This window comes from Cherax quadricarinatus, chromosome 88, assembly GCF_038502225.1.
Source record: "Cherax quadricarinatus isolate ZL_2023a chromosome 88, ASM3850222v1, whole genome shotgun sequence".
Taxonomy (NCBI): domain Eukaryota; kingdom Metazoa; phylum Arthropoda; class Malacostraca; order Decapoda; family Parastacidae; genus Cherax; species Cherax quadricarinatus.
Window position 1 is genome coordinate 17,258,191 of NC_091379.1, and position 72,089 is coordinate 17,330,279.

General features: G+C 44.2%; 1 protein-coding gene across 1 annotated transcript; it reads left to right on the forward strand.

Annotated features, from left to right (window-relative positions):
• The first annotated feature begins 24,169 nt into the window (after window positions 1-24,169).
• Window positions 24,170-50,261, forward strand: LOC138855281 (uncharacterized). The gene is made up of 2 exons (XM_070103787.1): window positions 24,170-24,233; window positions 47,677-50,261. The coding sequence occupies exons 1-2, from the start codon at window positions 24,204-24,206 to the stop codon at window positions 50,236-50,238; spliced, it is 2,592 nt and encodes an 863-aa protein (XP_069959888.1). The 5' UTR covers window positions 24,170-24,203; the 3' UTR covers window positions 50,239-50,261.
• Window positions 50,262-72,089: the final 21,828 nt, after the last annotated feature.

Below are 72,089 nucleotides of genomic sequence, written 5' to 3' on the forward strand. Positions count from 1 at the left end.
GGATGTGACCCACACCAGTCCACTAACACCCAGGATGTGACCCACACCAGTCCACTAACACCCAGGATGCGACCCACACCAGTCCACTAACACCCAGGATGTTACCCACACCAGTCCACTAACACCCAGGATGTGACCCACACCAGTCCACTAACACCCAGGATGTTACCCACACCAGTCCACTAACACCCAGGATGTGACCCACACCAGTCCACTAACACCCAGGATGTGACCCACACCAGTCCACTAACACCCAGGATGTGACCCACACCAGTCCACTAACACCCAGGATGTGACCCACACCAGTCCACTAACACCAAGGATGTGACCCACACCAGTCCACTAACACCCAGGATGTGACCCACACCAGTCCACTAACACCCAGGATGCGACCCACACCATTCCACTAACACCCAGGATGTGACCCACACCAGTCCACTAACACCCAGGATGTGACCCACACCAGTCCACTAGCACCCAGGATGCGACCCACACCAGTCCACTAACACCCAGGATGTGACCCACACCAGTCCACTAACACCCAGGATGTGACCCACACCAGTCCACTAACACCCAGGATGCGACCCACACCAGTCTACTAACACCCAGGATGTGACCCACACCAGTCCACTAACTCCCAGGATGTGACCCACACCAGTCCACTAACACCCAGGATGCAACCCACACCAGTCCACTAACACCCAGGATGTGACCCACACCAGTCCACTAACACCCAGGATGTGACCCACACCAGTCCACTAACACCCAGGATGTGACCCACACCAGTCCACTAACACCCAGGATGTGACCCACACCAGTCCACTAACACCCAGGATGCGACCCACACCAGTCCACTAACACCCAGGATGTGACCCACACCAGTCCACTAACACCCAGGATGTGACCCACACCAGTCCACTAACACCCAGGATGTGACACACACCAGTCCACTAACACCCAGGATGCGACCCACACCAGTCCACTAACACCCAGGATGTGACACACATCAGTCCACTAACACCCAGGATGTGACCCACACCAGTCCACTAACACCCAGGATGTGACCCACACCAGTCCACTAACACCCAGGATGTGACCCACACCAGTCCACTAACACCCAGGATACGACCCACACCAGTCCACTAACACCCAGGATGCCTGGAGTTTACCTGGAGAGAGTTCCGGGGGTCAACGCCCCCGCGGCCCGGTCTGAGACCAGGCCTCCTGGTGGATCAGAGCCTGATCAACCAGGCTGTTGCTGCTGGCTGCACGCAAACCAACATACGAGCCACAGCCCGGCTGATCCGGAACTGACTTTAGGTGCTTGTCCAGTGCCAGCTTGAAGACTGCCAGGGGTCTGTTGGTAATCCCCCTTATGTGTGCTGGGAGGCAGTTGAACAGTCTCGGGCCCCTGACACTTATTGTATGGTCTCTTAACGTGCTAGTGACACCCCTGCTTTTCATTGGGGGGATGGTGCATCGTCTGCCAAGTCTTTTGCTTTCGTAATGAGTGATTTTCGTGTGCAAGTTCGGTACTAGTCCCTCTAGGATTTTCCAGGTGTATATAATCATGTATCTCTCCCTCCTGCGTTCCAGGGAATACAGGTTTAGGAACCTCAAGCGCTCCCAATAATTGAGGTGTTTTATCTCCGTTATGCGCGCCGTGAAAGTTCTCTGTACATTTTCTAGGTCGGCAATTTCACCTGCCTTGAAAGGTGCTGTTAGTGTGCAGCAATATTCCAGCCTAGATAGAACAAGTGACCTGAAGAGTGTCATCATGGGCTTGGCCTCCCTAGTTTTGAAGGTTCTCATTATCCATCCTGTCATTTTTCTAGCAGATGCGATTGATACAATGTTATGGTCCTTGAAGGTGAGATCCTCCGACATGATCACTCCCAGGTCTTTGACGTTGGTGTTTCGCTCTATTTTGTGGCCAGAATTTGTTTTGTACTCTGATGAAGATTTAATTTCCTCATGTTTACCATATCTGAGTAATTGAAATTTCTCATCGTTGAACTTCATATTGTTTTCTGCAGCCCACTGAAAGATTTGGTTGATGTCTGCCTGGAGCTTTGCAGTGTCTGCAATGGAAGACACTGTCATGCAGATTCGGGTGTCATCTGCAAAGGAAGACACGGTGCTGTGGCTGACATCCTTGTCTATGTCGGATATAAGGATGAGGAACAAGATGGGAGCGAGTACTGTGCCTTGTGGAACAGAGCTTTTCACCGTAGCTGCCTCGGACTTTACTCTGTTGACGACTACTCTCTGTGTTCTGTTAGTGAGGAAATTATAGATCCAACGACCGACTTTTCCTGTTATTCCTTTAGCACGCATTTTGTGCGCTATTACGCCATGGTCACACTTGTCGAAGGCTTTTGCAAAGTCTGTATATATTACATCTGCATTCTTTTTGTCTTCTAGTGCATTTAGGACCTTGTCGTAGTGGTCCAATAGTTGAGACAGACAGGAGCGACCTGTTCTAAACCCATGTTGCCCTGGGTTGTGTAACTGATGGGTTTCTAGATGCGTGGTGATCTTGCTTCTTAGGACCCTTTCAAAGATTTTTATGATATGGGATGTTAGTGCTATTGGTCTGTAGTTCTTTGCTGTTGCTTTACTGCCCCCTTTGTGGAGTGGGGCTATGTCTGTTGTTTTTAGTAACTGTGGGACGACCCCCGTGTCCATGCTCCCTCTCCATAGGATGGAAAAGGCTCGTGATAGGGGCTTCTTGCAGTTCTTGATGAACACAGAGTTCCATGAGTCTGGCCCTTGGGCAGAGTGCATGGGCATGTCATTTATCGCCTGTTCGAAGTCATTTGGCGTCAGGATAACATCGGATAGGCTTGTGTTAATCAAATTTTGTGGCTCTCTCATAAAAAATTCATTTTGATCTTCGACTCTCAGTCTGGTTAGCGGCTTGCTAAAAACTGAGTCATATTGGGACTTGAGTAGCTCACTCATTTCCTTGCTGTCATCTGTGTAGGACCCATCTTGTTTAAGTAAGGGCCCAATACTGGACGTTGTTCTCGATTTTGATTTGGCATAGGAGAAGAAATACTTTGGGTTTCTTTCGATTTCATTTATGGCTTTTAGTTCTTCCCGCGATTCCTGACTCCTAAAGGATTCTTTTAGCTTAAGTTCGATGCTTACTATTTCTCTGACCAGTGTCTCCCTACGCATTTCAGATATATTGACCTCTTTTAGCCGCTCTGTTATTCTTTTCCGTCGCCTGTAAAGGGAGCGCCTGTCTCTTTCTGTTTTACATCTACTCCTCCTTTTTCTTAGAGGAATAAGCCTTGTGCATACATCGAGTGCCACCGAGTTAATCTGTTCTAGGCATAAGTTGGGGTCTGTGTTGCTTAGTATATCTTCCCAGCTTATATCGGTTAGGACTTGGTTTACTTGGTCCCACTTTATGTTTTTGTTATTGAAGTTGAATTTGGTGAATGCTCCCTCGTGACTAATCTCATTATGTCGGTCTGGGGCTCCGCGCATACATGACTGAACCTCAATTATGTTGTGATCTGAGTATATTGTTTTTGATATGGTGATATTTCTTATCAGATCATCATTGTTAGTGAAGATGAGGTCTAGTGTATTCTCCAGTCTAGTAGGCTCTATTATTTGCTGGTTTAAATTGAATTTTGTGCAGAGATTTAAAAGCTCGCATGAGTGTGAGTTTTCATCAGAGCTGCCTCCTGGTGTTATTACTGCAACAATATTATTTGCTATATTCCTCCATTTTAGGTGCCTTAAGTTGAAATCCCCCAGGAGCAAGATGTTGGGTGCAGGAGCTGGAAGGTTTTCCAGACAGTGGTCAATTTTTAACAGCTGTTCCTGGAATTGCTGGGATGTTGCATCCGGAGGCTTGTAGACTATCACAATGACTAGGTTTTGGTTCTCGACCTTTACTGCTAAAACTTCCACTACATCATTTGAGGCATTTAGCAGTTCTGTGCAAACAAGTGACTCTGCAATGTACAGGCCAACCCCCCCCCCCCCTTTTGCCTGTTCACTCTGTCACATCTGTATAGGTTGTAACCTGGGATCCATATTTCGTTGTCCAAGTGATCCTTTATGTGGGTCTCAGTGAAAGCCGCGAACATTGCCTTTGCCTCTGCAAGCAGTCCACGGATGAAAGGTATTTTGTTGTTTGTTGCTGGCTTTAGACCCTGTATATTTGCAAAGAAGAATGTTATCGGACTGGTGGTATTGTTGGTACTGGGGGGGGATTTTTTTTCCGGCATTAGTATCTGTATTTGTTGGTTTGGAGTGGAGGCCATCGACTGTGGTTCCACTCCAGGAATGACTGGATTTGGTGTACGATTTCTGCCATTTCCTGCCAGTTTTTTTTCCTTCCTGGCACTAAAAAACCTCTCCCTCTTGAGTGGCTGTGGCTACCCAGGTTTTCCCATGGCCTGGATGTTTTGTATCTTTTTGTCCCCTTTAGATGGTATGCCTGGCAATTTAAGTTATAGCACAGTCTTTCCTGTACTGAAGAGGTACACAGTTCAGGGTGAAAAAGCTTACAGGAAGGGAGTTTGCATTTTCCTGTTGTCATATGGGCATGGCATTTCCTAGGGTGGTCATAGTTGCACGTCCCATCTGTTTTTCCAGATTTCCCATGCCAGCAGATACCGAGTGCATAGTATGTGCACAGGCTTGGTTTCCGTTTGCCTTGGGTTTCTGTGACTGTATTCCCTGTTGGTGCATGTTTCCCTGTCTTACTTCTATCCTCCCTAGCACCAACAATGGAGCTCCCACCATTTGTTTTTGGTAATATATCCTCACTATTGCTAGTGGAGTCCTCTTGTTTGCTATTTCCTGCGGTATTTCTAGTTTGCAATATTGGTTTTATCTTATCTTTGACTACACTTGTTTCCCTACTATGGCTCCTGTCCCCTATGGGGTCATTTATATGTATTCCTTCCTGCGTATAATTCCCGACTACCTGGACAAAATCTCCAGCTTCACCATTACTGTCTCCCAGGACAGCATCTCCAGCTTCCCCATTACTGTCTCCCAGGACAGCATCTCCAGCTTCACCATTACTGTCTCCCAGGACAGCACCTCCAGCTTCACCATTACTGTCTCCCAGGACAGCACCTCCAGCTTCCCCATTACTGTCTCCCAGGACAGCACTATCAGCCCCCCATTTACTGACTACCAGGACATCATCTCCAGCCTTACAGTTTCTGACTACATGGCCAGTATCAAGGGCAGTACCATTCAGCCCGGACTTTTTATGTTCCCATCTGTTGTAGAAAGCTTCCAGGTTTTCTATGAAAGCAGCTTTGATGTTGACCTCTTTTAATACCCTTGTGATTTTAGTCCACAGATTTATCTCATTTGGGCATACCCAAAAACACTTCCCTGTTTTAATACTGCTTGTAGCTAGTTCTTGGATATCTGCACAAGGGGCGTGACACCAATTTCCACAGAAATGACAATTTATGCATGTGGAAGCCCGTTTGTTTGACTGACCACAGACTACACACAGCTTCATAATGATTTGAATGGTTGATTTACTGCAATTCTACTAGCAACCTCTTGAATATTCTATTAATAACCTGCTAGGTGCACAACGAAACCGTTTGAAACCAGTCCAGGGTTCGGACCAGTCAAGGGTTCGGACCAGTCAAGGGTTCGGACCAGTCAAGGGTTCGGACCAGTCAAGGGTTCGGACCAGTCTATCTGATCTGATCAGTGGGTCACTTATTTAAACCATACTGGTAGGTGATTTGAGCTAACACATGAAGGATCTACTGGAAATTATCTACCCGAGTAATATGTGATTTGATTGATACAAAAGTATAACTTGCGTGTTGAAGAGCCGGTGACTGCTGGCACTCCTACAGTGACGAACGGTCGACCTCCACCCTTGTTTATCAATCGCTGTATCTAGCTTCTCTATTTTTTTTTTTTCCGTCTCCACCACAATAAATGCTATATTATCACTATAGTTGACTGGTGCAAATTTTGGAGGAAGGGCGCTTTTTCTGTAGTAATAATTGCTTCTCGTTGTGTATATTGCGACCGCTGGTAACTACAGGTTATATGAAATTCACAGTAACGTCTGGTATTTCAAGAAAAAGAAACTAATGAAAGTCACTCCACTCCACTAAGTACCATTATAATACTGGTTAGTTGCTACTACAACACTGTATTCTGCTATTCACTGGTATCACTAGATTATATGCGAGTACACTAGCAGGCCAGGAAGATTATTAAAAACAGCTGACCTGTGGTAGTTTCTGGCGACTTCTGGCACCTGCCTCTATAGGCTTATCACTTCATTTACAAATTCACCTGTTTTCAAATGACACTTTAGCCTTTATCATCAATATACTAGGGAGCCACTGTAGTATACACTATACACTATGTATACTCAATGCTTTCAGGGAGACTTTCTTTCCTCTGACACAAAGTTCAATTATTATTATTTTTCACAAGGGACACAGGCCTATGATTCCCCTCTGGCAGTAAACTCTGTTAGGTAGTGCACACAATTCTCCTTTTTTTACTCAGTATATAATGTTTTCCGCCCAAGATTGGTTCCAGGCGCTAGAGGGATGTATCGTATAGGATTGATGACACAAATTAAAGTTCTAGCACGTAAGAGCGACCGTGAAAACACCAGAAAACCGGGAGCACAACGAGGCACGCTGACACTGTCAAACCCCACTCAATAAGACCCACACCAGTCCACTAACACCCAGGATGCGACCCACACCAGTCCACTAACACCCAGGATGCGACCCACACCAGTCCACTAACACCCAGGATGCGACCCACACCAGTCCACTAACACCCAGGTACCCATTTTACTGATGGGTGAACAGGGACAGGAACAGCAGGTGTCGTATGGAAACACGTCCCTAGTGTCTTTCAGCTGTACCGGAGGAGATTCGAACCCCGGACCTCAGTTTGTGAGCTGAGTGCGCTAGTGATACAGCTACGGGACACTGAGTTTTCTGTCAGGTAAAACTCCAGTTTTTTTTTTCCATAAGATAAAAGAATCCTGGACCTTCACCATCCACAGACTTTACAAAGTTGTTTCAGTAGTCTCAGCTTTATATATTGTGGTGGAAGAAATACCTATTGAGAATGCACCAGTGCAGAGCCGGTCTTAGGAGGTGCTAGGCCCAATGGGGAGCAATCAGTCCAGTCGGCTTAAGGCCGGCCCTACACCAGTGTTGTAAGTTGAATTTTCCTGGAATACGCCGTGTTCTTGTCGTGGCTACCATCCTCACTTACTGTTCCACTAACCAAACATGAGTGTTTTCTGTAGCCAAGCTGGTGAGTACATATATTTCCTTTGTGGTGGTTGTATTGTGTTAGAGTAAAATTCTCATTGACTCGTATGATTAACCCACCACATGACTCACTGGCACGACATGAGTCACTGGCACAGCGTGAGTCACTGGCACAGCGTGAGTCACTGGCACAGATGGCTTTTCACTGCCGTTTTACAGGAGCGCTACTATCTGACTGACCTTGCTGGAATCAGTCAATTGATTCCATTCATCAGATTCTTAATAACTTGGTTCATAAGATGATTCACATTTGCTCACAAACACACCATTCTCCATCTGCTAGAATGATGCTGTATTAGTATGTAAAGTGTGTACGGAAATGAGATACTCTTTATGTATGGGCTATCCAGATAGTTCTGTCCTCTGTTTTGGTAGTTAAAGGTCCTGAGATTGTTTCAGAGACACAGATTCTGGTGGTTAATAAGAACATAAAAATGGAGGAATACTGCAGAAGGCCTACTGGCCCATACAAGGCAGGTCCTTATCAAAACCACCTTTACCCAAAGCTATCCAAAGAAAGAAGAGTGTTATCAGTTTGTTCACTGCTGTCAGGTTCACTGTCATCAGGAACAGATGGAACAGGTACAACAGTGTCCTATGTGACACAAGTTATAATGCTGACTCACAATCCGGATATGTTATTTTGTTTTTGTCTTTCCTGGAGACACCAGCCACAATAACCACGAACAAGTGACAGTCACTCAGGTGAGTCTTCACTTCTCGCCACACCATTGTCACACTGATCTAGCTTTCTCAATGGAAGTAAGTCACTTTGTCCGACTTATGCTGTTATTTATGATAATCTATGTAGCTGTATTTGTGTATACCTGAATATACTTATTATTCAACTGTGTCAGTGTACAGACAGTACGGTATATGTGTACAGTTTATGTTTTATATTGATAAAATATGTTGCCACCGAAGTAGAGCTTACATGCAACCGTGACACCATCTGTTGTGTTCCTTCCGTTCATCACGTGATGTATACTTCCTACATACATACCAAAAGATGCCTGTACTGTTTAGGTATCCTCGTCTGTACTGTTTAGGTATCCTCGTCTGTACTGTTCAGGTATCCTCGTCTGTACTGTTCAGGTATCCTCGTCTGTGCTGTTCAGGTATCCTCGTCTGTACTGTTCAGGTATCCTCGTCTGTACTGTTCAGGTATCCTCGTCTGTACTGTTCAGGTATCCTCGTCTGTACTGTTCAGGTATCCTCGTCTGTACTGTTCAGGTATGGAAATATAAACACAAATGCAGTATAATGTGATCCTTTATTGACAACGTTTCACCCACACAGTGGGCTTTCTCAAGTCACACACGGATCTACCTGGGGTTGGAAGGTACGAGGGTATTTATAGTCAGAATGTTGAGGTCAGGTGAAGAATGCTGCATCTGATGATCTACCGGGTGGGGTTATAGAGTCTTGGGTAGCTTGGCAGGGGTATTGGACAAGTTGTAGACCTTCTGCAGTGTTCTATGTTCTTATGTGGGAGAGCGATGAAGAAGTTTCTAGGCGAGTGGTTCAGCTATGTTATAGAAGCCATTGTTCTGGTTGAAATTGTTGGTTATAGAGATAAGCGATGATTCCAGGATTCTTCGGTATTGAGTGTTGTCTTCTGTGGCTATAAGTCTTGAGTTTCTGTAGTTAATTAAATGGTTGTGTGAATTGCGATGCTGTACACAGGCATTCCTTGTATCGTCAGTCCTGCTTGCATATTGGTGTTCTAAAATGCGTGTTTGGAGGTCTCTTGATGTTTCGCCCACATATAATTTGTTGCAGTCATTACAAGGGATTATGTATACCCCTGCAGAGGATGGAAGCTTGTCCTGTCTACTACTGGTGATGTCCTTGATGGTCGTGGTTGTGGAGGTAGATACTTGGAATGATGTATTGGAAAAGATGTTGGAAACATGTTTTGCAATGGAGTTGGTTGGGAGGACTATGTATCTCTTCTCGGCAGTGTCTTCTCTGGGTGTGTTGAAGATGTTTAATGCCCGCCGTCTGCAGTCTCTGAGGAAGTGACGAGGATAGTGGAGTTTGGAAAATACTTCGTTTTAAAGTCTATCGAAAACCCACCAACCAAAACGATCTTCTCCACTTCTACTCTCACCACGACACCAAAACTAAACGTGGTGTAATTATAGGCTTCTTCCTGCGCGCACTCAGAATCTGCAGCAATGAGTTCCTTGAGGAAGAATGCACATGCAGGAACCATATATAGTTTTAAGAAGAGGTATGATAAAGCTCAGGAAGCAGAGAGAGAGAGAGGACCTAGTAGCAATCAGTGAAGAGGCGGGGCCAGGAGCTGAGTCTCGACCCCTGCAACCACAATTAGGTGAGTACAATTAGGTGAGTACACACACACATGCCGGCATACAGGAAGGTGTATCTCGACCGCGACAGAACACAAGCAGAAAGGCAGAAACAGAGAGAGATGGTACAAAGGCGAAAGGAGGAAAGAGAGGGGATGGAGAAGACAGACAGGAGATCCCAGACACAGGAAGATCAAATACAGCCTCCCTCACAACTTCCTATAGAAGCCTCCCAACCAGGTCAACCCCAGTTTACCTGGAGTTTACCTGGAGAGAGTTTCGGGGGTCAACGCCCCCGCGGCCCGGTCTGTGACCAGGCCTCCTGGTGGATCAGCGCCTGATCAACCAGGCTGTTGCTGCTGGCTGCACGCAAACCAACGTACGAGCCACAGCCCGGCTGATCAGGAACTGACTTTAGGTGCTTGTCCAGTGCCAGCTTGAAGACTGCCAGGGGTCTGTTGGTAATCCCCCTTATGTGTGCTGGGAGGCAGTTGAACAGTCTCGGGCCCCTGACACTTATTGTATGGTCTCTTAACGTGCTAGTGACACCCCTGCTTTTCATTGGGGGGATGGTGCATCGTCTGCCAAGTCTTTTGCTTTTGTAGTGAGTGATTTTCGTGTGCAAGTTCGGTACTAGTCCCTCTAGGATTTTCCAGGTGTATATAATCATGTATCTCTCTCCCTCCTGCGTTCCAGGGAATACAGGTTTAGGAACCTCAAGCGCTCCCAGTAATTGAGGTGTTTTATCTCCGTTATGCGCGCCGTGAAAGTTCTCTGTACATTTTCTAGGTCGGCAATTTCACCTGCCTTGAAAGGTGCTGTTAGAGTGCAGCAATATTCCAGCCTAGATAGAACAAGTGACCTGAAGAGTGTCATCATGGGCTTGGCCTCCCTAGTTTTGAAGGTTCTCATTATCCATCCTGTCATTTTTCTAGCAGATGCGATTGATACAATGTTATGGTCCTTGAAGGTGAGATCCTCCGACATAATCACTCCCAGGTCTTTGACGTTGGTGTTTCGCTCTATTTCGTGGCCAGAATTTGTTTTGTACTCTGATGAAGATTTAATTTCCTCATGTTTACCATATCTGAGTAATTGAAATTTCTCATCGTTGAACTTCATATTGTTTTCTGCAGCCCACTGAAAGATTTGGTTGATGTCCGCCTGGAGCCTTGCAGTGTCTGCAATGGAAGACACTGTCATGCAGATTCGGGTGTCATCTGCAAAGGAAGACACGGTGCTGTGGCTGACATCCTTGTCTATGTCGGATATGAGGATGAGGAACAAAATGGGAGCTAGTACTGTGCCTTGTGGAACAGAGCTTTTCACCGTAGCTGCCTCGGACTTTACTCTGTTGACGACTACTCTCTGTGTTCTGTTAGTGAGGAAATTATAGATCCATTGACCGACTTTTCCTGTTATTCCTTTAGCGCGCATTTTGTGCGCTATTACACCATGGTCACACTTGTCGAAGGCTTTTGCAAAGTCTGTATATATTACATCTGCATTCTTTTTGTCTTCTAGTGCATTTAGGACCTTGTCGTAGTGATCCAGTAGTTGAGACAGACAGGAGCGACCTGTTCTAAACCCATGTTGCCCTGGGTTGTGTAACTGATGGGTTTCTAGATGGGTGGTGATCTTGCTTCTTAGGACCCTTTCAAAGATTTTTATGATATGGGATGTTAGTGCTATTGGTCTGTAGTTCTTTGCTGTTGCTTTACTGCCCCCTTTGTGGAGTGGGGCTATGTCTGTTGTTTTTAGTAACTGAGGGACGACCCCCGTGTCCATGCTCCCTCTCCATAGGATGGAAAAGGCTCGTGATAGGGGCTTCTTGCAGTTCTTGATGAACACAGAGTTCCATGAGTCTGGCCCTGGGGCAGAGTGCATGGGCATGTCATTTATCGCCTGTTCGAAGTCATTTGGCGTCAGGATAACATCGGATAGGCTTGTGTTAATCAAATTTTGTGGCTCTCTCATAAAAAATTCATTTTGATCTTCGACTCTCAGTCTGGTTAGCGGCTTGCTAAAAACTGAGTCATATTGGGACTTGAGTAGCTCACTCATTTCCTTGCTGTCATCTGTGTAGGACCCATCTTGTTTAAGTAGGGGCCCAATACTGGGCGTTGTTCTCGATTTTGATTTGGCATAGGAGAAGAAATACTTTGGGTTTCTTTCGATTTCATTTATAGCTTTTAGTTCTTCCCGCGATTCCTGACTCCTAAAGGATTCTTTTAGCTTAAGTTCGATGCTTGCTATTTCTCTGACCAGTGTCTCCCTGCGCATTTCAGATATATTGACCTCTTTTAGCCGCTCTGTTATTCTTTTCCGTCGTCTGTAAAGGGAGCGCCTGTCTCTTTCTATTTTACATCTACTCCTCCTTTTTCTTAGAGGAATAAGCCTTGTGCATACATCGAGTGCCACCGAGTTAATCTGTTCTAGGCATAAGTTTGGGTCTGTGTTGCTTAGTATATCTTCCCAGCTTATATCGGTTAGGACTTGGTTTACTTGGTCCCACTTTATGTTTTTGTTATTGAAGTTGAATTTGGTGAATGCTCCCTCGTGACTAGTCTCATTTTGTCGGTCTGGGGCTCCTCGCATACATGTCTGAACCTCAATTATGTTGTGATCTGAGTATATTGTTTTTGATATGGTGACATTTCTTATCAGATCATCATTGTTAGTGAATATGAGGTCTAGTGTATTCTCCAGTCTAGTAGGCTCTATTATTTGCTGGTTTAAATTGAATTTTGTGCAGAGATTTAAAAGCTCGTGTGAGTGTGAGTTTTCATCAGAGCTGCCTCCTGGTGTTATTACTGCAACAATATTATTTGCTATATTCCTCCATTTTAGGTGCCTTAAGTTGAAATCCCCCAGGAGCAAGATGTTGGGTGCAGGAGCTGGAAGATTTTCCAGACAGTGGTCAATTTTTAACAGCTGTTCCTGGAATTGCTGGGATGTTGCATCCGGAGGCTTGTAGACTACCACAATGACTAGGTTTTGGTTCTCGACCTTTACTGCTAAAACTTCCACTACGTCATTTGAGGCATTAAGCAGTTCTGTGCAAACAAGTGACTCTGCAATGTACAGGCCAACCCCCCCTTTTGCCTGTTCACTCTGTCACATCTGTATAGGTTGTAACCTGGGATCCATATTTCATTGTCCAAGTGATCCTTTATGTGGGTCTCAGTGAAAGCCGCGAACATTGCCTTTGCCTCTGCAAGCAGTCCACGGATGAAAGGTATTTTGTTATTTGTTGCTGGCTTTAGACCCTGTATATTTGCAAAGAAGAATGTCATCGGACTGGTGGTATTGTTGGTACTGGGGGGGGATTTTTTTTCCGGCATTAGTATCTGTATCTGTTGGTTTGGAGTGGAGGCCATCGACTGTGGTTCCACTCCAGGAATGACTGGATTTGGTGTACGATTTCTGCCATTTCCTGCCAGTTTTTTTTCCTTCCTGGCACTAAAAAACCTCTCCCTCTTGAGTGGCTGTGGCTACCCATGTTTTCCCATGGCCTGGATGTTTTGTATCTTTTTGTCCCCTTTAGATGGTATGCCTGGCAATTTAAGTTATAGCACAGTGCAACCAAACACTCTAAACCAAAACACCCATGCCACATCCAATGCCCCCACCCACTGCATTACAAACTCCACCCCCACAGCAACCACCCATAGTTCCTTATCAGGTCTCCCACTTCCCCAACCCCAATACACCTCCCAGACCACAATCTTAGAAAAGAAGTTGAAGGTGTGGTATACAAATGCAGATGGAATAACAAATAAGTATGAGGAGTGGCACGAAAGAATCAAGGAGACATCCCCCAGATATAATAGCACTCACAGAAACAAAACTCACCAGAATAATAACAGATTCAATCTTTCCACCCGGATATCAAATCCTCAGGAAAGACAGAGGGAGGAGAGGGGGAGGAGGAGTTGCACTGCTCATTAAAAACCAGTGGGGGTTTGAGAAAATGGAAGGAATGGATGGCACGGGCGAAAAGGACTACTTAGTAGGAACAATCCAGTCTGAGGGACATAAGGTGATAATTGCAGTAATGTACAACCCACCACAGAACTGCAGGAGGTCAAGAGAAGAATACGATGAGAGCAACAGAGCAATGGTCGACACACTAGCCGAGGTGGCCAGGAGAGCACACATGGGGGGAGCAAAGTTACTAGTTATGGGTGATTTCAATCACAAGGAGATTGACTGGGAAAACCTGGAGCCCCATGGGGGTCCCGAAACATGGAGAGCCAAGATGATGGATGTGGTACTGGAAAACCTCATGCATCAACATGTTAGAGACACTACCAGAGAGAGAGGAGAGGATCAACCAGCAAGACTGGACCTTGTATTTCACCTTGAGTAGTTCTGACATCGAGGATATCATGTATGAAAGGCCCCTGGGAGCTAGTGATCATGTGGTTCTGTGCTTCGACTACATAGTTGAGCTCCAAGCGGAGAGAGCAGCAGGAATAGGGTGGGAAAACCAAACTACAAAAGGGGGAACTACTCAGGCTTGAGGAACTTCTTTCAAGACATTCAGTGGGAAAGGGAACTGACAGGAAAACCAGTACAAGAAATGATGGACTATGTGACAACAAAATGCAAGGAGGCAGAGGAGAGGTTTGTTCCTAAGGGAAACAGAAATAATGGGAAGAACAGAACGAGTCCTTGGTTCACCCAAAGGTGTAGGAAGGCAAAAACTAGGTGTACTAGAGAATGGAAAAGGTACAGAAGACAGAGAACTCAGGAAAATAAAGAGATTAGCCGAAGAGTCAGAAACGAATATGCACAAATAAGAAGGGAGGCTCAGCGGCAATACGAAAATGACATAGCATCGAAAGTCAAGACTGACCCGAAGCTGTTGTACAGCCACATCAGGAGGAAAACAACAGTCAAGGACCAGGTAATCAGACTGAGGAAGGGTGATGGGGAATTCACAAGAAACGACCGGGAGGTATGTCAGGAGTTCAACACAAGATTTAAAGAAGTATTTACAGTGGAAACCAGTAGGACTCCAGGAAATCAGAGCAGGGGGGTGCACCAGCAAGTGCTGGATGAGGTACATATAACCAAGGAGGAGGTGAAGAAGCTGCTATGCGAACTTGACACCTCAAAGGCGGTGGGACCAGACAACATCTCTCCGTGGGTCCTTAAAGAGGGAGCAGAGATATTGTGTGTACCGTTAACAAAGATCTTCAACACATCGTTTGAAACTGGGCAACTCCCTGAGGTATGGAAGATGGCAAATGTAGTCCCAATTTTTAAAAAGGGAGACAGACATGAGGCACTAAACTACAGACCTGTATCACTAACATGTATAGTATGCAAGGTCATGGAGAAGATCATCAGGAGGAGAGTGGTGGAGCACCTGGAAAGAAACAAGTGTATAATTGACAACCGGCATGGTTTCAGGGAGGGAAAATCCTGTGTCACAAACCTACTAGAGTTTTATGACAAGGTGACAGAAGTAAGACAAGAGAGAGAGGGGTGGATCGACTGCATTTTTTTGGACTGCAATAAGGCCTTCGACACAGTTCCTCACAAGAGGTTACTGCAAAAGCTAGAGGATCAGGCACACATAACAGGAAAGGCACTGCAATGGATCAGAGAATACCTGACAGGGAGGCAACAACAAGTCATGGTACGTGACGAGGTGTCAGAGTGGGCGCCTGTGACAAGCGGGGTTCCACAGGGGTCAGTCCTAGGACCTGTGCTGTTCTTGGTATATGTGAATGACATAACGGAAGGGATAGACTCAGAAGTGTCCTTGTTTGCGGACGATGTGAAGTTAATGAGAAGAATCAAATCGGATGAGGATCAGGCAGGACTACAAAGAGACCTGGACAGGCTACAAGCCTGGTCCAGCAACTGGCTCCTTGAGTTTAACCCTGCCAAATGCAAAGTCATGAAGATTGGGGAAGGGCAAAGAAGACCGCAGACACAATATAGTTTAGACGGCCAAAGTCTGCAAACCTCACTCAAGGAAAAAGATCTGGGGGCGAGTATAACACCGAGCATATCTCCCGAGGCGCACATCAATCAGATAACTGCTGCAGCATACGGGCGCCTGGCAAACCTACGGATAGCGTTCCGATACCTCAGTAAGAATTCGTTCAAGACTCTGTATACCATTTACGTCAGGCCCATACTGGAGTATGCAGCACCAGTTTGGAATCCACACCTAGTCAAGCATGTCAAGAAATTAGAGAAAGTGGAAAGGTTTGCAACAAGACTAGTCCCAGAGCTACGGGGATTGTCCTACGAAGAAAGGTTGAGGGAAATCGGCCTTACGACACTGGAGGCAAGGAGGGTCAGGGGAGACATGATAACGACATATAAAATACTGCACGGAATAGACAAGGTGGACAAAGACGGGATGTTCCAGAGATGGGACACAGACACAAGAGGTCACAATTGGAAGTTGAAGACTCAGATGAATCAAAGGGATGTTAGGAAGTATTTCTTCAGTCATAGAGTAGTCAAGCCGTGGAATAGCCTAGAAAGTGAAGTAGTGGAGGCGGGAACCATACATAGTTTTAAGGCGAGGTATGATAAAGCTCATGGAGCAGGGAGAGAGAGGACCTAGTAGCAATCAGTGAAGAGGCGGGGCCAGGAGCTATGACTCGACCCCTGCAACCACAAATAGGTGAGTACAAATAGGTGAGTACAAATAGGTGAGTACACACACACACACACACACACACACACACACACACACACACACACACAATAAACAATTTTATCGAGTTTAATTGTTTTAAGGATTACAATTCGGTTTACGATTACTGGTAATTCGGTTTACGATTACTGGTAATTCGGTTTACGTTTACTGGTAATGAGGTTTGTAACATAATAATGTTGAGAACATATAATATTTAATGATTGTGAGGAATACAGATTACCAGAATATTAATATATTGTTTTTTGAATGGTAATTGGATCACGCCACACCTGTGGTAGGTGTGGCTGTTAGAACTCACCACTGGATCACGCCACACCTGTGGTAGGTGTGGCTGTTAGAACTCACCACTGGATCACGCCACACCTGTGGTAGGTGTGGCTGTTAGAACTCACCACTGGATCACGCCACACCTGTGGTAGGTGTGGCTGTTAGAACTCACCACTGGATCACGCCACACCTGTGGTAGGTGTGGCTGTTAGAACTCACCACTGGATCACGCCACACCTGTGGTAGGTGTGGCTGTTAGAACTCACCACTGGATCACGCCACACCTGTGGTAGGTGTGGCTGTTAGAACTCACCACTGGATCACGCCACACCTGTGGTAGGTGTGGCTGTTAGAACTCACCACTGGATCACGCCACACCTGTGGTAGGTGTGGCTGTTAGAACTCACCACTGGATCACGCCACACCTGTGGTAGGTGTGGCTGTTAGAACTCACCACTGGATCACGCCACACCTGTGGTAGGTGTGGCTGTTAGAACTCACCACTGGATCACGCCACACCTGTGGTAGGTGTGGCTGTTAGAACTCACCACTGGATCACGCCACACCTGTGGTAGGTGTGGCTGTTAGAACTCACCACTGGATCACGTCACACCTGTGGTAGGTGTGGCTGTTAGAACTCACCACTGGATCACGCCACACCTGTGGTAGGTGTGGCTGTTAGAACTCACCACTGGATCACGTGGTAGGTGTGGCTGTTAGAACTCACCACTGGATCACGCCACACCTGTGGTAGGTGTGGTAGGTGTGGCTGTTAGAACTCACCACTGGATCATGCCACACCTGTGGTAGGTGTGGCTGTTAGAACTCACCACTGGATCATGCCACACCTGTGGTAGGTGTGGCTGTTAGAACTCACCACTGGATCATGCCACACCTGTGGTAGGTGTGGCTGTTAGAACTCACCACTAGATCATGCCACACCTGTGGTAGGTGTGGCTGTTAGAACTCACCACTGGATCACGCCACACCTGTGGTAGGTGTGGCTGTTAGAACTCACCACTGGATCACGCCACACCTGTGGTAGGTGTGGCTGTTAGAACTCACCACTGGATCACGCCACACCTGTGGTAGGAACTCACCACTGGATCACGCCACACCTGTGGTAGGTGTGGCTGTTAGAACTCACCACTGGATCATGCCACACCTGTGGTAGGTGTGGCTGTTAGAACTCACCACTGGATCATGCCACACCTGTGGTAGGTGTGGCTGTTAGAACTCACCACTGGATCACGCCACACCTGTGGTAGGTGTGGCTGTTAGAACTCACCACTGGATCATGCCACACCTGCCACACCTGTGGTAGGTGTGGCTGTTAGAACTCACCACTGGATCACGCCACACCTGTGGTAGGTGTGGCTGTTAGAACTCACCACTGGATCACGCCACACCTGTGGTAGGTGTGGCTGTTAGAACTCACCACTGGATCACGCCACACCTGTGGTAGGTGTGGCTGTTAGAACTCACCACTGGATCACGCCACACCTGTGGTAGGTGTGGCTGTTAGAACTCACCACTGGATCACGCCACACCTGTGGTAGGTGTGGCTGTTAGAACTCACCACTGGATCACGCCACACCTGTGGTAGGTGTGGCTGTTAGAACTCACCACTGGATCACGCCACACCTGTGGTAGGTGTGGCTGTTAGAACTCACCACTGGATCACGCCACACCTGTGGTAGGTGTGGCTGTTAGAACTCACCACTGGATCACGCCACACCTGTGGTAGGTGTGGCTGTTAGAACTCACCACTAGATCACTGTTAGAACTCACCACTTGATCACGCCACACCTGTGGTAGGTGTGGCTGTTAGAACTCACCACTGGATCACGCCACACCTGTAGTAGGTGTGGCTGTTAGAACTCACCACTGGATCACGCCACACCTGTGGTAGGTGTGGCTGTTAGAACTCACCACTGGATCACGCCACACCTGTGGTAGGTGTGGCTGTTAGAACTCACCACTGGATCACGCCACACCTGTGGTAGGTGTGGCTGTTAGAACTCACCACTAGATCATGCCACACCTGTGGTAGGTGTGGCTGTTAGAACTCACCACTGGATCATGCCACACCTGTGGTAGGTGTGGCTGTTAGAACTCACCACTGGATCACGCCACACCTGTGGTAGGTGTGGCTGTTAGAACTCACCACTGAATCACGCCACACCTGTGGTAGGTGTGGCTGTTAGAACTCACCACTGGATCACGCCACACCTGTGGTAGGTGTGGCTGTTAGAACTCACCACTGGATCACGCCACACCTGTGGTAGGTGTGGCTGTTAGAACTCACCACTAGATCACGCCACACCTGTGGTAGGTGTGGCTGTTAGAACTCACCACTGGATCACGCCACACCTGTGGTAGGTGTGGCTGTTAGAACTCACCACTGGATCACGCCACACCTGTGGTAGGTGTGGCTGTTAGAACTCACCACTGGATCACGCCACACCTGTGGTAGGTGTGGCTGTTAGAACTCACCACTGGATCACGCCACACCTGTGGTAGGTGTGGCTGTTAGAACTCACCACTGGATCACGCCACACCTGTGGTAGGTGTGGCTGTTAGAACTCACCACTGGATCAAGCCACACTTGTGGCATGTGTGGCTGTTAAAACTCACCACTGGATCACGCCACACCTGTGGTAGGTGTGACTGTTAGAACTCACCAATGGATGACGCCACACCTGTTGTAGGCGTGGCTGTTAGAACTCACCACTGGATCATGCCACACCTGTGGTAGGTGTGGCTGTTAGAACTCACCACTGGATCAAAGCACACCTGTTGTATGTGTGGCTGTTAGAACTCACCACTGGATCAAGCCACACTTGTGGTAGGTGTGGCTGTTAGAACTCACCACTGGATCAAACCACACCTCTGGGAGGTGTGGCTGTTAGAACTCACCACTGGATCAAGCCACACCTGTGGTAGGTGTGGCTGTTAGAACTCACCAGGATCAAACCACACCTGTGGTAGGTGTGGCTGTTAGAACTCACCACTGGATGAAACCACACCTGTGATAGGTGTGGCTGTTAGAACTCACCACTGGATCAAGCCACACCTGTGGTAGGTGTGGCTGTTAGAACTCACCACTGGATCATGCCACACCTGTGGTAGGTGTGGCTGTTAGAACTCACCACTGGATCAAACCACACTTGTGGTATGTGTGGCTGTTAGAACTCACCACTGGATGAAACCACACTTGTGGTAGGTGTGGCTGTTAGAACTCACCACTGAATCAAGCCACACTTATGGTAGGTGTGGCTGTTAGAACTCACCACTGGATCAAACCACACTTGTGGTAGGTGTGGCTGTTAGAACTCACCACTGGATCAAACCACACTTGTGGTATGTGTGGCTGTTAGAACTCACCACTGGATGAAACCACACCTGTGATAGGTGTGGCTGTTAGAACTCACCACTGGATCAAGCCACACCTGTGCCCTGATTTGGTTGCTTTTGTGTTATTACGATGCCGTGAGTCACGACACGGCCGGTCAGTTGGCTTCCAGTGCCTGCCTCACCCTGTCTCACCCTGCCTCACACCCCTGCCTCACACCCCTGCCTCACACCCTTACCTCACCCTGCCTCACCCTGCCTTGCACCCCTGCCTCACACCCCTGCCTCACACCCCTGTTTCACCCTGCCTCACACCCCTGCTTCACACCCCTACCTCACCCCCGGCCTCACCCCAGCGTCACCCCTACCTCACCCCCTGCCTCACCCCGGCCTGTTACACCTACCTTGATATCCTGTCGTCTTGTAGTGATACAACAATGTACCTAAGCTACCTACATTCCCAGCCTAACTTAACTGTCTAAACTGCAGTCTTAGACTTGGTTCTGCCTTACTAATAACTTACTAGTAATTAGCATTACAAGGCTCATGGGCCTCTCTCACCCCTCTGCCGACGCAAAAATATCATTACAGCTGCACGAAAAACTTGGCCTTTCCCATCAGGAGGCCTAGACTGTGACCGAGCCACTCTAGGGGCCACCCTAGGGGCCACTCTAGGGGCCACTCCAGGCTATATAAATAAGTTTATTTAGGTACAGGTACACCTAAATACGTCACATGAATTGGGATACATATATAACATATGTAAATTACCTTGCATAACCCCCCAGAAAGGTCAAGGTGACTTATTTTCACATATATGCATCTCTCAGTGCACACACCTTGAATTAACACATCACAGTACATATGTATACTAAAAGATGGTCACAGTTCCTGGCCCCGCTAGGAACTGTGACTCGACCCCTGCAACCACAAGTAATTGAGCACAATGGGAGATATACTTCTGGAGTATACCTGGAGAGAGTTCCGGGGGTCAACGCCCCCGCGGTCCGGTCTGTGATCATGCCTCATGGTGGATCAAGGCCTGATCAACCAGTCTGTTACTGCGCCGCACGCAATCCAACGTACGAACCACAGCCTGGTTGGTCAGGTACTGACTTCAGGTGTTTGTTCAGTGCCTTCATGAAGACAGTCAGGGGTCTATTGGTAATCCCCCTTATGTATGGTGGGAGGCAGTTGAACAGTCTTGGGCCCCTGACTTTTACTGTGTTGTTTCTTATCGTGCTAGTGGTACCCCTGCTTCTCATTGGGGAATGTTGTACCTCTTGCCAAGTCTTTTGCTTTCATAGGGAGTGATTTTCGTGTGCAAGTTTGGTAGTAATCCCTCTAGGATTTTCCAAATGTATGTAATCATGTATCTCTCTCGCCTGCATTCCAGGGAGTACAGGTTGAGGAACTTCAAGCGCTCCCAGTAATTGAGGTGTTTTATTATGTGTACCGTGAAGGTTATCTGTACATTCTCTAGGTCAGCAATTTCACCTGCCTTGAAAGGTGCTGTTAGTGTGCAGCAATATTCCAGCCTAGATAGAACAAGTGACCTGAAGAGTGTCATCATGGGCTTGGCCTCCCTAGTTTTGAAGGTTCTCATTATCCATCCTGTCATTTTTCTAGCAGATGCGATTGATACAATGTTGTTGTCTTTCAAAGTGAGATCTTCTGACATTATCACTCCCAGGTCTTTGACATTAGTTTTTCGCTCTATTGTGTGGTTGGAATTTATTTTATAATCTGATATAGTTTTAATTTCTTCACGTTTTCCATATCTGAGTAATTGAAATTTCTCATCGTTGAACTTCATATTGTTTTCTGCAGCCCACTGAAAGATTTGGTTGATGTCCGCCTGGAGCCTTGCAGTGTCTACAATGGAAGACACTGTCATGCAGATTCGGGTGTCATCTGCAAAGGAAGACATGGTGCTGTGGCTGACATCCTTGTCTATGTCTACTATGTCTACTATGACTACTACTCTCTGTGTTCTGTTTGTGAGGAAATTATAGATACATCTACCAACTTTTCCTGTTATTCCTTTATCACGCATTTTGTGCTCTATTACACCATGGTCACACTTAACGAAGGCTTTTGTAAAGTCTGTGTATACTACATCTGCATTTTGTTTGTGTTCGAGAGCATCTAGGACCTTGTCATAGTGGTCCAGTAGTTGGGACAGGCAGGAGCGACCTATTCTAAACCCATGCTGCCCTGGGCTGTGTAACTGATGGGTTTCTAGATGGGTGGTGATCTTGCTTCTTAGGACCCTTTCAAAGATTTTTATGATATGGGATGTTAGTGCTATCGGTCTGTAGTTCTTTGCTGTTGCTTTACTGCCCCTTTTGTGGAGTGGGGCTATGTCTGTTGTTTTTAGTAACTGTGGGACGACCCCCGTGTCCATGCTCCCTCTCCATAGGATGGAAAAGGCTCGTGATAGGGGCTTCTTGCAGTTCTTGATGAACACGGAGTTCCATGAGTCTGGCCCTGGGGCAGAGTGCATGGGCATGTCATTTATCGCCTGTTCGAAGTCATTTGGTTTCAGGATAATATCAGATAGGTGTGTGTCTACCAGATTCTGTCTCTCAGTGTATATACACTGAGGGAGTATATACACTGAGGGAGTATATACACTCAGACGGTGACTCAGGTGCGTATATCACTGCATATACACTGTAAATATACACTTCTCACAAATACGGTGAGGTAAACGCCACATTCATTCTGTATACACTGAGAGGTATAAAAATCTCAGTGTATATATACTGTATATACATTGATGATATACACAACACGGTGTTCATTACCACTGTAACTTGCTCATTACCACTGTAACTTGTACATTACCACTGTAACTTGTACATTACCACTGTAACTTGTACATTACCACTGTAACTTGTACATTACCATTGTAACTTGTTCATTACCACTGTAACTTGTACATTACCACTGTAACTTGTTCATTACCACTGTAACTTGTACATTACCATTGTAACTTGTTCATTACCACTGTAACTTGTTTAGTTATAAAAATTTGTACCTCTGTAATGTTGTGGTACAGTCCCTGGACCCATTATGTACCTCTGTAATGTTGAGGTACAGTCCCTGGGCCCATTATGTGCTTCTATAATGTTGAGGTACAGTCCCTGGACCCATTATGTACCTCTGTAATGTTGAGGTACAGTCCCTGGGCCCATTATGTGCTTCTATAATGTTGAGGTACAGTCCCTGGACCCATTATGTACCTCTGTAATGTTGAGGTACAGTCCCTGGACCCATTATGTACCTCTGTAATGTTGAGGTACAGTCCCTGGACCCATTATGTGCTTCTATAATGTTGACATACAGTCCCTGGACCCATTATGTACCTCTGTAATGTTGTGGTACAGTCCCTGGACCCATTATGTACCTCTGTAATGTTGAGGTACAGTCCCTGGGCCCATTATGTGCTTCTATAATGTTGAGGTACAGTCCCTGGACCCATTATGTACCTCTGTAATGTTGAGGTACAGTCCCTGGGCCCATTATGTGCTTCTATAATGTTGAGGTACAGTCCCTGGACCCATTATGTACCTCTGTAATGTTGTGGTACAGTCCCTGGACCCATTATGTACCTCTGTAATGTTGTGGTACAGTCCCTGGACCCATTATGTACCTCTGTAATGTTGAGGTACAGTCCCTGGGCCCATTATGTGCTTCTATAATGTTGAGGTACAGTCCCTGGACCCATTATGTACCTCTGTAGTGTTGTGGTACAGTCCTTGGACCCATTATATACCTATGTAATGTTAGAGTACAGTCCCTGGATCAATAATATTCCTCTGTAATCTCTTGACTACCACCCACACCATGGGTATTGTGTGACTACCACCCACACCATGGGTATGGTGTAACTACCACCCACACCATGGGCATGGTGTAACTACCACCCACACCATGGGTATGATGTAACTACCACCCACACCATGGGTATGGTGTAACTACCACCCACACCATGGGTATGGTGCAACTACCACCCACACCATGGTTACAGAGATCAGTATATAATTATGTATGACCTTTGTAGATCGTTCGCTAGCTGCTTTCTCATCATAGTCGTTCAAGGCTGTGACCTTACTGATACAGTAACAAGGTCACGACCTGGTGAAGGCGTGACGTCACTAAGACAGCAACAAGGTCACGACCTGGTGAAGGTGTGACAGCAGACAGTAAGGTGTGGGCTTGTAAGCAGTCAGTTCGTGTTTCCACCTCAGCATGGCTGGACGGCTGCTACAGCCACTGCTGGTAAGTACAATACCTCCACTACAGTCCCTGGTAAGTACAATACCTCCGCTACAGTCCCTGGTAAGTACAATACCTCCGCTACAGTCCCTGGTAAGTACAATACCTCCGCTACAGTCCATGGTAAGTACAATACCTCCACTACAGTCCCTGGTAAGTACAATACCTCCGCTACAGTGTAAATCTTATTAATTGTTACTCACAAACTGATTTAACAAAACATGCCAACAAACGCTAGCACATACCAGAAAACGTTTACCAGGGCCGAGACATTCTGTAAGTAATACAGATCTATCTGACATCAGTGACATACTACCATATAGAAAGCCAATTGTTATGCTGATATTTCAGGCAAATTACGCCATTTGTGACATAATTTGCGGGAAATGCTCAGCATAACAAGAGGCTTTCTATATAGTAGTATGTCATTGATGTCAGCTATGGTGTGTATACCTTGTACATGTACTGGTAGTAAATATATGTATTATTATTATTATTATTATTATTATTATTATTATTATTATTATTATTATTATTATTATTATTATTATTATGCCCAAGTGTTTATTTACATGTGTTGTTAAAGCAACACCTGCAATGTTGACATAGTCACTGTGCTGTGGACGGCCGCGTATAACAATCCACTACTACATACCCAGACTGTGCACATGTACACAGAGATGGTTTTAAGTCAACATTATCAGTCTACGTCTTCCTTAACTTTAGACAATACTAAAATTAAAAAATAAACTACATTAACCTCATGTAGATTTCCTGTTGTAGACACGTGCACTATGCAGCCGTACTTGTGCACATAACTTGCATTGCGCACATGTGTGCACAAAAAAATAAGGTAAATCACTGTCTCACTATACGGTGTCATGTCCAGTTCACAGTACCAGGCTGAACTGTTTACAGTGCTGATGATGTCCTTATAAGTAATGGTTTGATGACAGTGCTGGATAAACCTGCCACTCTACCTCACTAATGCCACCATACTTCGTATATATCATATAGATATATATATATATATATATATATATATATATATATATATATATATATATGTCGTGCCGAATAGGCAGAACTTGCGATCTTGGCTTAAATAGCAACGTTCATCTTGCCATATAGGAAAAGTGAAAATTTGTGTATATAATAATTTTGCCAAAATCATTCTGAACCTAACAAAAAAAATATATTTGACTGTGTTTGTTTAGCACTAAATTATTGTAAACGTATTTAAAATATATTTAGTTGAGTTAGGCTAAAATAAATTGTTCTTGTTATAATAAGGTTAGGTAAGTTTTCTAAGATTCTTTTGGTGCAAAATTATAATTTTTTACATCAACATTAATGAAAAAAATACATCTTTAAACGTATAAGAGAAAATTTTTGAAAGGTCTTAATTTTCAATGAGTTCTTGCTAATTGACCAGTTTTACATATTCAGCACGACTTATATATATATATATATATATATATATATATATATATATATATATATATATATATATATATATATATATATATATATATATATATTATTGTGACCACGAACGAGTGGTATTGATCATTAACAACACTATGACTAGCCAAGGACTCAAACCCATGCTGCATTGGCTCGCCTCAAGAGTGATGAGACGGCAGGTTACAAATTTCATGGAGCAGCACAACCAACATAACCTGAACCAGCATGGTTGTAGAGCAGGACGATCATGTCTGTCACAACTGATGAACCATTATCACAGAATTACGGAGGCACTGGAAGACGACCAAAACGCAGGTGTGATTTACAGAGATTTTATAAAGGTGTTTGACAAATGCGATCATGTAGTGATAGCGCATAAAATGAAGGTCCTGGACATTACGGGGAAGATAGGCAGATGGATTTTTGGGTTATTGACACACACCACAAAACGTAGTAGTGAACAGGGCAAGATCCAGCATCAGCGAGGTCAAAAGCTCAAGTGCCCCAAGGCACTGGCCTGGCACCTCTGCTGTTTCTCATCCTCATAGCAGACATAGATAATAACACCTATCACACTTTTGTATCATCATTTGCAAATGACACTAAAATAAGTATGAAAGTCAGTACGGTAGAGGACACTGAAAAAGTACAGGAAGACTTAAGCAGGGTTTTCCAGTGGGCAGTGAAGAACAACATGACGTTCAATGGTGATAAGTTCCAGCTGCTTAGGTATGGAAAGAATGAAGAACTCAAAAGGTCACTGTATACAAAACTCAAGATGGTCACCAAATAGAACGTAAGGAACATGTACAAGACCTGGGAATAATTATGTCAGCGGACCTTTCTTTTAAGGAACATAAGACAAAGATCACGACAGCCAGGAAGATGACGGGGCGGGTATTGAGAACTTTCAAAACAAGGGTAATAATGCCGATGGTAACAATCTTCAAATCGCTAGTGTTCCCTCATTTAGAATACTGCTCAGTGCTGACGGCCCCGTGCAAAGCAAGATAAATATCAGAGCTGGAACAAATACAGAGATCGTTTACGGCTCACATTGAGCCTGTACAGCACCTAAACTACTGGCAACGCCTGCAAGTGCCAGCAGTGCCTGCAGCTTGTACCAGCAGTGCCTGCAGCTTGTACCAGCAGTGCCTGCAGCTTGTACCAGCAGTGCCTGCTGCTTGTACCAGCAGTGCCTGCTGCTTGTACCAGCAGTGCCTGCTGCTTGTACCAGCAGTGCCTGCAGCTTGTACCAGCAGTGCCTGCAGCTTGTACCAGCAGTGCCTGCAGCTTGTACCAGCAGTGCCTGCAGCTTGTACCAGCAGTGCCTGCTGCTTGTACCAGCAGTGCCTGCTGCTTGTACCAGCAGTGCCTACAGGTTGTACCAGCAGTGCCCACAGCTTGTACCAGCAGTACCTGCAGCTTGTACCAGCAGTACATGCAGCTTGTACCAGCAGTGCCTACAGGTTGTACCAGCAGTGCCTGCAGCTTGTACCAGGAGTACTTGCAGCTTGTACGAGTAGTGCCTGCAGCTTGTACGAGTAGTGCCTGCAGCTTGTACAAGCAGTGCCTACAGGTTGTACCAGCAGTGCCTACAGGTTGTACCAGCAGTGTCTACAGGTCGTACCAGCAGTGCCTACAGGTTGTACCAGCAGTGCCTACAGGTTTTACCAGCAGTGTCTACAGCTTGTACCAGCAGTGCCTACAGGTTGTACCAGCAGTGCCTACAGGTTGTACCAGCAGTGCCTACAGGTTGTACCAGCAGTGCCTACAGGTTGTACCAGCAGTGCCTGCAGCTTGTACCAGCAGTGCCTGCAGCTTGTACCAGCAGTGCCTACAGGTTGTACCAGCAGTGCCTACAGGTTGTACCAGCAGTGCCTACAGGTACCAGCAGTGCCTACAGGTTGTACCAGCAGTGCCTACAGCTTGCACCAGCAGTGCCTGCACCTTGTACCAGCAGTGCCTACAGCTTGTACCAGCAGTGCCTACAGCTTGTACCGGCAGTGCCTACAGCTTGTACCAGCAGTGCTTACAGCTTGTACCAGCAGTGCCTACAGCTTGTACCAGCAGTGCCTGCAGCTTGTACCAGCAGTGCCTGCAGCTTGTACCAGCAGTACCTGCAGCTTGTACCAGCAGTGCCTACAGCTTGTACCGGCAGTGCCTGCAGCTTGTACTAGCAGTGCCTGCAGCTTGTACCAGCAGTACCTGCAGCTTCTACGAGCAGTGTCTGTAGGTTGTACCAGCAGTGCCTACAGGTTGTACCAGCAGTGCCTACAGGTTGTACCAGCAGTGCCTACAGGTTGTACCAGCAGTGCCTACAGGTTGTACCAGCAGTGCCTGCAGGTTTTACCAGCAGTGCCTACAGCTTGTACCAGCAGTGCCTACAGCTTGTACCAGCAGTGCCTACACGTTGTACCAGCAGTGCCTACAGGTTGTACCAGCAGTGCCTGCAGCTTGTACCAGCAGTGCCTGCAGCTTGTACCAGCAGTGCCTGCAGCTTGTACCAGCAGTGCCTACAGGTTGTACCAGCAGTGCCTACAGGTTGTACCAACAGTGCCTACAGCTTGTACCAGCAGTGCCTACAGCTTGTACCAACAGTGCCTACACGTTGTACCAGCAGTACCTACAGGTTGCACCAGCAGTGCCTGCAGCTTGTACCAGCACTGCATATAGCTTGTACCAGCAGTGCCTACAGGTTGTACCAGCAGTGCCTACACGTTGTACCAGCAGTGCCTGCAGCTTGTACCGGCAGTGCCTACAGCTTGTACCGGCAGTGCCTGCAGCTTGTACCAGCAGTGCCTGCAGCTTGTACCAGCAGTACCTGCAGCTTCTACGAGCAGTGCCTGTAGCTTGTACCAGCAGTGCCTACAGGTTGTACCAGCAGTGCCTACAGGTTGTACCAGCAGTGCCTACATGTTGTACCAGCAGTGCCTACAGGTTGTACCAGCAGTGCCTACAGGTTGTACCAGCAGTGCCTGCAGGTTTCACCAGCAGTGCCTACAGCTTGTACCAGCAGTGCCTACAGCCTGTACCAGCAGTGCCTACACGTTGTACCAGCAGTGCCTACAGGTTGTACCAGCAGTGCCTACAGGTTGTACCAGCAGTGCCTGCAGCTTGTACCAGCAGTGCCTGCAGCTTGTACCAGCAGTGCCTGCAGCTTGTACCAGCAGTGCCTACAGGTTGTACCAGCAGTGCCTACAGGTTGTACCAGCAGTGCCTACAGCTTGTACCAGCAGTGCCTACACGTTGTACCAGCAGTACCTACAGGTTGTACCAGCAGTGCCTGCAGCTTGTACCAGCACTGCATATAGCTTGTATCAGCAGTGCCTACACGTTGTACCAGCAGTGCCTGCAGCTTGTACCAGCAGTGCCTGCAGCTTGTACCAGCAGTGCCTACAGGTTGTACCAGCAGTGCCTACAGCTTGTAGATATGTTCTGGAGTCTAGTGTGTGTGTACTCACCTAATTATGGTTGAATGGGTCGATTCACAACTCCTGGCCCCGCCTTTTCGCTGGTGGCTACTAGGTCCACTTTCTGCTCCATGAGCTTTATTGTACCTCTTCTTCAAGGTATGTACGGATCCTGCCACACACTAGTGTGTGTGTGTGTGCGTGTGTGTGTGTGCGTGTGTGTGTGTGCGTGTGTGTGTGCGTGTGTGTGTGTGTGTGTGTGTGTGTCTGTGTACTCACCTAATTGTAGTTGCAGGGGTCGAGACTCAGCTCCTGGCCCCGCCTCTTCACTGATCGCTACTAGGTCCTCTCCCTCTCTGCTTCCTGAGCTTTGTCATACCTCTTCTTAAAACTATGTATGGTTCCTGCCTCCACTACTTCACTTGCTAGGCTATTCCACTTCCTGACGACTCTATGACTGAAGAAATACTTCCTAACGTCCCTGTGACTCGTCTGAGTCTTCAGCTTCCAGTTGTGACCTTTTGTTTCTGTGTCCCCTCTCTGGAACATCCTATCTCTGTCCACCTTGTCTATTCCTCGCAGTATCTTGTATGTCGTTATGATGTCTCCCCTGACCCTTCTGTCCTCCAGTGTCGTCAGTCCGATTTCCCTCAACCTTTTCTCGTACGACATTCCCCTGAGCTCTAGAACTAGCCTTGTTGCAAACCTTTGTACTTTCTCTAACTTCTTGACGTGCTTGACCAGGTGTGGGTTCCAGACTGGTGCTGCATACTCCAGTATGGGCCTAACATACACAGTGTACAGTGTCTTGAACGATTCCTTATTAAGGTATCGGAATCGTTCAAGACACTGTACACTGCGTATGTTAGGCCCGTACTGGAATATGCAGTGTGTACTCACCTATTTGTGGTTGCAGGGGTCGAGTCACAGCTCCTGGCCCCGTGTGTGTGTGGTGTGTGTGTGTGTGTCTGGCTGGAATGTGGTTGTCGCTACACTTGTGTCACTGACATGACAACATATAAAGTTCAAGCCGCAAATTTGACAATACGAAAAAAGACAGAAAGGAACATTGTGCAAGACTGGAACACGACCCGGCGCTCAGGTACGACCCGGCACTCAGGTACGACCCGGCACTCAGGTACGACCCGGCACTCAGGTACGACCCGGCACTCAGGTACGACCCGGCACCCAGGTACGACCCAGTGCTCAGGCACGACCCGGCACTCAGGTACGACCCGGCACTCAGATACGACCCAGTGTTCAGGCACGACCCGGCACTCAGGTACGACCCGGTACTCAGGTACGACCAGGTACTCAGGTACGACCCGGCACTCAGGTACGACCAGGCACTCAGATACGACCCAGTGCTCAGGTACGACCCGGCACTCAGGTACGACCCAGCATTCAAGTACAACCCAGCACTCAGGTACGACCCAGCACTAAGTACGACCCAGCATTCAAGTATTCAAGTACAACCCAGCACTCAGGTACGACCCAGCACTAAGTACGACCCAACATTCAAGTACAACCCAGCACTCAGGCACGACCCAGCACTAAGTACGACCCTGCATTTAGGTACGACCCAGCTTTCAGGTACAACCCAGCACTCAGGCACGACCCAGCACTAAGTACGACCCAGCATTCAAGTATTCAAGTACAACCCAGCACTCAGGTACGACCCAGCACTAAGTACGACCCAGCATTCAAGTACAACCCAGCACTCAGGCACGACCCAGCACTAAGTACGACCCAGCTTTCAGGTACAACCCAGCACTCAGGCACGACCCAGCACTAAGTACGACCCAGCATTCAAGTACAACCCAGCACTCAGGCACGACCCAGCACTAAGTACGACCCAGCATTCAAGTACAATCCAGCACCCACGCACGACCCAGCACTCAGGCACGACCCAGCACTAAGTGCGACCCAACATTCAAGTACAACATAGCACCCACGCACGACCCAGCACTCAGGCACGACCCAGCACTAAGTGCGACCCAGCATTCAGGTACAACCCAGCACCCAGCCACGACCCAGCACTCAGGTACGACCCAGCATTCAAGCGCGACCCCAGACATCTGTTTACTGTTAGGTAGCAAGGAACAGCATCTGTTATGAGACTTACCGCTTGGTCGTGCCCAGGGTTGGACCCGGGTCCTGTGGTTGTACATCGCTCACCCAACACTGAACCATAATCTTCCTCAGTCATTTCAACACATGGGCCGTTTCCGAACAAGCAAGGCGACCCAAAAAAGAAGAAAGCACTTCACCATCATTCACTCCATCACTGTCTTGCTAGAGGCATGCTGATACTACAGTTCAGAAACTGTAACATAGCTCCACATCCTTCAGAGTGCAGACACTGTACTTTCCATCTCCAGGAGTCAAGTCCGGCTAAAAGGTTTCCCTGAATCCCTTCAGAAATGATATTTTCCTCACACTCCAACAGCACACCGATTCATAAAAACCATTTGCCTCAACTCGCTGCTAACATGCTCCAGCATGCATCCGGGAAGTCCCCTCCCTCCAACCTTGTCTAGGACAACCCTTACCTTACCTTCCACTACAAATTTATATGCCTACCAAGTCATTCTTTTTGTTCCTTCATTTCTAAATGTCCAAACCACCTCAATAACCCCTCCTCAACCCACACCTTCTAATCTCCAACCTATGGATTCTTCTTTAAGAAAAAGGAAGAGAAGATGTAAACTAGAAAGAGAGAGGCGCTGCCTATACAGGCGAAGGCAAAGAATAACAGAGCAGCTAAAAGAGGCCAATATATCTGTAATACGAAGGGAGGCACTGGTCAGAGAAATAACAAACATTGAAGTAACGCTAAAGGAATCTTATAGGAGTCAAGAACTAAAAGCCATATATGAAATTGAAAGAAACCCAAAATATTTCTTTTCTTATGCCAAATCAAAGTCGAAAACAACGTCCAGTATTGGGCCCCTACTTAAACAAGATGGGTCCTACACAGATGACAGCAAGGAAATGAGTGAGCTACTCAAGTCCCAATATGACTCAGTTTTTAGCAAGCCGCTAACCAGACTGAGAATCGAAGACCTAAACGAATTTTTTATGAGCGAGACACAGAATTTGCTATTCAAACCTTTCTGGTATTATCCTGACGCCAAATGACTTTGAAACGGCGATAAATGACATGCCCATGCACTCTGCCCCAGGGCCAGACTCATGGAACTCCATGTTCATCAAGAACTGCAAGAAGCCCCTATCACGAGCTTTTAACATCCTATGGAGAGGTAGCATGGACACGGGGGTCGTCCCACAGTTTCTAAAAACAACAGACATAGCCCCACTCCACAAAGGGGGCAGTAAAGCAATAGCAAAGAACTACAGACCGAAAGTGCTATCATCTCATATCATAAAAATCTTTGAAAGGGTCCTAAGACGCAAGATCACCACACATTTAGATACCCATCAGTTACACAACCCAGGGCAACATGGGTTTAGAGCAGGTCGCTCCTGCCTGTCCCAACTACTGGACCACTATGACAAAGCACTGGATGCTCTAGAAGACAAACAAAATGCAGATGTAGTATACACAGACTTCACAAAAGTCCTTGACAAGTGTGAAAATGGTGTAATAGAGCACAAAATGTATGATAAGGGAATAACAGGAAAAGTTGGTAGATGGATCTATAATTTCCTAAAAAACAGAACACAAAGAGTAGTAGTCAACATTGTAAAGTCCGAGGCAGCTACCTGGAGTTTACCTGGAGAGAGTTCCGGGGGTCAACGCCCCCGCGGCCCGGTCTGTGACCAGGCCTCCTGGTGGATCAGAGCCTGATCAACCAGGCTGTTGCTGCTGGCTGCACGCAAACCAACGTACGAGCCACAGCCCGGCTGATCAGGAACTGACTTTAGGTGCTTGTCCAGTGCCAGCTTGAAGACTGCCAGGGGTCTGTTGGTAATCCCCCTTATGTGTGCTGGGAGGCAGTTGAACAGTCTCGGGCCCCTGACACTTATTGTATGGTCTCTTAACGTGCTAGTGACACCCCTGCTTTTCATTGGGGGGATGGTGCATCGTCTGCCAAGTCTTTTGCTTTCGTAGTGAGTGATTTTCGTGTGCAAGTTCGGTACTAGTCCCTCTAGGATTTTCCAGGTGTATGTAATCATGTATCTCTCCCTCCTGCGTTCCAGGGAATACAGGTTTAGGAACCTCAAGCACTCCCAGTAATTGAGGTGTTTTATCTCCGTTATGCGCGCCGCGAAAGTTCTCTGTACATTTTCTAGGTCAGCAATTTCACCTGCCTTGAAAGGTGCTGTTAGTGTGCAGCAATATTCCAGCCTAGATAGAACAAGTGACCTGAAGAGTGTCATCATGGGCTTGGCCTCCCTAGTTTTGAAGGTTCTCATTATCCATCCTGTCATTTTTCTAGCAGATGCGATTGATACAATGTTATGGTCCTTGAAGGTGAGATCCTCTGACATAATCACTCCCAGGTCTTTGACGTTGGTGTTTCGCTCTATTTTGTGGCCAGAATTTGTTTTGTACTCTGATGAAGATTTAATTTCCTCATGTTTACCATATCTGAGTAATTGAAATTTCTCATCGTTGAACTTCATATTGTTTTCTGCAGCCCACTGAAAGATTTGGTTGATGTCCGCCTTGAGTCTTGCAGTGTCTGCAATGGAAGACACTGTCATGCAGATTCGGGTGTCATCTGCAAAGGAAGACACGGTGCTGTGGCTGACATCCTTGTCTATGTCGGATATGAGGATGAGGAACAAGATGGGAGCGAGTACTGTGCCTTGTGGAACAGAGCTTTTCACCGTAGCTGCCTCGGACTTTACTCTGTTGACGACTACTCTCTGTGTTCTGTTAGTGAGGAAATTATAGATCCATCGACCGACTTTTCCTGTTATTCCTTTAGCACGCATTTTGTGCGCTATTACGCCATGGTCACACTTGTCGAAGGCTTTTGCAAAGTCTGTATATATTACATCTGCATTCTTTTTGTCTTCTAGTGCATTTAGGACCTTGTCGTAGTGATCCAATAGTTGAGACAGACAGGAGCGACCTGTTCTAAACCCATGTTGCCCTGGGTTGTGTAACTGATGGGTTTCTAGATGGGTGGTGATCTTGCTTCTTAGGACCCTTTCAAAGATTTTTATGATATGGGATGTTAGTGCTATTGGTCTGTAGTTCTTTGCTGTTGCTTTACTGCCCCCTTTGTGGAGTGGGGCTATGTCTGTTGTTTTTAGTAACTGAGGGACGACCCCCGTGTCCATGCTCCCTCTCCATAGGATGGAAAAGGCTCGTGATAGGGGCTTCTTGCAGTTCTTGATGAACACAGAGTTCCATGAGTCTGGCCCTGGGGCAGAGTGCATGGGCATGTCATTTATCGCCTGTTCGAAGTCATTTGGCGTCAGGATAACATCGGATAGGCTTGGTGAAAAGCTCTGTTCCACAAGGCACAGTACTCGCTCCCATCTGTTCCTCATCCTCATATCTGACATAGACAAGGATGTCAGCCACAGCACCGTGTCTTCCTTTTCAGATGACTCTCGAATTTGCATGACAGTGTCTTCCATTAAAGACACTGCAAGACTCCAGGCGGACATCAAGTAAGTTTTAAATGGGCCGCAGAAAACAATATGAAGTTCAATGATGAGAAATTTCAACTACTCCGATATGGAAAACTTGAGGAAATTAAAATTGTATCGGAATATGAAACAAATTCCAACCACACAATAGAGCGAGAAACTAATTCAAAAAACCTGGGAGTGATCATGTCGGAGGATCTCACCTTGAAGGACCATAACATTGTATCAATCGCATCTGCTAGAAAAATAGCAGGATGGATAATGAGAACCTTCAAAACTAGCGATGCTAAGCCCATGACACTCTTCAGGTCACTTGTTCTATCTAGGCTGGAATATTGCTGCACACTAACAGCACCTTTCAAGGCAGGTGAAATTGCTGACCTAGAAAATGTACAGAGAACCTTCATGGCACACATAACTGTGATAAAACACCTCAATTACTAGGAAGACTTGAAGTTCCTCAACCTGCACTCCCTGGAATGCAGGCGAGAGAGATACATGATTATATACGCCTGGAAAATCCTAGAGAGATTAGTACCAAACTTGCACACGAAAATCACTCCCTATTAAAACAAAGGACTCGGCAGACGATGCAACATTTTTCCATTGAAAAGCAGGGGCGTCACTAGCACGATAAGAGACAACACAATAAGTGTCAGGGGCTCAAGACTGTTCAACTGCCTCGTAGCATGCATAAGGGGGATTACCAAAAGACCCCTGGCTGTCTTCAAGAAAATGCTGGACAGGCACCTAAAGTCAGTACCTGACCAGCTGGGCTGTGGCTCTTACATCAGGTTGCATGTGGCCAACCATAGAGCCTGGTTGATCAGGTCCTGATCCACCATGAGGACTAGTCACAGACCGGGCCGAGGGGGCGTTGACCTGTGAAACCCTCTCCAGGTATACTTCAGATATATTCACACCACACATTGCCCTCAGACACAACATCTCCACTGCCTCCAGCCTTCTCCTTGTTACAACAATCGCCACCTATGCTTCACACCCATACAAGAGCATTGGTACCACTATACTCTCACACATTCCTCTCTTTGCTTCCATGGATAATGTTCTTTGTCTCCACAGACTCCTCAGTGCACCACTCACCATTTTCCACTCATCAGTTCTATGATTCACCACCTTGTCCTTCATAGACCCATTTGCTGACTCATCCACTCCCAAATATCTTTAAACATTCACTTCCTCCATACTCCCTCCAATCTGATATCCAGTCTTCCATTACCTAATTTGTTATTCTCGTCACCTTGCTCTTTCCTATGTTCACTTTCAATATGCTTCTTTTACATTCCCTACCAATCTCGACAACCAACCTCTGCTACTTCTCTTCAGAATCTCCCAAAAGCACAGTGTCATCAGCAAAGAGCAACTGTGACAACTCTCACTTTGTGTTAGATTCTTTATCTTTTAACCCCACACGTCTTGCCAAGACTCTCCCATTCACTTCTCTTACAACTCCATCTATAAATATATTTAACAAGTGGAAATCTTTTAGTTATCTTTATTTCAGAAGGTAATGAGAAGATAATGTTATTATTACTCTCAGAGGGGCTCAGTAAGGTTACTTTCTGAAGGAAAGCTTGAGTGATAGTTAGGATATCACAGTTACTGAAGTGATAGTTAGGATATCATAGTTACTGAAGTGATAGTTAGGATATCATAGTTACTGAAGTGATAGTTAGGATATCATAGTTACTGAAGTGATAGTTAGGATATCATAGTTACTGAAGTGATAGTTAGGATATCATAGTTACGGAAGTGATAGTTAGGATATCATAGTTACGGAAGTGATAGTTAGGATATCATAGTTACTGAAGTGATAGTTAGGATATCACAGTTACTAAAGTGATAGTTAGGATATCATAGTTACTAAAGTGATAGGATATCACAGTTACTGAAGTGATAGTTAGGATATCATAGTTACTGAAGTGATAGTTAGGATATCATAGTTACACAGTTACTGAAGTGATAGTTAGGATATCATAGTTACTGAAGTGATAGTTAGGATATCATAGTTACTGAAGTGATAGTTAGGATATCATAGTTACTGAAGTGATAGTTAGGATATCACAGTTACTGAAGTGATAGTTAGGATATCATAGTTACTGAAGTGATAGTTAGGATATCACAGTTACTGAAGTGATAGTTAGGATATCATAGTTACTGAAGTGATAGTTAGGATATCACAGTTACTGAAGTGATAGTTAGGATATCACAGTTACTGAAGTGATAGTTAGGATATCACAGTTACTGAAGTGATAGTTAGGATATCATAGTTACTGAAGTGATAGTTAGGATATCATAGTTACTGAAGTGAAGTGATAGTTAGGATATCATAGTTACTGAAGTGATAGTTAGGATATCACAGTTACTGAAGTGATATCATAGTTACTGAAGTGATAGTTAGGATATCACAGTTACTGAAGTGATAGTTAGGATATCACAGTTACTGAAGTGATAGTTAGGATATCATAGTTACTGAAGTGATAGTTAGGATATCACAGTTACTGAAGTGATAGGATATCATAGTTACTGAAGTGATAGTTAGGATATCATAGTTACTGAAGTGATAGTTAGGATATCATAGTTACTGAAGTGATAGGATATCATAGTTACTGAAGTGATAGTTAGGATATCACAGTTACTGAAGTGATAGTTAGGATATCATAGTTACTGAAGTGATAGTTAGGATATCACAGTTACTGAAGTGATAGTTAGGATATCATAGTTACTGAAGTGATAGTTAGGATATCATAGTTACTGAAGTGATAGTTAGGATATCATAGTTACTGAAGTGATAGTTAGGATATCATAGTTACTGAAGTGATAGTTAGGATATCATAGTTACTGAAGTGATAGTTAGGATATCATAGTTACTGAAGTGATAGTTAGGATATCATAGTTACTGAAGTGATAGTTAGGATATCATAGTTACTGAAGTGATAGTTAGGATATCACAGTTACTGAAGTGATAGTTAGGATATCATAGTTACTGAAGTGATAGTTAGGATATCATAGTTACTGAAGTGATAGTTAGGATATCACAGTTACTGAAGTGATAGTTAGGATATCATAGTTACTGAAGTGATAGTTAGGATATCACAGTTACTGAAGTGATAGTTAGGATATCATAGTTACTGAAGTGATAGGATATCATAGTTACTGAAGTGATAGTTAGGATATCATAGTTACTGAAGTGATAGTTAGGATATCACAGTTACTGAAGTGATAGTTAGGATATCACAGTTACTGAAGTGATAGTTAGGATATCATAGTTACTGAAGTGATAGTTAGGATATCACAGTTACTGAAGTGATAGTTAGGATATCACAGTTACTGAAGTGATAGTTAGGATATCATAGTTACTGAAGTGATAGTTAGGATATCACAGTTACTGAAGTGATAGTTAGGATATCACAGTTACTGAAGTGATAGGATATCACAGTTACTGAAGTGATAGTTAGGATATCACAGTTACTGAAGTGATAGTTAGGATATCATAGTTACTGAAGTGATAGTTAGGATATCACAGTTACTGAAGTGATAGTTAGGATATCACAGTTACTGAAGTGATAGTTAGGATATCATAGTTACTGAAGTGATAGTTAGGATATCATAGTTACTGAAGTGATAGTTAGGATATCATAGTTACTGAAGTGATAGTTAGGATATCACAGTTACTGAAGTGATAGTTAGGATATCACAGTTACTGAAGTGATAGTTAGGATATCACAGTTACTGAAGTGATAGGATATCATAGTTACTGAAGTGATAGTTAGGATATCACAGTTACTGAAGTGATAGTTAGGATATCATAGTTACTGAAGTGATAGTTAGGATATCACAGTTACTGAAGTGATAGTTAGGATATCATAGTTACTGAAGTGATAGTTAGGATATCATAGTTACGGAAGTGATAGTTAGGATATCATAGTTACGGAAGTGATAGTTAGGATATCACAGTTAACACAACACAATCCACAACATAATACAACACAATACACAGCACAGTACATAACACAATACACCACACAATCCACAACACAACGCATCACAATACACAACACAATCCACAACACAACACAATCCACAACACAACACAATACACAACATAATCCACAACACAACACAACACAATCCACAACACAACACAACACAATACACAACATAATCCACAACACAACATAATCCACAACACAACACAACACAATGTTGCAACCCCTGAATGGGTTGCAATATATATTATGTATAAATATTACATGTATATTACCTTTTCATATAATTTTATACTGCTTATATTTGCGATAATAGCTAAATCGTAAATATATTGCTTTATATTATTATTTGACTTAGTTAGGATGTTAGGTAGTATGTAACACATATATTATGTGCTCAAAGTTCAAGTCTTGATTGTCTAACTACTGTAATTATTGCTTGTGGCTCGTTTCCCTGCCGGCTTCTGTTGCTGAGCAGCAACTGTCCACAGAGCTATCACGTGATAGAGAGGGGGTGTCCTCACCTCGCCTGAAGTATTCAGTCTGGTCTAGACTCTCTTGGTGGTTGGATGTATTCCTGACAAGAAGTGCCTAATTCTCCCTTATTGGCCCTTGCTGGAAGATCGTCTCTTGTCTCATTATTCTTGTTAGTTCTGGAGACTCTGTTCACAGAACTTTGGATAGACTTAGTGATTTTCGACGTTGTACTGAGGTTGTGTGTCTCTTAGACACTCTGAGCAACTCAGGTCCTGAGCTGTAGCTTCTGACCTAATTTGTACTGGTTTCTGTGTACTGTCACAGTTGGGATTTTCTTATGCTGAACTTAGATTCAGTAGTATGGGAGTTTTGTGACTTTTGTGGAGGATCTGCAGATGGTCCCTACTTAGTGTCTTTATATTATCTCCTTGTTTCTGATTTTGTGTCGCAGTTGCTTGTTATATTGCTAATGGGCTTAGCATTCTTTTTATTGTTCAAGCAGACTGTTCTGATTGCCAGTTGATCAAGAAGTTAGTTTATTTGTGGACTTTGTCAGTCACTTGTTTAAGTCTAGTCGAGTCGTGAGACATAGCGAACTACTTCGAGCACTTACACACTTACACATAATTATTTGTAATATCTTATTAAATGTTAATGTACCAGACGGTACTTAAGAATTATAAATGTGATATGTGCTTTCAGCACAATAATACTGTACACGAGAGAAGTGATTAATATTATCTTGATTACTGTGATTAATTTAAATTAATTTAATTTGATATACGCCTAGACAACTTAATGAATTTCTTAAATTTTAATTTCTCTAGTTAGTAGCCTACCAGTTGTAATCCTGAAGCACTATTGAATCATACTGAATTCTAATGGATAATTGGACAAGGATACTGACTAAATGTTACGAAAACCCAGTAATAGGCTGGATGCTAGAAGGGCAGTCCTTTCTAGTATTACCTGGAGATCTCTATGCTTTTAGAATCGCGTTTTTTTAACAACAATACACAACACAACCCACAACACAACACAACACTTTCCACAACATAATACAACACAATACACAGCACAGTACACAATACACAACACAATCCACAACACAACACAATACACAACACAACCCACAACACAACACAATACACAACACAACACACAACGTAACACAACACAATACACAATACAATGCCCCAGGCCACACCCTGGTAACATTAACAAGGTAACATTAACAAGGTAACCTTCAGTGGAGGCTGAGATTTTAAGTCACAGCATTACAAAGGAGTTTCAACACGACTAAATTCTCGCTTCCGTTGTCTAACTCAAGGTTACCATGGACACTACCCCACCTACCTTACACACACACACACACACACACACACACACACACACACACACACACACACACACACACACACACACACACAGGGGAGGAGGGGTTGCACTTCTAATAAAAAACCGGTGGGGTTTTCAAGAAATGGAAGGAATGGGCGAGATTGGAGAAAGGGATTACATAGTAGGTACAGTTCAGTCAGGGGAACACAAGGTAGTCATTGCAGTGATGTATAACCCACCACAGAACTGCAGGAGGCCAAGAGAGGAATATGATTAAATTCAATTCAGTTCAATTAAAGTTTATTCTCTATAAGGGTTACAATGTGGGGTTTACAGGTTTTGGGTATTGTGTGGTTTACATGTTATAAAATACTAATTACAGAGGGGGGCACTAGGACACCTAGCATGGCTAGGCATTTCGAGCAGACTTAGATTAATTCTTAACATTAAATCCTTACAGATTATGGTATTAAGGCTAAGTGACTACATCATAATTTGTGAGTTTAGCAATGTGAATGCTTTTGTTTTGGCACAATACAAGGTGTCTATATTGGAGTATCATAGGCAAACTTATGACTAGTTAGGATTCATTATTTTAAGATTAAGATTAGTATTTCTGGGTTTATAGTCAGTGGGTGAGTGAGTGTAGTTGTGAACCACCAGGTGGTTATCATGTAGTTAGTTGTCGGGGTGGATCAGGGAGATAAGATGTTTTCTAACTGTAGTTTTGAAAGTGATGAATGTGTCTGCAGTAGTTCTAGAGTTTTCAGGTAGGGTGTTCCAGATTTTAGGTCCTTTGAAATACACTGAATTTTTGTAAAGGTTTAGTCGAACACGGGGAATGTCGTAGAGATGTTTGTGTCTGGTGTTATGCCTGTATATCCTGTCACAACTATCAAGAAAGCATTTTAGGTCAAGGTTAATATTGGAATTTAAGGTCCTGTAGATATAGATTGCACAGTAATAAGTGTGGATGTTCTGAACAGGGAGTAAGTTTAGATCTATGAAGAGTGAGGGGGGGGGGTGTTGCCAGGGATGGGATTTAGTGATTATTCTTACTGCAGCTTTTTGTTGGGTTATTATTGGCTTTAGGTGTGTTGCTGCAGTTGATCCCCAAGCACAGATGATGAATGCAACAGAGCAATGGTGAACACTCTAGCTGAGGTGGCAAGAAGGGCTCACTCAAGTAGAGCGAAGCTACTGGTCATGGGCGACTTCAATCACCCGGTGGTCTGGTGGCTAAAGCTCCCGCTTCACACACGGAGGGCCCGGGTTCGATTCCCGGCGGGTGGAAATTCCGACACGTTTCCTTACACCTATTGTCCTGTTCACCTAGCAGCAAATAGGTACCTGGGTGTTAGTCGACTGGTGTGGGTCGCATCCTGGGGGACAAGATTAAGGACCCCAATGGAAATAAGTTAGACAGTCCTCGATGACGCACTGACTTTCTTGGGTTATCCTGGGTGGCTAACCCTCCGGGGTTAAAAATCCAAACAAAATCTTATCTTATCTTATCACAGGGAGATTGATTGGGAAAACCTGGAGCCTCATGGGGGTCCCGAAACATGGAGAGCCAAGATTGTAATAATGTTGGTAGAATTACCGACAATATGTAAAGTAAAAGGACACAAGTGCAACTAATGTGACGTTGCCACAATAAATGTCACATTAGTTGCACTTGAGAGCCAAGATGATGGATGTGGTGCTGGCAAATCTCATGAACCAACATGTTAGGGATACTACCAGAGAGAGAGGGGAGGATGAACCAGCAAGACTGGACCTTGTGTTCACCCTGAGTAGCTTAGACATTGAGCACATCACATATGAAAGGCCCCTTGGAGCTAGTGACCACGTAGTTATGAGCTTTGAATACAATGTGGAGCTAAAAGTGGAGAGGGTAACAGGAGTAGAAAGGGAAAAGCTAAACTATAAAAGGGACGACTACACAGGAATGAGGACCTTCCTGCAGGAGGTTCAGTAGGAACAAGAGTTGGTAGGAAAATCAGTAAACGAAATGATGGACTTTGTAACAAAAAATGCAGGGAGGTAGTGGGAAGGTTTGTTCCCAAGGGTAACAGAAATAATGGGAAGGACAGAACGAGCCCTTGGTTTACCCGAAGGTGCAGAGAGGCAAAAACTAAGTGCTCTAGAGAATGGAAAAAGTACAGAAGGCAAAGGACTCAGGAGAATAAAGAGATTAGTCGACGAGCCACAAACGAGTATACACAGATAAGGAGGGAGGCGCAGCGGCAGTATGAAAATGGCATAGCATCAAAAGCCAAGTCTGACCTGAAACTACTCTACAGGCACATCAGGAGGAAGACAACAGTCAAGGACCAGGTAATCAGGCTGAGGAAAGAAGGTGGGGAGCTCACAAGTAACGACCAGGAGGTATGTGAGGAGCTCAACATGAGATTTCAGAAAGTATTTACAGTGGAGGCTGAAGGGACAATGGGAAGACAAAACAGTGGCGTACAGCAACAAGGGATATACCAACAAGTGTTGGATGAATTACACACAACTGAGGAGGAGGTGGAGAAGCTCCTAAGTGACCTTGATACCTCAAAGGCGGTGGGACCGGACAACATCTCTCCATGGGTCCTTAGAGAGGGAGCAGGGACACAACGTGTGCCACTAACCAAAATCTTCAACACTTCCCTTGAAACTGGGCAACTACCTGAAGTATGGAAGAAGGGAAATGTAGTCCCCATCTTTAAGAAGGGAGACAGAAATGAAGCATTAAATTATAGATCAGTGTCACTGACATGTATAGTATGCAAAGTCTTGGAAAAGATTATCAGGAGGAGAGTGGTGGAGCACCTGGAGCGGAACAAGATTATAAACGACAACCAGCACGGATTCATGGAAGGCAAATCCTGTGTCACAAACCTACTAGAGTTTTACGACAAGGTAACTGAAGTAAGAAATGAAAGGGAGGGGGTGGGTTGATTGCATTTTCTTGGACTGCAAGAAGGCCTTCGACACAGTTCCTCACAAGAGATTAGTACAGAAGCTAGAGGAACAGGCACATATAACAGGAAGAGCACTGCAATGGATCAGAGAATACCTAACAGGGAGGCAAAAGCGAGTCATGGTCCATGATGAGGTATCACAGTGGGCGCCAGTGACGAGCGGGGTCCCACAGGGGTCAGTCCTGGGACCAGTGCTATTCTTGGTATATGTGAACGACATGACGGAAGGGATAGATTCAGAAGTGTCCCTGTTTGCAGATGACGTGAAGTTAATGAGGAGAATTAAATCAGACACGGACCAGACAGGTCTACAAAGAGACCTGGACAGGCTGGATGTGTGGTCCAGAAACTGGCTCCTAGAATTTAACCCCGCCAATGCAAAGTCATGAAGATCAGAGGAGGGCAAAGAAGACTGCAGACAGAGTATAGAGCTAGGTGGCCAAAGACTGCAAACCTCTCTCAAGGAGAAAGACCTAGGAGTGAGTATAATACCGAGTACATCGCCAGAAACACACATTAACCAAATAACTGCTGCGGCATATGAGCACTTGGCAAACCTGAGAATAGCATTCCGGTACCTCAGTAAAGAATCGCTCAAGACTATACACTGTGTACGTCAGGCCCATACTGGAGTACGCAGCACCAGTTTGGAACCCACACCTGGTCAAACACGTCAAGAAATTAGAGAAAGTGCAAAGGTTTGCAACAAGGCTAGTTCCAGAGCTAAGGGGAATGTCCTACGAAGAAAGGTAAGGGAAATCGGTCTGACAGCACTGGAGGACAGGAGGGTCAGGGGAGACATGATAACGACATACAAAATACTGCATGGAATAGACAAGGTGGACAGAGACAGGATGTTCCAGAGATGGGACACAGAAACAAGGGGTCACAATTGGAAGCTGAAGACTCAGATGAGCCAAAGGGATGTTAGGAAGTATTTCTTCAGCCATAGAGTAGTTAGGAAGTGGAATAGTCTGGCAAGCAATGTAGTAGAGGCAGGAACTATACATAGTTTTAAGACGAGGTATGATAAAGCTCATGGAGCAGGGGGAGAGAGGACCTAGTAGCGGTCGGTGAAACGGCGGGGTCAGGAGCTGAGTCTCGACCCCTGCAATCACAATTAGGTGAGTACACACACACACACACACACACACACACACACACACACACACACACACACACACACACACACACACACACACACACACAGGAGCTGTGACTCGACCCCTGCAACAACAAGAAGGTGAATAGACATGTACGCACACAGATGAAAGGGGCAATAAAGACAGAGCTAGAGTCAGTAGATAACCAGAGTAGAGTGGAGCAGAGTACACAAACACCCACAGAACCACCCTTAGAACCCCACAGCCAAATACGCAACCCAAACCCACATCCCCCACCCCACACACTGCAGTAGAAATCCATAGCATCCTGCCAGGACCCAACCTAATCCCACAAACCCCACAGAATACAGTGTTGGAGAGGAAACTGAAGGTATGGTACACCAACGTTGATGGTATAACAAATAAGTGGGAGGAATGGCCCGAAAGAATCACAGAGGCATCACTAGACATCATAGCCCTCACAGAAGCCTAGTTCTCAGGAATGATAAACGCCATCTTTCTAACTGGATATCAGATCCTGAGGAAAGACAGAGAGAACAAGGAGGTGGAGGAGTGGCACTGCTTAATAAAAACTAATGAGATTTTGAGGAGTTGGAGAGAAGAGACAGAGGAGAAGCAAGAGACTACATAACAGGAACACTTCAGACTGGAGGTCCCATAATAGTGATTGTAGTGATGTATAACCCACCACAGAACAGCAGGAGGCCAAGACAAGAATATGATGAGAGTAACAGAGAGATGGTTGATACACTGGCTGAAGTGGCCAGAGGGGCCCATGTGGGCAGGGCAAAACTTTTGGTTGTAGGTGACTTCAATCACAAAGAAATCGACTGGGAAAACCTGGAGTCACATGGAGGTCTAAGATGTTGGAAGTGGTACTGGAAAACCGCATGCATCAACACGTTAGGGACACCACCAGAGAGAGGGGAGAGGATGAACCAGCAAGGCTGACCTAGTATTCACCTTGTGCAGTGCAGATATTGAGGACATCACATATGAAAGGCCCCTTAGAGCTAGTGATCACGTGGTTCTAAGCTTCGAATACTCAGAGTTACAAGTGGAGAGGGAGGCAGGAAAAATGAATCCAAACTACAAGAGAGGGGACTACACAGGCATGAAGAATTTCCTGCACGAGGTCCACTGGGACAGAGAACTGGCAGGGAAAACAATCGTGGTGTAATAGCACACAAATGAGTGCTAAAGGGATAACTGGCAAAGTAGGCAGATGGATCTTCAACTTTTTAACCAATCGAACACGAAGAGTAGCGGTAAACAGAGTTAAATCGGAAGCTGACATAGTGATGAGCTCTGTTCCACAAGGCACAGTACTTGCCCCTATCATGTTACTCATCCTCATATCAGACATAGACAGAGATGTAAACCATAGCACTGTATCATCCTTTGCAGATGATACTAGGATCAGCATGAGAGTGTCATCCATCGAGGACACTGCAAATCTCCAAGAAGATATAAACAACTTAACATTAAGATCGACAACACTCTAATTGCCAGACATAATGAGGGCAAATTCCTTGGCCTATACCTCGACAACCTAAATTTCAGCACCCATATCCAACATATAACAAAAAAAGTATCCAAAACGGTGGGGATCTTCTCCAAGATACGATACTACGTGCCGCAAACTGCACTTCTCACGCTATACCATTCACTTATATATCCATACCTCACCTATGCTATCTGTTCTTGGGGATCAACTGCAGCAACACACCTAAAGCCAATAATAACCCAACAAAAAGCCGCAGTAAGAATAATCACTAAATCCCATCCCTGGCAACACACCCCCCCACTCTTCATAGATGTAAACTTACTCCCTGTTCAGAACATCCACACTTACTACTGTGCAATCTATATCTACAGGACCTTAAATTCCAATATTAACCTTGACCTAAAACGCTTTCTTGATGTGACAGGATCCACAGGCATAACACCAGACACAAATAAAGTTGCCTAACTGTTGCCTATAAGGCATTGGCTTAAGCCGGTAGGAGAATTGGACCTGCCTCGCATGGGCCAGTAGGCCTGCTGCAGTGTTCCTTCTTTCTGGTGATAACTCTCTGGTGTTAATAATTCTCTGTAATGTTGAAGTACAGTCCCTGGACCCATTATGTACCTCTGTAATGTTGATGTACAGCCCCTGGACCCATTATGTACCTCTGCAATGTTGAGGTACAGCGCCTGGACCCATTATGTATCTCTGTAATGTTGAGGTACAGCCCCTGGACCCATTATGTACCTCTGTAATGTTGAGGTACAGCCCCTGGACCCATTATGTACCTCTGTAATGTTGAAGTACAGTCCCTGGACTCATTATGTACCTCTGTAATGTTGAGGTACAGATCCTGGACCCATTATGTCCCTCTGTAATGTTGAGGTACCAGTCCCTGGACCCATTATGTACCTCTGTAATGTTGAGGTACAGATCCTTGACCTATTATGTACCTCTGTAATGTTGAGGTACAGTCCCTAGACCCATTATGTACCTCTGTAATGTTGAGGTACAGTCCCTGGACCCATTATGTACCTCTGTAATGTTGAGGTACAGTCCCTGGACCCATTATGTACCTCTGTAATGTTGAGGTACAGTCCCTGGACCCATTATGTACCTCTGTAATGTTGAGGTAAAGTCCCTGGACCCATTATGTACCTCTGTAATGTTGAGGTACAGTTCCTAGACCCATTATGTGGTGGCCTGGTGGTTAACGCTCTCGCTTCACACGGCGAGGGCCTGGGTTCGATTCCCAGCCAGAGTAGAAACATTGGACGTGTTTCTTTCAACCTGTTGTCTATGTTCCCCATCAGTAAAATGGGTACCTGGGTGTTAGTCGACTGGTGTGGGTCGCATCCTGGGACACTGACCTAAGGAGGCCTGGTCACAGACCGGGCCGCGGGGGCGTTGACCCCCGGAACTCTCTCCAGATAAACTCCAGATTATATACACTTGTAATTTTCTGACTCCCTCCCGACCCTGGATATGAGATGCATAATAAAGATATCAAACTAAAGATATCAAACTAACCTAACTCTTTAAATAGAATGTGTTCTTGTTCTTGCAGGTGTTGATGACTGTGTTAACGACCATTCTTGGCGACCTGAGCTACCCACAACAGCCTCTTCACCCTCACCAGGCACCAACGACCGAAGATGTGACCCCAGGAACGTCACAGGCTGGAGAGGTCCCCGACAAACTCAGACGGACGTTGAGGAAACAACCACGGCTCCTGGTGAATACTTCGGTCCCCTTCAGCGTGGCGCCACAACCCGTGAAAGACACGCCCGAGGTGGCCTTGGCTAAACAACTCTTCCTGCGCACGTTCCATAGGATTAGGGAAGCACTTCTGGCTGCACAGTCTAACCAGTTTCACCGGTTCATAGACGAAGTTCATGTAAAATATTCTGACAACTTCCAGAGAAACAAAGATGTCGTTCCAGCAACAAATACTCACCACTTCCAGAGGATCAAAGATGAAGTCCCAGTAACAAACACTCACCACTTCCAGAGGATCAAAGATGAAGTCCCAGTAACAAACACTCACCACTTCCAGAGGATCAAAGATGAAGTCCCAGTAACAAACACTCACCACTTCCAGAGGATCAAAGATGAAGTCCCAGTAACAAACACTCACCACTTCCAGAGCATCAAAGATGAAGTCCCAGTAACAAACACTCACCACTTCCAGAGGATCAAAGATGAAGTCCCAGTAACAAACACTCACCACTTCCAGAGCATCAAAGATGAAGTCCCAGTAACAAACACTCACCACTTCCAGAGGATCAAAGATGAAGTCCCAGTAACAAACACTCACCACTTCCAGATAATCAAAGACGAAGACCCAGTTGAAAAACTTAGCAAGTTCAACATCTCATCCTTCCACGATGTGGTGAAGAATTTACACGATGACTCCCACTCCCATGATGTTTCCCACGGTCACCCACACGACCATTCTCATGACCATCGCTATCATTCCCACCAGCTCTCCCATGATCCCTCCAATGGTCATTCACAATATCGTTCTCGTGATCACTACTCCCAAGAACATCCACATAAATACCATATTGATCCATCCAACGACCACTCTCACGAGCCCCCACGCGACCACTCCCACGGGCTCCCACACGACCACTCCCACGAGCCCCCACACGACCACTCCCACGGGCTCCCACACGACCACTCCCACGGGCTCCCACACAACCACTCCCACGAGCCCCCACACGACCACTCCCACGGGCCCCCACACGACCACTCCCACGAGCCCGCACACGACCACTCCCACAAGCCCCCACACGACCACTCCCACGAGCTCCCTCACGACCACTCCCACGAGCCCCCACACGACCACTTCCACGAGCCCCCACACGACCATTCCCACGAGCCCCCACACGACCACTCCCACGAGCTCCCTCACTCCCACTCCCACGAAAACTCGAATGAGAACCCACGCGATCACTCAAAGGAAAATTCCCACGAGCGCTCATACAAAACCTCCCATGAAAACTCCCACGAGCATCCCAGCAACCACTCCCATAACAAGTCCCGCGATCACCCGAGCGACCACTCTCCGGAACACCAAGACGACCACTCCCACGAACACGCAAATGACCATTCCCACGAAAAGTCCGGAAAGTTCCCACACTCTCACTCCCACTACCACCCAAATTTCCACCCAGACAACAGAAACAGTCAACAGACACACGACCACCACCACTCAGACAGTCAACTGACACACGACCATCACTCAGACAGTCAACACACACACGACCACCACCCCAAGTCCCTCCCACTCTTCCTGCGACAACCTCGGATAAATCTTATCCCTGACGCAGATTTGGAACCCGAGTATTTCCTGCAGTCGGTGAAGGTGGACCCGGGGTTGATGATGCGCCTGCACCCACCTCTTCCCCCTCACTCCTTCGTCCAGGAGTTCTACCCTGTGGGTGACGACGGTCTGGGTGGCACCTGCTACCAGTTTATCCTGCTGGAGCCTGATAATGAGCTCATGGAGAACCTCCTTCAGACAGACCAGGGACAAAATAGAACAGAGTCCAAGATAGAAGAGATCTCTAGGCCCGTGGCTAAGACAGAGGACATCTCTAAGCTCGTGGCTAAAACAGAGGACATTTCTAGGCCAGTGGCTAAGACAGAGGACATCTCTAGGCTTGTGGCTGAGACAGAAGAGATCTCTAGGCCCGTGGCTGAGACAGAAGAGATCTCTAGGCCCGTGGCTGAGACAGAAGAGATCTCTAGGCCCATGGCTGAGACAGAAGAGATCTCTAGGCTCGTGGCTGAGACAGAAGAGACATCTAGGCTCGTGGCTAAAACAGAAGAGATATCTATCCCCGTGGCTGAGACAGAAGAGATCTCTAGGCCCGTGGCTGAGACACAAGAGATCTCTAGGCCCGTGGCTGAGATAGAAGAGATCTCTAGACCCGTGGCTGAGACAGAAGAGGTATCAAGGTCCGCGGCTGATACAGAAAATATGACAAAGTCTGTGGCTGAGACAGAAAATATCCCAAAGTCTGTGGCTGAGACAGAAAAGATGCAAACATCGGTGACCAGGACAGAAAAGATCTCGAGGTCTTCAACGATCACAAAAGCTGTAGCATTATCAGACTTATGAGAACTTCTGGACTTTCTGGTTCCTTACCGTGTGAGACCTCGCCATATATAATATATATATATATATATATATATATATATATATATATATATATATATATATATATATATATATATATATATATATATATATATATATATATAATAAAAACTGTGATAAGTAGATTGCAATGTAATTATATTTTTATAATGTTAATGTTAACTTTTAAATAAGAGTTAAGACTAATTGTGAACCTGTGTTCACCTTCTTTAATAAAGCTGATAGTCCCACTGTTACTTTATTACCACTGATAGTCCCACTGGTACTTTATTACCACTGATAGTCCCACTGTTACTTTATTACCACTGATAGTCCCACTGTTACTTTATTACCACTGATAGTCCCACTGGTACTTTATTACCACTGATAGTCCCACTGTTACTTTATTACCACTGATAGTCCCACTGGTACTTTATTACCACTGATAGTCCCACTGTTACTTTATTACCACTGATAGTCCCACTGTTACTTTATTACCACTGATAGTCCCACTGGTACTTTATTACCACTGATAGTCCCACTGTTACTTTATTACCACTGATAGTCCCACTGGTACTTTATTACCACTGATAGTCCCACTGTTACTTTATTACCACTGATAGTCCCACTGTTACTTTATTATCACTGATAGTACCACTGTTACTTTATTACCACTGATAGTACCACTGTTACTTTATTACCACTGATAGTACCATTGATAGTACCACTGTTACTTTATTACCACTGATAGTACCACTGTTACTTTATTACCACTGATAGTCCCACTGTTACTTTATTACCACTGATAGTCCCACTGTTACTTTATTACCACTGATAGTCCCACTGTTACTTTATTACCACTGATAGTCCCACTGTTACTTTATTATCACTGATAGTACCACTGTTACTTTATTACCACTGATAGTACCACTGTTACTTTATTACCACTGATAGTACCACTGATAGTACCACTGTTACTTTATTAACACTGATAGTACCACTGATAGTACCACTGTTACTTTATTACCACTGATAGTACCACTGGTACTTTATTACCACTGATAGTACCACTGTTACTTTATTACCACTGATAGTACCACTGATAGTCCCACTGTTACTTTATTACCACTGATAGTCCCACTGGTACTTTATTACCACTGATAGTCCCACTGTTACTTTATTACCACTGATAGTCCCACTGTTACTTTATTACCACTGATAGTCCCACTGGTACTTTATTACCACTGATAGTCCCACTGTTACTTTATTACCACTGATAGTCCCACTGGTACTTTATTACCACTGATAGTCCCACTGTTACTTTATTACCACTGATAGTCCCACTGTTACTTTATTATCACTGATAGTACCACTGTTACTTTATTACCACTGATAGTACCACTGATAGTCCCACTGTTACTTTATTACCACTGATAGTCCCACTGGTACTTTATTACCACTGATAGTCCCACTGTTACTTTATTACCACTGATAGTCCCACTGTTACTTTATTACCACTGATAGTCCCACTGGTACTTTATTACCACTGATAGTCCCACTGTTACTTTATTACCACTGATAGTCCCACTGTTACTTTATTATCACTGATAGTACCACTGTTACTTTATTACCACTGATAGTACCACTGATAGTCCCACTGTTACTTTATTACCACTGATAGTCCCACTGGTACTTTATTACCACTGATAGTCCCACTGTTACTTTATTACCACTGATAGTCCCACTGTTACTTTATTACCACTGATAGTCCCACTGGTACTTTATTACCACTGATAGTCCCACTGTTACTTTATTACCACTGATAGTCCCACTGGTACTTTATTACCACTGATAGTCCCACTGTTACTTTATTACCACTGATAGTCCCACTGTTACTTTATTATCACTGATAGTACCACTGTTACTTTATTACCACTGATAGTACCACTGTTACTTTATTACCACTGATAGTACCATTGATAGTACCACTGTTACTTTATTACCACTGATAGTACCACTGTTACTTTATTACCACTGATAGTCCCACTGTTACTTTATTACCACTGATAGTCCCACTGTTACTTTATTACCACTGATAGTCCCACTGTTACTTTATTACCACTGATAGTCCCACTGTTACTTTATTATCACTGATAGTACCACTGTTACTTTATTACCACTGATAGTACCACTGTTACTTTATTACCACTGATAGTACCACTGATAGTACCACTGTTACTTTATTAACACTGATAGTACCACTGATAGTACCACTGTTACTTTATTACCACTGATAGTACCACTGGTACTTTATTACCACTGATAGTACCACTGTTACTTTATTACCACTGATAGTCCCACTGTTACTTTATTACCACTGTTACTTTATTACCACTGATAGTACCACTGTTACTTTATTACCACTGATAGTACCACTGTTACTTTATTACCACTGATAGTACCACTGTTACTTTATTATCACTGTTACTTTATTACCACTGATAGTACCACTGTTACTTTATTACCACTGATAGTACCACTGTTACTTTATTACCACTGATAGTACCACTGTTACTTTATTACCACTGATAGTACCACTGTTACTTTATTACCACTGATAGTCTCACTGTTACTTTATTACCACTGATAGTACCACTGATAGTACCACTGTTACTTTATTACCACTGATAGTACCACTGTTACTTTATTACCACTGATAGTACCACTGATAGTCCCACTGTTACTTTATTACCACTGATAGTCCCACTGTTACTTTATTACCACTGATAGTCCCACTGACACTTTATTACCACTGATAGTCCCACTGTTACTTTATTACCACTGATAGTCCCACTGTTACTTTATTACCACTGATAGTCCCACTGCTACTTTATTACCACTGACAGTCCCACTGTTACTTTATTACCACTGACAGTACCACTGTCACTTTATTACCACTGATAGTACCACTGTTACTTTATTACCACTGATAGTACTACTATTACTTTATTACCACTGATAGTACCACTGTTACTTTATTACCACTGATAGTACCACTGTTACTTTATTACAACTGATAGTCCCACTGTTACTTTATTACAACTGATAGTCCCACTGTTACTTTATTACCACTGATAGTACCACTGTTACTTTATTACCGCTGATAGTACCACTGTTACTTTATTACCGCTGATAGTACCACTGTTACTTTATTACCGCTGATAGTACCACTGTTTCTTTATTACCACTGATAGTCCCACTGTTACTTTATTACCACTGATAGTACCACTGTTACTTTATTACCATTGATAGTCCCACTGTTACTTTATTACCACTTATAGTACCACTGTTACTTTATTACCACTGTCTCTTTATTATCACTGACTGTACCACTGTTACTTTATTACCACTGATAGTACCACTGTTACTTTATTACCGCTGATAGTACCACTGTTACTTTATTACCGCTGATAGTACCACTGTTACTTTATTACCGCTGATAGTACCACTGTTTCTTTATTACCACTGATAGTACCATTGTTACTTTATTACCACTGTTACTTTATTACCGCTGATAGTACCACTGTTACTTTATTACCGCTGATAGTACCACTGTTTCTTTATTGCCACTGATAGTACCACTGTTACTTTATTACCACTGATAGTACCATTGTTACTTTATTACCACTGTTACTTTATTACAGCTGATAGTACCACTGTTACTTTATTACCACTGATAGTACCACTGTTACTTTATTACCACTGATAGTACCACTGATACTTTATTACCACTGATAGTACCATTGTTACTTTATTACCACTGTTACTTTATTACAGCTGATAGTCCCACTGTTTCTTTATTACCACTGATAGTACCATTGTTATTTTATTACCACTGATAGTACCACTGTTACTTTATTACCACTGATAGTACCACTGTTACGTTATTACCACTGATAGTACCACTGTTACTTTATTACCACTGATAGTACCACTGTTACTTTATTACCACTGATAGTACCACTGTTACTTTATTACAACTGATAGTACCACTGTTACTTTATTACCACTGATAGTACCACTGTTACTTTATTACCACTGATAGTACAACTGTTACTTTATTACCACTGATAGTCCCACTGTTACTTTATTACCACTGATAGTCTCACTGTTACTTTATTACCACTGATAGTACCACTGTTACTTTATTACTACTGATAGTCCCACTGTTACTTTATTACCACTGATAGTACCACTGTTACTTTATTACTACTGATAGTCCCACTGTTACTTTATTACCACTGATAGTACCACTGTTACTTTATTACCACTGATAGTACCACTGTTACTTTATTACTACTGATAGTCCCACTGTTACTTTATTACCACTGTTACTTTATTACCACTGCTAGTACCACTAATACTTTATTACCACTGATAGTACCATTCTTACTTTATTACCACTGTTACTTTATTACAGCTGATAGTCCCACTGTTTCTTTATTACCACTGATAGTACCATTGTTTTTTTTATTACCACTGATAGTACCACTGTTACTTTATTACCACTGATAGTACCACTGTTACTTTATTACCACTGATAGTACCACTGTTACTTTATTACCACTGATAGTACCACTGTTACTTTATTACCACTGATAGTACCACTGTTACTTTATTACCACTGATAGTACCACTGTTACTTTATTACCACTGATAGTACCACTGTTACTTTATTACCACTGATAGTACAACTGTTACTTTATTACCACTGATAGTACCACTGTTACTTTATTACCACTGATAGTCTCACTGTTACTTTATTACCACTGATAGTACCACTGTTACTTTATTACTACTGATAGTCCCACTGTTACTTTATTACCACTGATAGTACCACTGTTACTTTATTACTACTGATAGTCCCACTGTTACTTTATTACCACTGATAGTACCACTATTACTTTATTACCACTGATAGTACCACTGTTACTTTATTACTACTGATAGTCCCACTGTTACTTTATTACCACTGATAGTACCACTGTTACTTTATTACCACTGATAGTACCACTGTTACTTTATTACCACTGATAGTCCCACTGTTACTTTATTACCACTGATAGTACCACTGTCACTTTATTACCACTGATAGTACCACTGTTACTTTATTACCACTGATAGTACCACTGTTACTTTATTACTACTGATAGTCCCACTGTTACTTTATTACCACTGATAGTCCCACTGTCACTTTATTACCACTGTTACTTTATTACCACTGATAGTCCCACTGTCACTTTATTACCACTGTAACTTTATTACCACTGATAGTACCACTGTTACTTTATTACCACTGATAGTCCCACTGTTACTTTATTACCACTTATAGTACCACTGTTACTTTATTGCCACTGATAGTACAACTGTTACTTTATTACCACTGATAGTCCCACTGTTACTTTATTACCACTGATAGTACCACTGTTACTTTATTACCACTGATAGTACCACTGTTACTTTATTACTACTGATAGTACCACTGTTACTTTATTACCACTGATAGTCCCACTGTTACTTTATTACTTCTGATAGTACCACTGTTACTTTATTACCACTGATAGTACCACTGTCACTATTACCACTGTCTCTTTATTACCACTGTTACTTTACTACCACTGATAGTACCACTGTTACTTTATTACCAATGATAGTACCACTGTTACTTTATTACTACTGATAGTACCACTGTTACTTTATTACCACTGATAGTCCCACTGTTACTTTATTACCACTGATAGTACCACTGTCACTTTATTACCACTGATAGTACCACTGTTACTTTATTACTACTGATAGTCCCACTGTTACTTTATTACCACTGATAGTCCCACTGTCACTTTATTACCACTGTTACTTTATTACCACTGATAGTCCCACTGTCACTTTATTACCACTGTAACTTTATTACCACTGATAGTACCACTGTTACTTTATTACCACTGATAGTCCCACTGTTACTTTATTACCACTTATAGTACCACTGTTACTTTATTGCCACTGATAGTACAACTGTTACTTTATTACCACTGATAGTCCCACTGTTACTTTATTACCACTGATAGTACCACTGTTACTTTATTACCACTGATAGTACCACTGTTACTTTATTACTACTGATAGTACCACTGTTACTTTATTTCCACTGATAGTCCCACTGTTACTTTATTACTTCTGATAGTACCACTGTTACTTTATTACCACTGATAGTACCACTGTCACTATTACCACTGTCTCTTTATTACCACTGTTACTTTATTACCACTGATAGTACCACTGTTACTTTATTACCAATGATAGTACCACTGTTACTTTATTACTACTGATAGTACCACTGTTACTTTATTACCACTGATAGTACCACTGTTACTTTATTACCACTGATAGTACAACTGTTACTTTATTACCACTGTCTCTTTATTACCACTGATAGTCCCACTGTTACTTTATTACTACTGATAGTACCACTGTTACTTTATTACTACTGACAGTACCACTGTTACTTTATTACCACTGATAGTACCACTGTCACTTTATTACCACTGTCTCTTTATTACCACTGATAGTCCCACTATTACTTTATTACCACTGATAGTACCACTGTTACTTTATTACCACTGATAGTACCACTGTTACTTTATTACCACTGATAGTACCACTGTTACTTTATTACTACTGATAGTACCACTGTTACTTTATTACCACTGATAGTACCACTGTTACTTTATTACTACTGATAGTACCACTGTTACTTTATTACCACTGATAGTACCACTGTTACTTTATTACCACTGATAGTACCACTGTTACTTTATTATCACTGATAGTACCACACTGTCTCTTTATTACCACTGATAGTACCACTGTCACTTTATTACCACTGTCTCTTTATTACCACTGATAGTACCACTGTCACTTTATTACCACTGATAGCACCACTGTTACTTTATTACCACTGATAGTACCACTGTTACTTTATTACCACTGAAAATACCACTGTTACTTTATTACCACTGATAGTACCACTGTTACTTTATTACCACTGATAGTCCCACTGTTACTTTATTGCCACTGATAGTACCACTATTACTTTATTACCACTGATAGTCCCACTGTTACTTTATTACCACTGATAGTACCACTGTTACTTTATTACCACTGATAGTCCCACTGTTACTTTATTACCACTGATAGTACCACTGTTACTTTATTACCACTGATAGTCCCACTGTTACTTTATTACCACTGATAGTACCACTATTACTTTATTACCACTGATAGTTCCACTGTTACTTTATTACCACTGATAGTCCCACTGTTACTTTATTGCCACTGATAGTACCACTGTTACTTTATTGCCACTGATAGTACCACTGTTACTTTATTGCCACTGATAGTACCAGTGACGGTGTTACCTGGAGTTTACCTGGAGAGGGTTTCGGGGGTCAATGCCCGCACGGCTCTGTCTGAGACCAGGCCTCATGGTGGATCAGGGTCTGATCGACCAGGCTGTTACTGCTGGCCGCACGTAAACCGATATACGAACCACAACCCGGCTGGCTGATCAGGTACTGACTTTAGGTGCCTGTCCAGTGCCTTCTTGTAGACAGTCAGGGGTCTATTGGTAATCTTTCTTATGTATGCTGGGAGGCAGTTGAACAGTCTTGGGCCCCTGACACTTATTGTGTTGTCTCTCAGTGTACTCGTGGCGCCCCTGCTTTTCATTGGGGGAATGTTGCATCTCCTGCCAAGTTTTTGCTTTCGAGTGATTTTCGTGTGCAAATTTGGTACTAATCCCTCTAAGATTTTCAAAGTGTATATTATCATGTATCTTTCTCGCCTGTGTTCCAGGGAATACAAATCGATTGACTTTAACCATTCCCAGTAATTTCGGTGCTTTATCGTACTTATGTTTTCTGTGAAAATTCTCTGTATATTCTTCAGATCAGCAATTTCACCTGCCTTGAAAGGGGCCGTTAGTGTACAGCAGTATTCCAGCCTAGAGAGAACAAGCGACCTGAAGAGTGTCATCATGGGCTTGGCATCCCTAGTTTTGAAGGTTCTCATTATCCATCCTGTCATTTTCCTAGCAGATGCACCAGTATTACAACCTAGGATTTCAAAGGCCTGTTATCCCAGGTGTAATGGGAGCAAAAGAAACACAGCAGAAAAAAGTTTAGACTTATATTATCCTTCACCAATTTAGAACAGCAATATGTACACTATGTACAGTAATAAGTATAGTGCACGTCACGGTAAGCAAGGCAGAAATAGAAGCCACAAGATAGCAGACCGTGCTTCAACCAGCTCTAGAATGGGAATGACAAGGGCAGACAGGAGAGCGGTATCCACATAACCTCTGCGATTGCTAATCCCACCTTCTTATTGGCTAGAACCTGGTCACTAGTTGAACGATGGGGCCCCATCATCAACTCTTAGCAACCTGGTTCGCTGGTTGGGGGAGATAGCCTGTAAATGAGGGTGTGTACATGCGCCGAATAAAGGTTACGTACTCTTTGCATGCCACACCCCCACCCCCGAGAAGGCTCAGGATTAGGCTGCCACCTCCCAGTGGTAACCGTGCCGCCATGGCACAAAATAATGGGACCGCCTATCCTCTCCACCATCCAACTCTTAGATAGAGCTCAGCTTTCCTAGTGACCAAAGCCAAACCCTAAACTTAGAGTGAGACAGCAGTCAGATAGGCCAACATAGGTCCAAGATACAAGCGGACGGTAGCCCGTATCCCCTCACTAAAAAAAAACCCCACATCAGGGGATAAAAAAAAGAGCTTGAAAGGGGGTTACCACAAATACATCCTAACCTAAATAAAATATTAAACTAGACTCTTGACAAAGAGTCTGCCAACACATTTTCTTTGCCGGCAATATATTTAATTTTTATGCTGTAGGGCTGCAGCCTGAGTGTCCAACGCATAAGCCTTGTGTTGTGATTCTTCATGGCTTGGAGATAGACTAACGGGTTGTGATCACTGTAGACTGTGACCACCTGCGATGTCTGGCCCACATAAACATCGAAATGCTCCAAAGCCAGTACCAGCGCGAGGGCTTCTTTTTCAATGGTAGAGTAAGCTCTCTGATGTGGCTGGAACTTGGCTGAAAAGTATGCGATTGGCTGCAGCTCCTTGTTCCCGATTTGTAATAGTACCGCCCCAACCCCAGACTCACAAGCATCAACCTGTAATGAAAAAGGTTTGGAGAAGTCTGGAGACAGGAGAATGGGTGCAGAGCACAATAATCTTTTTGCTTTATTAAAAGCAGTGTTACAATCTGAAGTCCAAATAAAGGGAACTTTATGACTGGTAAGAGAGGTAAGAGGGGCTACAATATCTGAGAAATTCTTACAGAATCTTCTGTAAAATCCGATCATGCCTAGGAAACGTTGAAGAGATTTCCTATCATGAGGAACTGGATATTCTTTAATCGAAAGAACTTTAGCAAGTTTAGGTGCAACATTACCACTACCTACTTCATGGCCTAGAAAAGTGACAGTGGCCTGGCCAAAGGAAGATTTAGATAAATTAACTGTTAATTGGGAATTCTTAAAGGTCTCAAACAGAGCTTTAAGTCTAAGTAGGTGTTGATCCCAAGTATCAGACACCACAACAATATCATCTAGGTATGCTGCCGTGCCTTCAAGTCCTTTAATAGCCTGATGGATGAGTTTCTGGAATGAAGAGGGGGAATTTTTCATTCCGAAGGGGGTAACTGTATACTGATAATGACCTCCTGGAATTACGAAGGCAGAGATTTCCTTCGCCTTATCTGTCAAAGGTACCTGATAGTAACCTTTAAGGAGATCTAATTTGGACACAAAAGTAGCCTTACCCACAAAGTCAATTACGTCATCCAGACGAGGAAGAGGGTAAGCATCTGTAATTGTGACCTCGTTCACTTTACGGTAGTCTGTGCACATACGAAACCCTCCATCAGCCTTTTTTACTAGGATGCACGGTGAAGCCCATGGACTAGATGACTCCTCCACTAAACCATGTTCTAACAAGAAGTCTACTTCCTGCTGAAGTAGTCTTTGCTTTTCAGGATTAGCTCTGTAGGGGGAGAGTTTAATTGGTTTAGATTTTCCCACATCTACATCATGGTAACCTAACGTACATTTTTTCGGCACATCCGAAAAAATATTAGGATATGACTGTAGAAGCTCAGTTAAATTGGTTGCTTGTATTTCAGATAATCCAGCCATTAAAGGGCTAGGATCCTTGAGGAGGACAGAATTTGAAAGTTTAGTATTAATTTCAGAGATAGAGTGCAAAGAGTCAGAGTCGTCCTCAGAGGTAGAGGACAGAGTCATTACTGGGACTTTATCTGGTGTATGAAAGGCCTTGATTTGATTAATGTGGTAAGTTTTTGTTTTTGAGGTCTTATCAATGGGAGCTACCACATAATTTAAATCAGATAATCTACTTACTATCTGCATAGGTCCCGTAAATCTAGCTTTCAAGGTGTGGCCAGGTATAGGTTCCTGCACCAACACCTTGTCTCCTGGATGGAAGGAGCGGAATTGTGCACTTTTGTCATACCTCTGTTTCATCTTACTTTGAGCTGTCTTTAGGTTAACCTTTGCTAACTCACGTGCCACCTGCAACCTTGAAGACGGGTTGTAGAGTGCTGAGCTTACGTCTTCTCCCATCCATCCTTCTTTGAGCACCCGAAGAGGACCTCGTACATTGTGCCCAAAGATCAGCTCAAACGGACTATACCCTATAATGCTGTATGAACCAACGCTGCCCAGTGCTGTTCCGGCCACCTCAAGGCTCGAGCCTGATTTTCGAAGCTTTCGAAAAATTGCTCTGGTTCGGCCTCATTGAAGCGGGGAACAAGCTGTACTGCTTTTTGTAAACTGAAATCGTTTACAGAATGCGAAAACTGCCTCCTTTCTCTTTCCCTATCAAATTCTTCCCTTGCGAATGCTCTCTGTTCCCTAGTTTGCTCCAGCGTGATTTTTGCCAGCTCAAGTGCCAACGACGCTGATTCACCTCGAGACAACCCAGCTGCACTATACTGACCATTTTGCTCCGTAGGTGTATCATCTTCCTCATGCGAGAACATAAGAGTTTTTTCCCTAGCTCCCGTAGAGGGAGGAGTTTGATGTGCCATCTCTTCTTCAATAAGTATGTCAGCAATAAGTGAACGCAGTTGCGCAGCTGTAAGAGTGCGTTTATAGGGAATGCCAATGGAACGAGCAATTTGCCAACAACGCTGTAGGGACAATTTAGGTAGGTTATGCAAAGTATATGCCGACACCAGGCGTCTGACTCGTCTAGGTGGCATAAGTTATTCGCTATGCACAGTACGAATACCCCAACGTAACACGTTAATTTGCAGAACACGCTTAGCTATGCACAGTACGATTGCAGAATACGCATACAAGCAAAGCCGACTGCACACAAGATTGACCGTAGCGAAGCGAGCACACTGAACAAGCTAGTAGCGAGCTGTTGAACGATCACACAATAGCAAGGCTGATCATAAGCAACTGACACGCAAAATTTGTAAAGCGAAGCGAGACAGCAAGCTACACAATGTTCCTGCTACAAGCTTCACCCTAAGCTCAACCGTTTCTCTAAGTCCAGCTCCAGCTCTCGGACAGGCTACCCATATTACAACCTAGGATTTCAAAGGCCTGTTATCCCAGGTGTAATGGGAGCAAAAGAAACACAGCAGAAAAAAATTTAGACTTATATTATCCTTCACCAATTTAGAACAGCAATATGTACACTATGTACAGTAATAAGTATAGTGCACGTCACGGTAAGCAAGGCAGAAATAGAAGCCACAAGATAGCAGACCGTGCTTCAACCAGCTCTAGAATGGGAATGACAAGGGCAGACAGAAGAGCGGTATCCACATAACCTCTGCGATTGCTAATCCCACCTTCTTATTGGCTAGAACCTGGTCACTAGTTGAACGATGGGGCCCCATCACCAACTCTTAGCAACCTGGTTCGCTGGTTGGGGGAGATAGCCTGTAAATGAGGGTGTGTCCATGCGCCGAATAAAGGTTACGTACTCTTTGCATGCCACAACCAGATACATTGTTGTGGTCTTTGAAGGGGAGATCCTTTGACATTATCACTCCTAGGTCTTTCACATTAGTTTTCCGATCTGATACAGTTTTAATTTCCACAAGTTTTCCATATCGTAGTTGAAATTTCATTGAACTTCATTTTGTTTTCTGCGACCCATTTAAAAATTTGGTTGATGTCCGCCTGGAGTCTTGCAGTGTCTGCAATGGAAGACACTGTCATGCAGATTCGGGTGTCAACTGCAAAGGAAGACACGGTGCTGTGGCTGACATCCTTGTCTATGTCAGATATGAGGATGAGGAACAAGATGGGAGCGAGTACTGTGCCTTGTGGAACAGAGCTTTTCACCGTAGCTGCCTCGGACTTTACTCTCTTGACTACTACTCTTTGTGTTCTGTTAGTGAGGAAATTATAGATCCATCTACCAACTTTTCCTGTTATTCCTTTATCACGCATTTTGTGCTCTATTCCACCATGGTGACACTTGTCGAAGGCTTTTTCAAAGTCTGTGTATACTACATTTTCATATTTTTTTTTTATCCTCTAGAGCATCCAGGACCTTGTCATAGTGGTCCAGTAGTTGGGACAAACAGGGGCGACCTGCTCTAAAGCCATGTTGCCCTGGGTTGTTTAACTGATGAGTATCTAGATGGGTGGTGATCTTGCTTCCTAGAACACTTTCAAAGATTTTTATGTGGGATGTTAGTGCTATCGGTCTGTAGTTCTTTGCTACTGTTTTACCACCACCTTTGTGGAGTGGGGCTGTCTGCTGTCTTTAGTGACTGTGGGACGACTCCTGTGTCCATGCTCCCTCTCCATAGAATGCTGAAGGCACGTGACAGATGCTTATATAAGAATAAGAAAGAAGGAACACTGCGTCAGACCTACTGACCAATGCGAGGCAAGTCCAAGTCACCTCCCGGTTTAAACCAATCACCCATCTAGTCAGGTCAGGTCAGGTCACGGCATGAGACCTATTAGCACAAGCTAATCAGGTCCAACTCACACCCACTCTTGCATTTATTCAACCTATTTTTAAAACTACACAACGTGTTCTTGATGAGCACGGAGTTCCATGAGTCTGGGCCTGGGGCAGAGTGCATGGGCATGTCATATATAGTCTTTTCCAAATCTTGTGGTCTTATGATAATATCAGAGATTTTTTAATTGACCGAATTTTGAGTCTCGGTATAAAAAAAATTGCTTAGATTATCGACTCTTAATCTGGTTAATGGCTCACTAAACACTGAGTCAAATTGGGCCTTTAGTATCTCACTCATTTCTTTGCTGTCATCTGTGTAGGTTCCATCTTGTCTAAGCAGCGGCCCAATACTGGATGTTGTTTTCGCCTTAGATTTACCATAAGTAAAGAAGTAGTTGTTGTGATAGAAACACAGGCCTTATCTCTAGGCTTTATTGAACATAGAATCTTCATAGTACTTCTGCAACAACAAAATATAATGACTAGTACATCTAATAACTGCTTCTACAGGGATGGTGATGTCTTGCATATGTCAAGAGGAAAGTTATAACTACAGGCCGCATATTTAAACTCACCATGTAATCTGCATCACTGATATATGGATACAGTAGGAGAGAATCACACACCATGTGTTGGCGCCCATGACACACCAAACTGTTGTTGTTGTTAAGGGCCCCGAGAGGTGGTGCAGTATTATCCTGCTGCTGCTCCCCACAGGAGCTGTATCACTACAATCTCCCCCTTCTAAAATATCAGAGACAGTAATCTCCCAAACTGTTAGGTGGGCGACGTACACGTCCCGACCTTCGTAGCCTTTGAGCCTCTTCACCAGGTTCAATATTTTCCAGCGGGGTTTGACTAACTGCTGGAGCAGAATCCTCTATTTCCGTAGGGGTAGTCTCAAGGGGCTTTCCAGGAGAAAACGAAGCATCTTTCACATCTATTGGTGTATCTTGAGATTCCACACTAATGGGGATTTCAACTGGGGCTAAATGTCTTGTAGATACTGTAGTCTCTTCACCATTTTGGTAGCGAATGTGGGCGTAATGTGGATTAGCTGCAGGAGCTCTACCTCTTCCACTAAAGGATCCGTCTTGTTCATCCTACGGTGACTTCAAGAGAACGGGTCCAGGATGACATAACCAAGTGGGCACGGAGGCTCCCGTAGAGGAACGACGTGAATAGTTGAGGAGTCTTTCATGAGGGGTTGCATTAGTAGCTGTGCACAGCAATGATCTAATAGAGTGAAGAGCATCAGGTAGGACAGTTTGCCAGTGTTCAACAGGTAGATTGCGCGACTTCAATGCCATTGTAACTGCCTTCCATATAGTACCATTGAACTGCCCCACTTGACCATTACCTTGAGGGTTGTAGCTTGTTGTTCTGCTGCAGGCAATACCTTTGCTAGCCAAAAACTCCTGAAGTTCGTTACTCATGAACGAGGATCCCCTGTCTGAATGGATATAAGCTGGCATACCAAAAAATAGAGAACAACTGTGAAAGACAACTAATAACAGTTGAAGCAGTCATATTTGCACAGGGGAACACAAAGGGAAACCTTGAATATTCATCTACTATGTTAAGGAAATACCTATTCTGATTTGTGCTTGGTAGAGGTCCTTTGAAATCTATATTCAGTCTCTCGAAAGGCTGGGTGGATTTTATGAGATGAGTCTTCTCTGGCTGATGAAAGTTTGGCTTGCACTCTGCACATACTCTGCATGCTCTGATCACTTGTCGCACATCTTCCACTGAGTACGCAATGTTCTTTGATTTGACAAAATGGTACAGGCGTGTAACTCCTGGGTGACACAAAGCCTTGTGGAGAGCTGAGAGTGATTGCAAATCATGACATGCTGCTCCACAGTGGGACCTAGAGAATGCATCAGGTGAGATGTTCTCTTGACCCGGTCGGTACAGAATATCAAAGTCATAACACGATAGTTCCATCCTCCAGCGTAACATCTTGTCATTCTTTATCCTACTTTTGTGCTTCTTGTCGAACATATACATCACAGACCGTTGGTCAGTCCTTATGGTGAAATGTCTACCAGTTAAATAATGCCTCCAGTGGCGAACTGCTTCTATAATGGCCTGGGCTTCCTTTTCTACAGCAGCATAACATTTCTCTGATCCTTGAAAAGTTCTCGAAAAGAAGGCTACTGGTCGTCCTGCCTGAGATAAGACTGCAGCAATGGCAATGTCAGATGCATCCGTTTCCACTTCGAATGGTAGGGACTCATCAATGGCTTGAACTACTGAGTTTTCAATGTCCTGTTTGAGAGTATAGAAAGCGGCTTCTGCTTCCTTTGTCACAGGAAATGCGGTAGCACTCAATGGGCGGACTTTACTTGAATAGTTGTAGATCCATTGTGAGTAATAAGCAAAGAGACCAAGAGTTCTTCGGAGTGACTTTTTGTCTTGAGGCATTGGAAGTTCCCATAGAGGTCGTAGTCGTTCAGGGTCTGGGAATATTGAACCTCCTTCCACTACATAACCAAGGATGCTAAGCCTTTTAGTTGAAAAAGTGCACTTTTCCTCATTGTAACTGATATTTTTCTTCTTGGCGGCTTCCAAAAACTTATCAAGGTTTGCATCATGTTCCTCCTGGGTCTTGCCACAAATGGTAACATTATCTAAATACGCATAAGTTCCCATGAGTTGCTCTTCCTGAATGAGTGAATCCATAATTCGTTGGAAGCAGGCTACCCCATTGGTGACTCCAAAAGGGACTCTGGTAAACTGATACAGGCCATCACTAGACTGAAATGCTGTGTATGGTTTATCTTCATTCCTTATAGGGACTTGATGATAGGCACTCTGTAGATCAATTGTGCTAAACACATAGTACTGAGCAATTTTGTTCACTGTATCATCAATTCGAGGTAGAGGGTACCCATCAAGAAGTGTAAATTTGTTGTCTCAGAGTAATCGATAGCCAGTCTCCGTTTCCTATAATCATCTTTAACAACAACAACCTGTGCACGCCAAGGGGAATTACTTGGTTCTATAATACCCTCCTTCAGCAGCCTCTGAGTTTCTTTCTCAATGAACATCCGATCCTCATAAGAATAGCGGCGTGACTTAGCTGATATAGGATGGCAATCCGAGGTAAGATTTGCAAACAGCTTTGGTGGGTCTACCCTTAAAGTGCTAAGTCCACAGACAACAAGAGGAGGCAGTTCACCTCCATATGTTAAGGTGACACTATCATGCAGCTTCTGAAAGTCCTGACCAAGGATAACATCAGAGCACAGTTGTGGCAGAATAGCTAAATGTACATCTTGATAATCCTTTCCATTAACTCTGAGATTTACCTTACAAAACCCTAAGGTCTGAATATAGAGAGATGTTGATGCCATGGAAACGGTACCTGATGAGTGATGTAGAGTCAAGGAGTGGCGTTTAACTAAGTCAAGGTTGATGAAACTCTCTGGGCTGCCACTATCAATAAGACCATCTACTTCTGTTCCTTTGATGAATACTTTCACAACTGCCTTTGACAGTGAATTTGGAGTAGCCGCAGAAGTCACTGTTGCTAGGGTCGCATGATCACTGGAATGTGTGGAGGCACTAGCTCTTGTTGATGCATTAGCACGACATACTTTAGCAAAGTGACCTTTCTTGTGGCATTTATGGCACATTGCTTCACGAGCAGGACACTTTGGACGTGGATGTCTTGAAAAACCACAAAAGAAACACACCGTACCTGCTGCTGCTGTCACTGAGGCAGGTTCCACAGTAACTTCATTGCAAGAGTCTTGGTCAGGAATTGCAGCACTTACAACTCGAGAAGGCTGAGTGGTACTGTATACTTCAGAATTCTTCTGGGCTGAATCTAGAGCTCTTGCCTGGTCAAAGGCAGCGGCTAAGTCGAGAGTTTTATTCTCCAATAAACGCTGCCTTATTATTGGTGATTGCAGGCCACTGATAAAAGCATCCCTGATAGACTCTTCACAATACTGAGCAGCTGTCACTGCTTGGAAGTGACAGTCCTTACCTAAAATTTTCAGTGCTTGAAAGTATTCCTCTAAGGACTCATCAATCTGCTGGCGGCGAGTTGCAAGGCGATAGCGTGCAAAGATTTCATTTGTAGGTTTAATATACTGAGACTTGAGGGTTTTGATAGCATCTTCGTAGGTATTACACTCAGAAATAGCCTCATATATCTTAGGTGACACAAAATTGATAAGCAGACTTAGTTTATCTAGATCTTTTTTAGGAAGGGCTCCCAAGAAGTTTTCGAAAGTCTTAAACCAGTGCTTCCATTTCTGAGCAGCCGTTGATAAGCTGGGGTCACAGTCTAGCCTCTCAGGTTTCAGTAAACGCTCCATGTTGTGATGTAGTCTAGCGCAGGATCACCACCAGGTAGCCCAGGATTCTATGTTCAATAAATTGTTGTGATAGAAACACAGGCCTTATCTCTAGGCTTTATTGAACATAGAATCTTCATAGTATTTCTGCAACAAAATATAATGACTAGTACATCTAATAACTGCTTCTACAGGGATGGTGATGTCTTGCATATGTCAAGAGGAAAGTTATAACTACAGGCCGCATATTTAAACTCACCATGTAATCTGCATCACTAATATATGGATATAAGAGAAGAGTATAACACACCATGTGTTGGCGCCCATGACACACACCAAACTGTTGTTGTTGTTAAGGGCCCCGAGAGGTGGTGCAGTATTATCCTGCTGCTGCTCCCCACAGGAGCAGTATCACTACAGTAATTTTGATTTCTTTCAATTTCATTTATGGCTTTAAGTTTTTCCTGAGTTTCTTGTCTCCTGTAAGCTTAAGTTCGATATTTGCTATTTCTCTGGCCAGTGCTTCCTTCCGTATTTCACATATATTGGCCCCTCTCAGCAGTTCTGTGATTCTTTTCCTTCGCCTGTATAGGGAGTCTCTCTCTCTCTTCCTAGTTTACATCTTCTCTTTCTTTTTCTCAATGGAATGTGCCTTGAGCAGACCTCAAGTGCCACAGGGTTAATTCTTTCTAGGCAAAAGTTCGGATCCATGTTGTTTAGAATATCTTCCCAGCTTGTTTAATTTAGGACATGGTTGACTTGTTCCCATTGTATGTTTTTGTTATTGAAATTTTGTGACGACACCCTCATGACTGCTCACATTTTGCTGGTCAGGAGCCTTGTACATACATGTCTGTACCTCTATTATGTTGTGATCTGAGTGTATTGTCTTTGATACAGTTATATTACGTATCAGATCATCATTGTTAGTGAAGATGAGGTCCAGCATATTTTCTAGTCTTGTAGGCTCTACTATTTGCTGGTTTAAAGTGAATTTGGTGCAGAGATTTAATAGTTCGTGTCTGTGTGAGTTTTCATCTGAGCTGCCTCCCGGGGTGATCTCTGCTAAAACATTGCTAAACTCCTCCATTTTAGGTGTCTCAGGTTGAAATCTCCTAGTAGTAAGATGTTTGGGGCAGGAGTTGGGAGATTTTCCAGACAGTGGTCAATTTTCTCAAGCTGCTCCTGGAATTGCTGGGAAGTTGCATCTGGAGACTTGTATACTACCACAATGACAAGGTTTTGGTTTTCGATCTTTACCGCCAAAACTTCACCTACATCATTTGAGGTGTTTAGTAGTTCTGTGCAAATGAGCGACTCTGTGACATACAGACCAACCATCCCCCTCGTGTTGCCTGTTCATTCTGTCGAATTTGAATAAGTTTAACCCTGGGATCCATATTTCGTTGTCAAAGTGATGTTTTATGTGGGTCTCTGTGAATGCTGCAAACATTGCATTTGACTCCTTGACCAGTTCACTGACGAAATGTATTTTGTTGTTTGTTGATGCTTTAGACCCTGTAAGTTTGCGAAGATGAATGTTGCTGTATTGATGATATGTAGGGGATTATTATTATAATCAAGGGGGAAGCGCTAAACCCGGAGGATTATACAGCGCCTGGGGGAGGGATGTGGAAGGCATTCAGGCTTAATTCGGGGAACTGGAGCACAGATCCAATTCCCTAAATCAAGAGCCCCTCACCAACATCAAGGATTATTATTATAATCAAGGGGGAAGCGCTAAACCCGGAGGATTATACAGCGCCTGGGGGGGGGATGTGGAAGGCATTCAGGCTTAATTTGGGGAACTGGAGCACAGATCCAATTCCCTAAATCAAGAGCCCCTCACCAACATCAAGGAACCTTCCTTGAGGGGCCAACATCAAGGAACCTTCCTTGAGGGGATATGTAAGGGAGCTTTGTTTGCTGGCATTAGTGACTACTACCAGATTAGTTACTTTATTATCAGACAATGAGAGTTCCACTGACTGTGTTAGTTTATTAACAGACAGTGACAGCAGTGATAGCAATGATAGCAGTGATAGTGGCAGCAGTGACAGAGACAGCAGTGACAGTGATAATGACAGCAGTAGCAGTGATATCAGTAACAGGGACAGCAGTGATAACGGTAACAGGGATAGAAATGACTGACAGCAGTGATATCAGCAACAGGGACATCAATGACAGGGAAAGCAATGACTGACAGCATTGATATCAGCAACAGGGACAGCAATGACAGGGAAAGCAATGACTGTGACAGCATTGATATCAGCAACAGGGACAGCAATGACAGGGAAAGCAATGACTGTGACAGCAGTGACAGTGACAGAACTCTCCACACACTGCAGTATGCTAGGGAGACGCTTTCTATGTACAAACAATGTTTTGTTAGCCAGAAATAAGTCAACTGGAAGGAAGGAAGGAAGGAAGGAAGAAATTAGGAGTTTTGATGCTGGCGAAGAGATTTTGATCTAATGAAGTGGAACTTCTCTCCTTTTCATATTTGAGAGGCGCTATTCATCCCCTGTGAGTCTAGGACCGCATCGTGGTTAACAGTTGTAGCAGAAGTTGTAGTAGTAATAGTGTTTATAGGCTATACTATTATAACTAGGTTTAGCAAGGTCAGTGGTAGACACTGTGGGTCAGGTCAGTGGTGGACACTGTGGGTCAGGTCAGTGGTGGACACTGTGGGTCAGGTCAGTGGTGGACACTGTGGGTCAGGTCAGTGGTAGACACTGTGGGTCAGGTCAGTGGTGGACACTGTGGGTCAGGTCAGTGGTAGACACTGTGGGTCAGGTCAGTGGTAGACACTGTGGGTCAAGTCAGTGGTAGACATTGTGGGTCAGGTCAGTGGTAGACACTGTGGGTCAGGTCAGTGGTGGACACTGTGGGTCAGGTCAGTGGTAGACACTGTGGGTCAGGTCAGTGGTAGACACTGTGGGTCAGGTCAGTGGTAGACACTGTGGGTCAGGTCAGTGGTAGACACTGTGGGTCAGGTCAGTGGTAGACACTGTGGGTCAAGTCAGTGGTAGACACTGTGGGTCAGGTCAGTGGTAGACACTGTGGGTCAGGTCAGTGGTAGACACTGTGGGTCAGGTCAGTGGTAGACACTGTGGGTCAGGTCAGTGGGTTACTGGGGTCCTTAATATTTGTTGTTCTCGTAACATTGACTCAACATAGTTCATGGTAATGGGAGAAAAGTGAAGACAGGATAATACTGAAACATAAAACTTCAGAGTTAAGAGACTGAGGATCCTGGCAGCAGAGATCTTAAAGATACTAAGAAACAAGAACACTTTTCTTTATCTTTATTTCTACAAGTACATAATACAACGTCTACAGACCATAGTTGACACCAATATAGAAAGCCCCTGGTTAAGAAGGGCATTTCCTGCAACTTTCAACTTAGACACCTAAAATGGAGGAGTGCAGTACATAATGTGTAAGCAGAGATCACCCCGGGAGGAAGCTCAGATGAAAATTCACACACACACGAGCTGTTACATCTCTGCAACAAAATCATCCAGCAAATAGTGGAGCCAATAAGACTGGAAAATACACTTGACCTCAATTCACTAATAATGATGATCTGGTACGAAATATAACAGTATCAAAGACAATACATTCAGATCACAACATAAGAGATATGTATTATCAGGTCTCCTGACCAGCAAAATGTGATCAGTTATGAGGATGCCTTCACCAAATTCAATTTTAATAACAAAAACATACAATGGGAACAAGTCAACCATGTCCTAAGTGAAACAAGCTGAGAAGATATCTTAAACAACACGAATCCGAAGCTTTGCCAAGAAAGACTTAGCCCTGTGGCACTTGAGGTATGCTCAAGGCACATTTCCCTAATATAAAGAAGAGAAGAGGTAAACTAGAAAGAGAGAGATGCTCAATCGACAAGCAAAGATGAAAAATCACAGAGCTGCTGAGAGGAGCCAATATATCTGAAATAGGGAAGGAGGCACTGGTCAGGGAATTAGAAAATATCGAACTAAAGCTTAAGGAATCTTACAGGAGACAAGAAACACGGGGAGAACTTAAAGTCATAAATGAAATTAAAAAATATATACCTGTAGTATACCTGGAGAGGGTTTCAGGGGACAAATATAGGGCAAAAACAACATCTAGTATTGGACCCCTGGTTAGACGAGATGGAACGTACACAGATGACAACAAAGAAATGAGCGAGATACTGAAGTCCCAATATGACTCAGCATTTAGTAAGCTGTTAATCAGGCTAAGGGTCGACAATCTAAATAACTTTTTTATGACCGAGACTCAATATTTGGTTAATTCAAGAATTTCTGATATAATCTAAAACTATAAGACTGAAAAATCGATAAATGACATGACTCTGCCCCAGGCCTGACTCGTGCAACACCTTGATCATCAAGAACTGC

What these genes read in the sequence shown, in the direction of transcription:
- LOC138855281 (XM_070103787.1), top strand. Translation starts at nt 24,204, where the DNA reads ATGGCTGGACGGCTGCTACAGCCACTGCTG. An exon ending in GGCTGCTACAGCCACTGCTG is followed by an intron (nt 24,234 to 47,676) that starts GTAAGTACAATA and finishes TTGTTCTTGCAG; the next exon opens with GTGTTGATGACTGTGTTAAC.